Below are 72,089 nucleotides of genomic sequence, written 5' to 3' on the forward strand. Positions count from 1 at the left end.
TACCTCCTTTCTATAAATACAATAATGGATTTTACTCTTTACCATCGATTAACTAAATTAACTGGGATCCACACAGAGGTGACATGTCCTTTTCTGGATTGCACACCGTACACCTATGTTTTACTTTATCTAATAAAGTTAACATAACTTGTTTGAGGTTTCTTAGTTCCCATATTTCTTCCTTCTCATCCCTCTTTCCCTTGCACAGAGGGAAGAACCATTTGGAATTGTGAAGAGTGAGTTTTTAGTCATTTTCTGAAAAGCTTTGCCAATGGATCCTGATTTCCAAGTCCTGAGTAACTGGCCTGTAAAGCCTTGTTCTTTAATCTCTCCTCAGCTGACACAAATGACCATATATGTCTAAAAAAGGCTTTGGGAAATGAGTTCAGGTTATCAGTTAGTAATCCTTATTACCTGGTCACTGCACATAAGTTGTTTTTGTTTTTTTTCGTTTTGTTTTGTTTGAATAGTGTACAATTAGTACCAGAATTAGACTTCCAAGTATTTTTTTTTAATTCAAAGCTAGCAGGCTCTCTTATTTGAACCACAGATCAACTTCAGCCCCACTCTCTTTATCTTTTGGTAGTAAATAGGACAGAAGTGTCTCACAGGAAGCCAAGGGCACTACACAGTATCCTCAAATCTGAGGACTGTGGTTCACAGCCAGCCTGGGCAGGAAAGTCAATGAGCCTCCTATTCCCAACTAATCAGCAAAAAGAAGTGGAACTGTGGCTGAAGTGGTAGAGCAGCAACCTTGAACATAAAAAAAGCTAAGAAAAAGCTAAGAAAAAAAGTTTTAAAAAATGTAAGTGAAAAATAGATCTAGCACTAAGACAACCACAAAATAAATTTTTTTAAAAAGTGCAAGAGAGCAGAAAGAGTCTTAAAAATGATAAAAATTAACAAGAAACTGGTGGCTCACATTTGAAATTCTAGCTACTCAAAACACTGAAATCGAGCATTACTATTCCAAGGCAGCCAGGACAGGAAAGCCCATTTTGTGTGTGTGTGTGTGTGTGTGTGTGTGTGTGTGTGTGTGTGTGTGTGTGTGTAAAAAGCCCATTGTGTGTGTGTGTGTGTGTGTGTGTGTGTGTGTATGACTGTGTGTGTGTTCCTTTCTGGGATATGATCTACAAGTTTTTACTTGACCATTTCCAATGTTTTGGAGGTTAATTTGAGATAAGAGTCTCATGAACTTTCCTTGTCCCCTGACAATGAATCGCAATCAGTATAAGTCAGGACCTTGTGGGAGTGTCTATATTTACTTCCTACTAACCACCAAAACCAAAAAATGAACCAAATTGCAAATGTTACTAAAGTTTTAGAGCATTCTATCTTTCAGCAAGATTGGTGAGGCCCTAAAAACAAGACAGAGAACCAACAAATAAATAAATGTATGTGAAGAAGAAAAGAGCCAATTAGTTTTTTATAATATAGACTCATATCTTTAATCCAAGCTGAAATGTAAAGATCACAGTTCGAATCCAGCCTGGGCAGGAAAGTCCAACTAACTTCTTTTTGAGTGTTCTAGACATGGGCTTGAACTTGAGGGTTTTTACTCAAGTTTAAAAATACTACTTCCTGTATCATGTGCTTAATTGGAGATGAGACTGATGGACTTTCTAGCCCAGGCTGGCTTTAAACTGTAATCCTTAGATTTTAGGATACTGTGTAGTGCCTTGGTTCCCATGGGACTCTTATCTACTATTAACCACTAAAAGAAAAATAGAGGCGGAAGTTGAGCTGAGGCTCAAGTAGTAGAGCCTGCTAGCTTTGAAATGAAAAACAAAATACCCAAAACAAAACAAAACAACCCTCAGCGACAGTCACTAGGCCTTGAATTCAAGCCTCCCCCCCCCCCCCAAAAAAAGACCTCAAGAGTTGAGTTTTTGTTCCTGCTAGCTTTGAGCAAAAAACAAAAGGCCAAAAATCTCATGGACAGTGAAGTAGTGTGGCCTAAATGTAGAGCCTGCTAGTTTTGATCTAAAAAAAACAAGCCAGGTGCCTCTGGCTCATGCCTGTAATCCTTGCTACTCAGGAAGCTTAGATCTGAGAATCACATTTGGAAGCCAGCCTCGGCTAAAAAGTCCCCTGGTAACCAATATACAAGGACACGTGCACCTCCATGTTTATTGCAGCACTGTTCAAATAGCTAGGATATGGAAACAACCCAGATGCCTCACCACAGATGAATGGATCCAAAAATTGTGGTATCTATACACAATGGAATATTATGCAGCCATTAGAAGTGACAAAATAATGGCATTTGCAGGGAAATGGATGGAGCTAGAAGGAATCATGTTGAGCGAGGTAAGCCAAGAGCAAAGAGACAAACGGTACATGGTCTCCCTGATAAGTGGATGCTAAATCCAAAATGTTAGGTGATACGACAAAACTAACAGGACTTAAGAAACAAAGAACTCCCACTCATCTGGTTGAACCACTACTAAATATCCCCATGCTGCTGATCACATGTATGGTGTATAACATGTGAACACCGTTATATGTTATAGACTGTGATAGACAATTTGCTCCAGGAAAGTTAGAATGAACTTGTGACTTTAAATGAGCATCATTATTCCACAATACTGTGAAATTCCGGAAATTATGTAATCACTTAATCACAATCAAAAAAAAAAGAACCTCGGGGAAGGTAGGGAAGGAAGGGATGGTAGGGGGAAAACAATGGAGGGGGTAACATGTTCAAGAGGAAGTGTACTCATTACCTCACTCATGTAACTGTAACCCTCTGTATAGTATCTTTACAATAAAAAAAAGTCCCCTGGTGACTGTTTTTTCCAACTAAGTAGAAGTGGCACTGTGTCTGAAAATAGTAGTGTGCCTGTTGTGTCCCTGACGGACAGTTCCTAGGCATTGAGTTCAAGCCCCACAACTGACAATATCAATAAATTAATTAATTAAATACTGAGCATAAATGAGTAGGCCCTAATAATAAAGGACATGAACTTTGAAAAAGGGGGAAGGGACAATCAAATAAATGAAAAGGTAGAAAAGGAGCATATTAAGGTTTTCTAAATCAAAACTGTAATTCTACCTGCTCAGATTACTGAAAACTGAGGACTGTGGTTCAAAGCCAGCCCAGGCAGGAAAGTACAGGAGACATATTTTACTGTGTTCAGTATGGGGGCTTGAACTTGCTATGTTTTGCTCATGGCTACAGGTCTACTTCTTCCAACCTCTTGGTGTTTATTAGAGATAATTGTCTCATTGACTTTCTTGCACAAGACTGGCATTGAAACATGATTCTCAGATTTCAGTCCTTTCTGTAATGCTCTTGACTTTCTATTGATATTCTAATCTCTTATTAACCACAAAAAATGCAAAAGTTGAGCTATGGCTCAAGTAGTGAAACCAGCTACTATTAAGGTAAAAATAAATAAACCTCAAGGAAAGTCATCATGACTTAATTTCAAGACATAAGAACCACCACTCAATTAAAAAAAAATAGAACCTCAGTCACTGTGACCTGAGTTTAAGCCCTAGAAAAAAAGCTGCAAAAAAGAAAAACAGCCTGTAGTTTACCTGTGGTCAAAGTTGTAGGGCATGGTAGTTTCAAGGGAAACAAAAAAAACAGCATAATAGCTAGCGCCTAATAACAAATGCCAAAAAGAAAGAAAGAAATAATAAATAACTGAAAAGGTGAAAGAAGAGGTAATTAAAGATTTGTAAATGTTGACTCACACTTATAATTCTGAATCTAAGGAATCGGAAATCTGTAGATCATGGTTCAAAGCCATACTGGACAGGAAAGTCCATGAAACTTGCTTCAGTGTGTTCAGTCGAGGGACTTAAAATTGAAGTGTTTTGCTCAAGGCTACAGCTCTACTATCTTCCACCTATTAGGTTGACTGGAGATAAGAGTCTCATTGACTTTCCTGCCCAGGCTGACTTTGAACTCTGATCCTCAGATTTCAAGCCTCTCTGTACTGCCCTGGACTACCCATGGGATTCTTGCCTCATATTAATCACTTAAAAAAGGCAGAAGTTTAGCTGTGGCTCAAGTAGTAGAGCCATCTACCCTTCAGTTAACTAAGTAAATCAATAAAACCTCAGAAAGAGAGGAGAGGAATGAGAGTGAAAGACAGAATGTCTTATAATAAGCAAAAGGAAAGAAATGTATATATCACCTGGAAGAAATAATTGTATTGTCAAAGCTTATAGAATTGTATTGTCAAAGCTTATAGAATTCACAAACTTTATCGACCATAATAATGACAATTTGCATTGTGAAGGTTAAAATATGTTTGTGACTTCAACTAAATATCACTATTCCACAATATTCTGAAATAAGAGAAATTTAGGTAATCACCTAATCTCAATAATAGTAAAAATCTCAGAAAGAGTCACCAGGCCTTAATTTCAAGCTCCAGCCAAACACACACACACACACACACACACACACACACACACACACACACACACACACACACACACACACAGAGCAGGAGCCGAGTTCTCACACTCGGAGCAGAAGCCAAATGAAACAAAAAGTAGACTGTAGTAGACCTATGGCTTAAGTAATAAAGCAAGCTGCTTTTAAGAGAAAAGAAAAGAAAACCTGAGTATGAAGGCAAGGCCCTAAGCCCCTGACTCTTCCCAGAATGGAAATCAGTCATGGAATCCAACAGTTTGTGCTTGTTCTTGGGATCACAGCTGAACGTGCCCCTTCAGTTCTAGGCCCTCCTATCAAAAATAGAAGGTAGGCTTGTTCTTGGCTTCTGGCACAAGTACCTTGTGTAGAGGAAGCCCCTCCTCTTGCTTCCTGTATCCCAGGGTTCAGCCTCTCTTGTGAGTCAAGGTGGGAGGTGGATGGCAGTGTGACAAGAGGTTCCAAATAGAGTGGCAGCTGTGCTAATTGACTTGAGGCTGACAGCTGGATGCCAGGGCTAAGTGATAACAGGTAGCTGTCTCTGATTACCCAGCAGTAGGGAGACTGAGTTGGAGCACCTACTGGCTCTGCCTATCAAGTCCACCCCATCTCCTCTGCCCCTGTAACAACCAGAGGTTTAAATGGGGATCTGAGTTGGCTGTGTCAGATTCCTGCTCCCCAGCCCTACCTGTTTGCCTCTGTGTACACCATTGCTGAGGACATGCATCCAACTGCTCTGCAGCCTTACACCATGAGGGAGATCGTGTACATAGAGGCAAGCCACAGTGGCAACCAGATTGGCCCAAAGGGGAGCATGACACTGGCCTAGGATCCTAGTCTCAAATTTAGGGGGATGAGGAGGAAGAGGATAGGGTTGGAGGGTGCAGGTGGTACTGGTCATGTCTAGGCTGAGGTAGGTGGGGCTCCATAGTAGTCCCTAACCTCCTGGAAATCAAGTCCCCCAGATAGTTTCCCCAATTTCCCTAATTTGTGTGGCCCAGGTGGGTGTGGTTTTTTAAGCAAGGCTGGGGTGGTTTTAACTCTCTTGCATGTCTTAGTCTTACCTGAGACTCAAGTCATTGTACTTAGTTTCCTGGGAATAGACTAATGCATTTTTGGTCTGATTTGAATGAAAGGAGTGCAGTGTCTTTGAGCTGACAGATACAGAGGATTCCCTTTTTGTCGGCTGATGAGTATCAGATAATTGAGAACAGTTCGTCCACCTTAATGCAAATTTCTCTGAGTTTTCATGCCCTATCTCAGTTCCCTTAAGTTGGGTGTTTTCTAAATCAGTGGTTGTCGGTGTATGCTCTGAGGACCGTTGGGGTTCTGGAGAGCCTTCTAGCTAAGTCTTCAAGTTACTGTTTTGGCAACTTCATGTCCATATAAGGCCAGGTTCTCGTCATAGAATCCAAACAGAATATGGTATCCCATAAGATGGAATACTCATAGGAGAACACAGATGTCTTCTATTCAGCCAGATAGCAAAGAGATTAACAAAACTAAAATACCATCAATTTTTGTGCTTTTTTTAATTTAAAAAATCTAATTTTTTTACAAAAATATTTGTGTCAACAGGACTTGGGTTTCTTATAGTTATTTTAAAGTCCATTGTTTGGACAGTTAACATTCTAGGCCATAATACACTTCTATTTCCATCTCAGTTTTGGGAAATGCTAAGCGATGAGCACAACATTGACTGCACTGGCAACTACTATGTAGACAGCAGCTTACAGCTGCAGAGAATCGAGGTGTATTACAATGAGGCAGCTAGTGAGTATCTCCCATCTGGCTTCCAATACCGTGGCAGAATAGGTCCCCGAGGAATACTAATGACAAGGAAGGAGTTCCTGCCTTTCTTAGGGTGGTATTGTAGTTCGAATTTGGGGCCTCGATCTTGTAAGTCAAGTGCTGTATCCACCTGAGCCACTCCACCATATATTTTGAGTATACACTTGTGAATTTCCTCAGGAAAGCCTTTTACTGAATTCCCCCTACCTGTACTTGCTGAGTAGCCACACCTGGATTTTTTTTTTTTTTTGTCATGGGCCTTCTACTCTGGGCATAGGCATTGTCCTTCATCTCTTCAATCTTTCTTTTCCTTTTATTATCAGGGGATCCTTTTTTTAGAACTCTCTGGGCTTCTGGGATAAGTCCTTCTAGCTTAGTTTAATTCATTAATTCTGCTTGTTGTAACATATTTGGAAATTTTAAGTTTTTGTTTACTATGCATGAGCTGCAAAACCGCTTGTGAAGTTGTAGGAGTTTTTGGAGGCAGCGTCACATCAGATGATAGATTGATTGGGGCATCACCCACATTTAATCTTTGGTCCTAGTCTTTATTATTTAAAGAAGCCCTCTCTATTGGACTGGAAAGAAACAACATGCTCTGTTCACAGATTAATAGAAAAATAGCCAAAATGAGAATAAAAGCAATGAATGTACAGCCAAGAAGAATATAGTAAGAATAAAGTTAGAGGCTATAAAGGTGCAGCCAAGTGTATGGGAAGCCTTGAACCAACACCCCCGTCCTGCAGGCATGCTTCCTTAAAGCTCTTTGTCTAAGGGGATCTCATGCAGACTCCGCAGGAGGTGGCATGGCACCAACTATTTCAGGTAGTTTCTTGGAGATGAGAGTCTCCCATAATTTCCTGCCCCAGCTGGCTTCAATCTGCGATCCTAAGATCTCAGACTTTTGAGTAGCTAGAATTTCACCCTTCGGCAACCAGAGCCCAATTGCATTGCCCTCTTTAAAATACAGATTAAATTTCTAAAAAAAATTTTTTAATTGAAAATTTTAAAATTGTAAAGAGGGATGTTCAGTCACTAATATATATGTGAATAGTCCAAATCACAAAGCATAAATAAAGTGTCTCACCCTGAAATCTATAACACTTCTGGACTTCAGCATTTTGAATATGAATACTTAGCCAACAATAAATTCTTTTTAAGGTTTTTAAAGTAAAAAACATTGTTGTGATGTAGAAAAACCCAATAATAATGTGTAAACACTGCTTTTAAATGATTCATATTGTCTTTCCTAATACAAACAACCTTTCTGAAGTCTACAGAGTAGATTTTCAGTTTTTGTAACTGTCAATGTGAAATTCATTTAATTTTATATAAAGAGTTTCCATTCTACATTATTGTATACAAACAGAATCGTAGATAATTGGTTTTCCTCTGTAATAAACAAATGAAAAAGTGCAAACAAAAGGACAGAGCTATTTAATGTATTTGAGTTCTATGGATCTACATTTGGGGATGTCCCCACCTTGGTATTTTGTGTTAATATTGCTTAAGTAAGATATAAGACTTTAATCTTGTGGTTCCTTGGTTGAGAGTTGTTGTGTGGGATTGTGTTACTCCTATGAACAGTATTTTATGTTGTGTCTTTATTAGATTCTATATATCAGGCAGGATGGCCAGTTTTCTTCATGTGATTGTTTAGGAAGGGGTCAGTCTCAAACTCATGTTTATATCATTTTAACTAATATCCCTTTTGAAAAATCAGGTTAAATGGCAAATTGCAAGTAATTGCCCAAAGTTGCTCTGAGTATTTGAATACAGGGAAATGTGCTATTTGATAACAATTATTGAAACATTATAACACAAGAAATATGTATTTTATGTATTTTCCCTAGGAAAGCATTATACTTGAATTCCCCCTACATCTACTTGCTGAAGAGCCACACCTGGCTCTTTTGTTTTGTTTGTTTGTTTTTTTTGTCGGCAGTGGCGCTTAAACTCTGGGCCTATGCACTGTGCCCCAACTCTTCTGTTCAAGACAAGCAGCCCTACCACTTAAGCCACAGTGCCATTTCTGGTTTTCTATTAGTTTTTTGGAGATAAGAGTCTCACAGACTTTCCTGCCCAGGCTGGCTTTGAACAGTGATCCTCTGATCTCCAACTCCACAGTTGCTAAGATTATAGGCATGAGCCACTGGTGCTCTGCACCTAGCTACTTTTTTTTTTTTTTTTTTAATTTTATTTTATTGTAAAGCTACTATACAGAGGGTTACAGTTACATGAGTGAGGTAATGAGTACACTTCCTCTTGAACATTGTTACCCCCTCCATTGTTTTCCCCCTACCATCCCCTCCCTCCCTCCCTTCCCCAGGTTCTTTTTTTTTTGATTGTGATTAAATGATTACATAATTTCAAAGTCACAAGTTCATTCTAACTTCCCTGGAGCAAATTGTCTACCACAGTCTGTAATATATAACAGTGTTCACATGTTATATACCATGTTTGTGATCAGCAGCATGGGGATATTTAGTAGTGGTTCAACCAGATGAGAGGGAGTTCTTTGTTTCTTAAGTCCTGTTAGTTTTGTCGTATCACCTAACCTTTTGGATTTAGCATCCACTTATCAGGGAGACCATGTACCGTTTGTCTCTTCGTTCTTGGCTTACCTCGCTCAACATGATTCCTTCTAGCTCCATCCATTTCCCTGCAAATGCCATTATTTTGTCATTTCTGATGGCTGCATAATATTCCATTGTGTATAGATACCACAATTTTTGGATCCATTCATCTGTGGTGGGGCATCTAGGTTGTTTCCATATCCTAGCTATTGCGAACAGTGCTGCAATAAACATGGAGGTACACGTGTCCTTGTATATTGGTTCCTGTTGTTCAGGGTAGATGCCTAGAAGTGGTATGACTGGGTCGTAAGGGAGGTCAATCTTTAGCTTTCTAAGGACCCTCCAGACTGCTTTCCAAAGTGGTTGTATAAGTGTACATTCCCACCAGCAGTGTAATAGGGTTCCTCTTTCTCCACATCCCCTCCAGCATTTGTCGTTGGCTGATTTGTGGATGTGGGACATTCTGACTGGGGTAAGGTGGTATCTCAGGGTTGTCTTTATTTGCATTTCCTTCACCACCAGGGATGATGAACATTTCCTCATGTGTTTCTTTGCCATTTTTATTTCTTCATTTGAGAAGTCCCTCTTTAGTTCCCTTGCCCATTTAGTAATTGGTTTGTTAGGTTTGGGAGGGATTAGTTTCTTGAGTTCCCTGTATATACAGGATGTTAACCCCTTGTCTGATATATTGCTGGTAAATATTTTTTCCCAATTAGTTGGTTGTCTTTCTAGCTTAGTTGCGATAGATTTAGCTGTGCAGAAGCTTTTTATTTTAAGGTAGTCCCATTTGTCGAGTCTTTCTCCAATTTGTTGTGACCCTGGGACTCTGTTCAGGAAGTTCCTTCCTGTGCCTATTAGTTCAAGTGTCTCTCCTACTCTGTCCTGCAGTAGTTTCAGAGATTCAGGTTTAATGTTAAGGTCTTTAATCCATTTTGAGTTGATGTTGGTGCATGGTGATAGGCTGGGGTCCACTTTTAGTTTTCTGCATGTGGCTGCCCAGTTTTCCCAGCACCAGCGGTTGAAGAGGCTGTGTTTCTTCCATTGTATGTCTTTGGCTCCTTTGTCGAATATCAGCTGGCTGTAGGCCTGTGGATTTATATCTGGATCTTCTATTCTGTTCCATTGGTCTTCGGGTCTGTTTTTGTGCCAGTACCATGCTGTCTTTGTGATTATAGCTCTGTAGTAGAGTTTGAAGTTCGGCATGGATAGCCCTCCCATATTGTCTTTATCCCCTAGAATTGTTTTGGCTATTCTAGGTCTTTTGTTGTTCCATATAAATTTTTGGACTGTTTTCTGTATTTCAGTGATGTACGTCATTGGGATTTTAATAGGAATTGCATTGAATTTGTATATTAGTTTTGGAAGTATCACCATCTTTACTATATTAAGTCGGCCTATCCAGGAGCATGGGAGGTCTTTCCATTTCCTAGTGTCTTCTGCAATTTCTTTCTTTAACTTTTTATAGTTCTCATTAAATAGTTCTTTTACATCTTTGGTTAGGTTAGTTCCTAAATATTTTATTTTTTGGGAGGTTATTGTGAATGGGGTTGCTCCCTTTATTTCCCTCTCTTCCTTTACGTTATCAGTGTATAGGAAGGCAACTGATTTTTGTGGGTTTATTTTGTATCCTGCTATTTTGCCGAAGTGACTTATGATTTCTAAAAGTTTGGGGATGGAGTTTTTGGGATCGTGGAGGTATAGTATCATGTCATCTGCAAAAAGGGATAGTTTAACTTCTTCTTTCCCTATGCGGATCCCTTTAATGTCTTTTTCTTGCCTTATTGCCCTGGCTAAGGGTTCTAGGACTATGTTGAAGAGGAGTGGAGACAGTGGGCATCCTTGCCTTGTTCCTGTTTTTAGGAGGATTGGTTGTAGCTTTTCCCCATTAAGTATAATATTGGCTATTGGTCTGTCATAAATGGCTTTTATTGTTTTTAGAAATGTTCCTTCTATTCCTATTTTCTCCAGAGCTTTTAGCATGAATGAATGTTGAATTTTATCAAAGGCCTTTTCTGCATCTGTGGCGATAATCATGTGATTCTTGACCTTGGCTCTGTTGATATGCTGGATTACATTTATTGACTTACGTATGTTAAACCATCCCTGTGTCTCTGGGATGAAGCCTACCTGATCATTGTGTATTATTTTTTTTATGTGTTTCTGGATTCTGTTAGCTAGAATCTTGTTAAGGATCTTTGCATCTGTGTTCATCAAGGAAATTGGCCTGTAATTCTCCTTTTTGGTTGGGTCTTTGCCTGGTTTGGGGATGAGTGTGATATTGGCTTCGTAGAATGAGTTTGGGATAGCTCCCTCCTTCTCTGTTTCTCTGAAGAGCTTGAGGAGTATGGGTATTAGTTCTTCTTTAAAGGTCTTATAGAATTCTGCTGTGAATCCATCTGGTCCTGGGCTTTTTTTTGTTGGAAGACTTTTGATAGCTTCCTGTATCTCATTATAGGATATTGGCTTATTTAATTGGTTAACTTCTTCTTTGCTCAGTGTGGGTAACTTGTATTTCTCTAAAAATGCATCCATTTCCGCCAGATTTTCTTCCTTTAGAGAGTATAGCTTTTGAAAGTAGTCTGTTAGAATTGTTTGGATATCTTGGGTACGTGTTGTGATGTTTCCTGTGGCATCCCTAATCCTATTAATATGGGTTTCCTCTCTTCTTTTTTTAATTAATCTTGCCAACGGGCCATCAATTTTGTTTATTTTTTCAAAGAACCAGCTTTTTGTTTGGTTTATTTTGGTTATGGTTTTCTGATTTTCTAATTGGTTAATCTCTGCTCTTAATTTGGTTATCTGGCTTCGTCTAGTAGCTTTAGGTCCCATTTTTTCTTGTTTTTCTAGCTGTTTTAGTTGCAACATGAGATTATTTACTTGGTCTGTCTCCATTCTCTTGATGTGGGCACTGAGGGCAATAAATTTGCCCCTCAGGACTGCTTTTGCTGTGTCCCACAAGTTTCTTTGTGAGGTGTTTTCATTTTCATTGAGTTGTAGGAAATGCTTTATTTCTTCTCTGATCTCTTCTGTTACCCAGGCCTTGTTAAGGAGTGTGCTGTTCAATTTCCATGTATTAGAGAAATTTCTGCGGTATGCTTTGTTATTGAAAGCTAGCTTGATTCCACTGTGGTCAGATAGGATACAGGGGATTATGTCGATCCCTTTGTATTTGCTTAAGTTCCTTGCATGAACTATGATATGGTCTATTTTGGAGAAAGTTCCATGAGCTGCTGAGAAGAATGTGTACTGTGTTGTTTTAGGGTGAAATACTCGGTAGATGTCAGTTAATTCCGCTTGAAGTATGGCCTCACTTAATTCGGTAGCTTCTTTGCCAATCCTCTGGTTGGTAGACCTGTCCTTTGGTGAGAGTGGCGTGTTAAAGTCTCCTAGTATTATTGTATTGGGATCTATTTTATTCTGTAAGTTTGAGAGCATTTGTTTAACATATCTGGGTGCACCGATATTTGGGGCATATAAGTTGATGATGGTTATATCCTCCTCTTGGATTGTTCCTTTTATTAATATGTAGTGTCCGTCCTTGTCTTTCTGTACTGATTTTAATGAAAAGTTTATTTTGTCAGATATCAGGATAGCTACACCTGCTTTCTTATTGGGGGAATTTGATTGGTAGATCCTTTTCCACCCCTTCACTCTGAGTTTGTTTGTATGTTTGGCTGAGAGGTGGGTCTCCTGAAGGCAACAGATGGATGGGTCTTGTTTTCTGATCCAGTCTTCAGTTCGTTTTCTTTTAATTGGCGAATTCAGCCCATTTATATTAAGAGAAAGTATAGAGAGATGCATTGTTGTCCCTGCCATTCCGTTTTCCTAAGTTTTTCTTCTTTCCTTTCCTCCTGTGCTTGCTCAGTTAGACTTTGAGTAATGCCTGTTTGGGGCAGGTCCCAGTTCCTGGTTGCTTTCTTCAGGTTGTGTCCCCCCTCTTAGAATTCTTTGTAATGCCGGCTTAATGTTTATGTATTCATTTAGTTTTTCTTTGCTATTAAAAGTTTTCAGTTCTCCATCGAATGTGAATGCTAGCTTTGCCGGGTATATCAGTCTCGGTTGGCAGTTATTGGCTCTCAGGGCTCGTATGGTGCTTTCCCAGGCTTTTCTTGCATTCATTGTTTGTGTGGAGAGATCTGCAGTGATTCTAATTTTTTTCCCGTTGTAGTATAGCTCCTTCTTCATTTTTGCTGCATGCAGGATTGTTTCCTTATTATTCAGATCCATCATTTTTACTATTATGTGTCTAGAAGTGTTTCTCCTGGGATCTTGCTTGTTGGGTGTTCGATAAGCTTTTGTGATGTAGTTAAGATGGTCGTTTTTGAGGTGGGGAAAATTTTCATTGACTATCTTGTTAAATAGGTGTTGCATTCCCTTGCTCTGGAATTCCTCACCTTCGTCCACTCCGATTATGCGAAGGTTAAATTTTTTAGCATTATCTGCTTGCTCTTGAATTTCCCTTTGGTTTAATTTGAGTGATTTTTCCATATCTGTCACTTTTTGGTCCAGTTGGTGTATTCTGTCTTCTGTATCTGACACTCTACCTTCCATTTCATTCACTCTGTTGACCGTGGCTTCTATTGTGGTTTGCATGGTGGAAATGGATCCCTTTATGGATTCAATGTTGGTTCTCAGAGTACTGATCTCACCTCTCAATGAGGTGAGATCATTATGCATTACCTCTAATTTGGCGTTTATCTCACTTCTTACTGAGGTTTGTGCAGCTTCTATTTTTGCATCCAACTTTTGTTTGATATCCTGTATATCTTTTGATAGTTCATCCTTGTGCTCTTTCAATTTCTGATCCATTTCTCACTTTATTTCTTGAGTCATTGCCTCCAGCAACCCTTGGATGTAGCTTTTGTCTTCCATTCCTGCTTTGCTCCCACTGGGGCTCTCCCCTGCGTGGCTGCTGGCTTTTGAGGTGAGCTTGCTGTCCTGGGTAGTGGTAAACCTTGTGATTTTTCTCTGTGATTTTCGCATGGGGGTTCAGGAGACTGCTCTTCAATCTTGTTTTGGTGTGTCTGTCTTTGTTTGGTTGCTGATTCTGTATTGGTAGAGAGAGTCTGTGCCTGATCTGGATTTTGTTGGGAGCCTATTTCCAGCTGCTATTCTGACTTACTTAGGATTCTCAGCTCTCTGCTGTAGATTGCTGGCAATTCCTGCCTTTGGAAGGGTTGAGCAGCCTAGACTGCTTGTGTTTGCTCCTGCGGGTGCTCTTGGGAAGATCAGATGCTCTGGATGCACTCTCCCAAATACTGGAGTCTGCTATGGGCTCCTGATTTGTTTTTGTTTGTTTGTTTTGGGCTGGTTGTGGGCTTGAACTCTAGGTTTGGGTGCTGTCCCTCAGCTCTTCAGCTCAAGGCTGGCACCCTACCATTTGAGCCACAGCCCCACTTCTGACCCTTTTTGCTTTGTTCAGGCGCCGGTCCCCGGGCCTGGTTCCGGCCCCAGCCTGGAGCGCGCTCGTTAGGCCTGTGCTAATGTGTATACCACCTAGGTTACGCAGCCTGGAGGACACAGTTCAAATTTCTTCTACTGTTGGTAGTCTTGACCCAGGGGCACTGTTCCTGGCTTGGGCATTTAAGCTCCCTTCCAGGGGCACTCCTGCTCTGGCCTGGCCAGCAGAGTGTGCTTCACCGGCTGGTGGAGCTCTCGAACAGTTCCCAGTTTTAGTGGGTCCTGTGGTCCAGGTGTTGGGGTAGGGAGTCTAGGTCAGGGTCTGGGGATTCCCTCCAGCTCTGGTCTCCCTTGATGGATTCACTGTCCCCTGTGGGGTACTCACCCTGTAGGTCGTCAGTTGTTGTTGCAGTCCGAGTTCAGTTGGGGTGGTTGCGGGCTGGGTTGGGCGGCCCCCCGCCGGGTCGTTGCGATCGCGATTGGGCGGGTGGTCTGCGGACAGGTCCCTTTGTGGCGCTGCTGGTGCCGGGCGGCTTTGGCGGGATGGAGCCTCTCCGCTCCGGTGGAGAGTGAGGGGTGGGGGTGGGATCCTCCTGGAGACTCCCGGCTGGTAGGTTTCTCTGTTCCTGGCGATCCGCTGTTCTGCAATCCGGTACCTGGTGATCTGCAAGCAGCCCCCTGTGTCTCTGTGGCTCCGGCAGCCCCCGCCGGGCCGGCTGGCTGGCGGCTTGGCGCACTGCCGCGCGGCCAGTAAAGGTTGGGGGAGGGGTCTTCGCTCTTCTCTGTTCTGAATTTCTTCTTTTCCTCTCTTTCTTTTTTTGTTATTTTCCACCTCTGGTTTTTCTCTGAGTGTTCGTCTTTTTGTTGTTGTCGGTCTCTAGGGGAGATTAAAGGTTGGAACTCGAACTCTCTTTTTGGTTGGAGAGAGCTGTGGCGTTTCCCTACTGCCCCGTCGCCATCTTGTTCCGGAAGTCCCCTAGCTACTTTTAATTAGGGAAGGGAAGGGATAGGGAGAACAACAAAGGAGTGGGTAACAATGTTCGACAATAAATGTTCTCATTTCCTTACTCATGTAACTGTAACTCCTCTATACAGCACCTTTACAATAAAAATAAAATTAACAAAAAAGAGAAAGGTTCTTACTGATAGGCAATGATGACTCACACCAGTAATCCTAGCTACTCAGGAGGCTGAGAAATGAGAATCATGGTTCAAATCCAGCCTGGGCAGGGAAGTCCCTGAGACCCTTATCTACAATAAACAACTCAGAAAACTGAAAGTGAGACTGTGGCTCAAGTGATAGAGTGCTAGCCTTGAGCTGAAGAGCTGAGGGACAGCACCCAGGCCCAGAGTTCAAGCCCCACCATGAACAACAACAACAAAAAAATGTGTTGTCATCTTTCTTTTGCCCCATTAGACTCAAAGCCTGATGCTCATCTTTGCTCCTGAGTAGCTGAGATTTCAGCCACCATGCCCAAAGCAAAGGAATGAAATGCATGGAAATAGACAACTGCAAACGTCCTTAAAGTTGCTGAAGCCTCTTGCATGGTGATTCATTCTCAAGATATCTTTTCTGTTTCCATGTCTGAAATGCTGTAATTTCTGTAATGAATGCTGAGTGCCACTTAGAATCATAAGCTCTGCCCCTAAGCTCCTTGTCAAGTATAGGCCTAAGTCAAATCTTGTTCCCACAGGCAATAAATATGTTCCTCGGGCCATCATGTTGGACGTAGAGCCTGGCACCTTAGACTCAGTAGGATTGGAACCATAGAGTTTCAGACCAGACACTTCATATTTAGTATGTCAGCATGGTCCATGGAAGATGGCTAACAGGCACCCCTCCTTCCAAACATCCAGGCACTCCAGTTCCCAGTGCTGAGCTGAGCCTTTATCCATCTAGATATCATCCTCACCTAACCCACCTATTTCAGTCCACGGGAGTCATGACCCTGGCCACTCAATCAGCACAGATAAGTGCCAGTCTGCAAACAGCCTCTGAAGGGAATGAACAGCGAGCAGGGAATGCCTCCAACAAGGTTTCAGCACTGCTGGCCATTTCAAATACCTGGCAATAACAGGGAACCACTTCAGGACACCAGAAATCAAAGCACAGCTATGTATGAGCAAGGTGCAGACAAATGCTTGCAGCTTAGCCTCCCTCTGACCATTCTGTTCTCCTGTTCCTCCTGTGAAAGTAAGTACTTTTCCAGTATTGAGGCAGGCTCTGTTCATTTTTTTTTTGGTCGGTTGTGGGGCTTGAACTCTGGGCCTGAGCACTGTACCTCAGCTCTTCAGCTCAAGGCAAGCACTCTACCGCTTGAACCACAGCATCCCTTCTGGCTTTTTCTGTTTATGTGGTGTTGAGGAATCGATCCCAGGGCCTTGTGCATGTGAGGCAAGCACTCTACCACTGAGAGCCCTTCCCATCCCCAGGCTCTGTTCATTTTTAGAAGTACATGGTTTGGGTTAAAATGTATCTTCCTCCACATTGTCTTTACTTTCTTTAGAACCTGGGTGATTTGTAGGGTCCCAGATACATTGAAAACATTTCCTGGGGGCTAGGAAGGTGGCTCAGCAGTACAGTGCTTGCCTTGCATGCATGAGGCCCTGAGTTTGATTCCTCAGCACCATATAAGCAGGAAAAAAAGCCAGAAGTGGTGCTGTGGCTTAAGTGGTAGAGCACTAGCCTTGAGCTGAAGAGCTGAGGGACAGTGCCCAGGCCCAGAGTTCAGGCCCACGACTGGACAACAAAAAAGAAAACATTTCCTTTATTTCACCGAAGTGTATCTAAACTAATAGCCAAAGTTGCTCAGAGGAGCCTATAGTCTTCACAATGCATATAGCACAGTCATTATTCCTGGAGTATGTGTCTCATCATGTCTTTGTGTCTGATAGGCCAGAACAGGGCAGGCAATAACTGGGCCAAGGGCCACTACACAGAGGGAGCCGAGCTGGTGGAGTCAGTGCTGGAAGTGGTGAGCAGAAAGGTGTGGCTGTCTCCAGGGTTTCTAGCTGGCCTACTTCCTGGGAGGTGGCACCAGGTCAGGCATGGGCACCCTGATTCTCAACAAGATCCCGAGAGGAGTTCCCAGACAGCATCATGAACACCTTCAGTGTCATGCCCTTGCCCAAGATGTTGGACACTGGCACCTTAGACTCAGTGAGATCAGAACCATTTGGCCAGAGTTTCAGACCAGACAACTTCATATTTGATATGTCATCATAGTCCATGGGAGATGGCTAACAGGCACCCCTCCTCCCTAACATCCAGACACTCTAGTTCCCAGTGCTGGGCTGAGCCTTTATCCACCTAACCCTATCATCCTCACCTAACCCTACAACACCATCTTGTCTGTCCACCAGTTGGTGGAAAATGCAGATGAAACATTCTGCATTGACAACGAGGCCCTGTATGACATCTGCTTTTGCACCCTGAAGCTGCCCATGCCCACCTATGGAGACCTGAACCACCTGGTGTTGGCTACCATGAGCAAGGTCACCACCTGCCTGTGCTTCCCTGCCCAGCTGAATACAGACCTGCGCAAGCTGGCCGTGAACACGGTGTCCTTCCCCTGCCTGCACTTCTTCATGCCTGGCCTTGCATCCCTGACTAGCCATGTCAGCCAGCAGTACAATGCTCTTCCAGTGCCCAAGCTCACCCAGCAGATGTGTGACACCAAGAACACGATGGTCACCTGTGATCTCCGCCATGGCTGCTACCTGATAGCGGCTGCCATCTTCCGAGGCCGCATGTCCATGAAGGAGGTGGATGAGCAGATGCTCAACTTGCAGAACAAGAACAGCAGCTACTTTGCAGAATGGATCCCCAACAACGTGAAGACACTTGTGTGTGACATCCCCCCACATGGCCTCACGATGTTGGCCTCAGTCATTGGCAACAACACAGCCATCCAGGAACCCTTCAAGCACACCTCAGAGCAGTTCAGTGCCATGTTGCAGCACAAGACATTCTTGCACTGGTATACAGGCGAGGGCATCGATGAGACGGAGTTCACTGAGGCTGAGAGCAACATCAACGACCCAGTGTCCAAATACCAGCAATGCAAAGATGCCACTGCTGATGAACAGGGGGAATTTGAAGAAGTCTTGTGGAAGAAGAGGTTTAAGACTTCCCATTGCTAGCAGTGCTACAGGAATGCCAGAGCCTGCCTACTGCTTCTCAAATAAATGGTGCTTTCCTGAGCTACTTTGTCTGCAGTGGGACCTTGCTATGTATCATCATGCTCAGCCTTCTCTGTCAGGAACTCACTGATGGTGAATGTAAAAATGCAAATTTCTTTTGAATATGATTGTTTTAAAACCCTATTTGTATAAATAAAGAAGTATACATTTTATACCCTGAGCCCTTATTCTTCTTTAGAATCCTTTTTATTCTTTCAGTGTATTTGAAATATAAATTTGGCCAGAAGGATTTAATCTTAGCAATATAGGACTGGTGCTCAAGAGGAGTATTAAATTCATGGTTTTTCTGCTATTTTGAAGTGGAGGATGACAAGTGCCAATGTTGTTGTTTTGGCCCCTGGCCCAGTTTTATAGTTTTCAATCTCTCAAAAACATGCAAGTAGCAAAAAAGCAGTCTGAAGAGAAAGAAAACTAGATCCAGATGCTACTTCTCCTTCAGACAACCACAGGTTCTTGTCTCATGTCCCATCAGAGGGATTTCAGTCACATTCCCCAGAAACAGTATCAGGAACACTGATCCCTGTGTTTAGAGTTCAATTGGCAATGAAGCAGCGCTCACAGGATGAGTGCAAGTTCCTGGTTGCCAGGGTAGTTTCTCAAGGTATCTGGCAGCTTTAAGTACAGAAGTGACTCTAGCTGTTTGAGGGAGTGAGAGGCTGAGAAGCTGACCAGTCCCATAGTGTATCAAGAACTGCTTGACACAGTACTTCCAAGTCAAGGAGAGGAGGGGAGACATCGCCTGTCTCAATGACCCATTCTCATGTTCATTTTTCCAGCAGTCAAAGCTGTCTGAGGCCCACAAGGTGTTGTAAGGATATAAGGGATGGATGGATCTAGCCTGTTGGGTATGTTTACTTTACATGAGTGAAACAGAAATCTCAATTGCTTAGAACCTACAATGGCCAGGAAGAGGGTGAACACTTCTGTTTTCACTGGAGGCCAAATCAGTCACTGGTTCTTTTTGCCAGAATCTTTCACTCTTCTTTCAGTGAGGCTCCAGGCAGGTTGTCTGTGCCAAGCATTCCTCCATGGCCACCAATAACCTGTAAGAGTACCTTTTTCTTCAGAAACAGGGCTATGGGAATACTGCAACTTATAGAAAGCTCTAAGGAAAAGGTACTTCTGGGTGAGGTGCAAGTCCCTTGTTGCTAGTAAAGTTGGGAGATGGTAAGTTCCATAAGTTTTCCTCTACGAGGCCTGAGGTTGGGGTAGGGTGGGGAGACCAGCCAAGCTGGTCTCACTCATTAGAAAGTAAACTGTCCCAGCGAGTGATCTGTGACTAGAAGCAGGTTGTTTTGTGTCCTTGCCCCAGGAGTGCAAATAGCTTCCATTGTGGGAGTCCTAGGGAGTAAGTGTTGACACCCCTGGGTCTCTAGTCCTAGAACTGACCAGGTTGGATGACCCCAAATCTTCTAAGGTCGCTGGGTCAGAACTGAAGGCAGGCCTGGCCAAGGCACTCTCATTCCTCAGTGGGTTAAGGATTGAGGCCAAGCTGTGATGGAGGCACCACCCATCCTATCTACCAGTGTTTGACTAAGAACGTTTTTGTTTTCTCTTAAGTACCCATTTATGAGTCTTTTCATGAGTCTTTTCTGGTGGCTTTGGCTTATTTCTTTACACTTTTGAAGACGTAGTTCGTGGTTCATAATTAATGACTCATGCCTCACTCCTTAGAAAACTCCTGTTGATAATTTTACCAGTAGACCACCATGTATTTCTCAGGCATGACTTTTGTTTTCTCCTAGCCAGAGCTCTGCATTCATTGCCACACAAGCTAATGTGGAGGTGATTCCTATAGATAGGTGATGTTTTGTCCAATTGCTAAGTGCAGCATCTCCCTTATTCTCATGTACCTTAGTAATTGTATCAAATACTTAATAGAGTTCTTGACAAGTATGATAAACAAAGTTCAGAGGTGAAGATGCAGCTCAGTGGTAAAGTACATCCCTGGCAAACACATGACTCTCAGTTCAGTCCCCAGCACCAAAAGGAGGAAAGGCAACAAATGTTAGGCTCAGGAGAGGATACATTACGACTCATAGAAAAGCAGCACCCAGATTGGCAATGAGGAGTTGTGAAATGAGGGAACATTGGTAGAACATTTGTAGGGGGAAAGAAGAGAGCCCCTTGATGTGTGTACCCTTTTAGAAAGCAGAGGTAGAAACAGGGAATGAACCTCTGGTAGTCAGCCTAGGCCATGGAAGGAAGAAGCCATGACATGTATGTTACTCTAATGGGACCAAAGTGTAAGTGGCAACACCATACCAGGCCATGGCCCGACAAGAACAGACATTCTTGCATTGGAGAGATGTCTTTTGACCACTTTGGCCATGTTAATGATATTTCCTTATGCTGTTTCCTTTTTCCTTCCAACTTGTCATACCTATAGCAGATCCTGTCCAGGAGACCCATTCTCTCTAATCTTATTCTCTAAAAGTCTCCCAGTTTATAGCTGCACATATCCTAGACGAAAAAAGTAGGGGGTAGATACTCTGTCAGACATAGATTGAAACTGAAAGGTATCTTTAAAGTAGACTTTGACAAGGTTCTGGTATTGACAGTCTTGTGTTGATATGTGCTGTGATTGCAACCAGCTTCTGGTCTAATTCTGAAATGACAATGGGAGAGAAATGGTGATAGGACATCATGGACCACTATGGTTTCAAACCCTTCGCAGGTACATCTCCATTCATGGATGTGCTATCAGCCAACATACAGATGTCTGTTAAAGGGGTGATAGCCGGGAAAAGGACATTTATTGGCCACAGATGAGACCAGCCTTTGGACAAGTGGTTGCCTTTCAGTGTGAGGCAAAGAGTGCCTACCTATACAGAGATATTTTTCAGGAAGCAAGATGATTCACTCACATCTTCTTATCCACAAAATAATCTGAGAATAACTCTGGAATCCCAGAGGTGAGAGTCATGTGCTTTGCATTTCTACACGACTGCTTTGCTTCATGGCTCTTTATGCTCTTCTGAAACCTCCTTCTGAGCTGGCCCACAGTGTGCCCAGGAGGCAGGAATCAAAGGGAACTTGGAAGCTTGGCTGCTAATCACTCTGGCCACACTGACTTGGGGCTGTAGGCATGTGCTGGGCATCTGCTCCATTCTAATGGTATGGGCTCCAGTGGGAGCTTTGGTTCTTACCAGGAGAAGGTAACAGTGCCTCTGTTTTTGAGCCATCTCCCAGGTCAAGATGTCTTTATCTGCAGAGGCTTGAGCTTTGCCATATCTCTCATCATGACAGGTTTTTTTCTTCCTTCCTTCCTTCCTTCCTTCCTTTCTTCCTTCCTTCCTTCCTTCCTTCCTTCCTTCCTTCCTTCCTTCCTTCCTTCCTTCCTTCCTTCCTTCCTTCCTTTCTTCCTTCCTTCCTTCCTTCCTTTCTTCCTTCCTTCCTTTCTTTCTTTCTTTCTTTCTTTCTTTCTTTCTTTCTTTCTTTCTTTCTTTCTTTCTTTCTTTCTTTCTTCCTTCTTTCTTTTTCTTTATTTTGTTGGTCATGGGACTTGAACTCTAGGCCTAGGGGCTGTCTCTCTGTTCTTCAGCTCAAGTCTAGCTCTCTATCACTTGAGCCATAGTGCCACTTCCAGTTTTCTGGTGGTTTCTTGGAGATAAGTGTCTCAAGGCCTTTCCTGCCCAAGCTGGTTTTTTACTGGCATACTCAGATCTCTGCCTCCTGAGTAGCTAGGTTTACAGTCAAGGGCCACTGGTGCCCAGTTTGACAGGTTAATTATTTGCTAAACATAACAATGGCCGCATTCTATCCTGGAAGAAGTTTCCCTATCATCCTATACAACACTGATGGTCTTAGTGTTGTGGCAGAGCACACAGCAAGGGGGCTTTCTATGCATGCATATTGACTAATACCTGAAAAGGCAGCTTGCAAAGGCCAAGGAGATTGTTGTTGAAGAGATTGTTGTTCAAAAGCCCCTAGTGCTAGGAAGGCTCTGGAAATGCATACATCTCAACTTGCACTGGGCATTTCCAAATTTTAAGTTCTAGTGTTGTTTCTTTTCCTTTGTACACAGCTTGAGTAGGTTGTTCCAGACAAGGAAAGCTACCTACAGAAGGTCTGTGTGCTAGCTACACTCATACAGAACAAGCAGTTCAGGGCTTGATTTTTCGTACATTTTTAGACTGCAATCTGTTTACTGGTGAGGTTTTTAATGTTTCCAAGATCATTTTAAATGATTTTGTGCCCTCTCACCATATCACTTAGGTTTCTATCCTAAGCTAAATCAGCAACAACAATAACAAAAACAACAGACTAGAGTCACTTGTAAAGTAGTTAAAAGTGCCACCTGCTGTTCAAACTGCAGAAATACCCATTTCTTGTAACCTTCAGAGAAACAAAGGCTTTCTTTTTATTATTATGATTATTATTGTGAAAATACCGTACAGAGGGGTCTTTAAAATGCTTATAGTAGTCTGTACCCAAAGTGGTCCTTATCATTGGAATTTATGGTGACTTCCCAGTGATAAAAGAAGTCCTGAGTGCCCTGAAAACAGCCACTGCCAATGACAGCAGGTCTATCTCAGTGCACCGGGCAGCATCTTCTATTGTGGCCTGGACTTAACTTACTTCATAGACCATCTCACAGATGATAGAAAGAGAAAAGGCACCAAGATGGCAGATGCAATCAGGTTTGCAGAGCCAATGTGTTTGCATCAGGGTTGGGGTTAGTTTTAAGTCAGTTGACTCAATTAACTCATCTGCTCTTTCTATGAGTCTGACATTAATGACTGCTTATCAGAGGCCAACAACTGAAACCCAGCAAGTGCTCAGCATGTTGGCTAAGAGTGCTGTATAGATAATGTACAGCTGCATGGTACTTGTGCTGTACACTTCTCCTATGCTTCCCCAAATTCTAAATATTTCTAGTAGAGAGGAAAAAAGCTGAATCAGCTAATGAACACATCTTACATCTGTTGGGTTGTTTTAATAGTACTATTGTTTGATTGGACTCAAAGCCTCATACATGCTAGGCATGCATTCTACCACACATCCTGCCCCCTTCTTGCTTTAAGTATTTTAAGTAATTTTTGGGCTTTGCTCTTCCCTCACATACACCTCCCACAGAGCTGGGATTTCAGGAATGAACCACCTAGCCAGAAGAAATTGTTGAGATAAGGTCTGCTTGCTAACACTTTGCCTAGACTAGCCTTGGATCTCAGTCCCCTCCCATCTCTGTTATTCCCCAGAATAACATACCTATGGTTTGAAATATTATAATCCCATTATTATTCTGAGTTCTCAGATGTGGTGCTAGAAGGCATTGCCTTCTTACTTGACTTGAAATTTTAAACCTTCATCAGGGGACTAATTCTGCTCTAGACTATCAGAACCTCATATCAATGTGTAGACACTGCTCATTGTTAAATCATAGTTCAGGATATGTTGCATGTCTTTAAGCCTCACTTTTTACACACACACACACACACACACACACACACACACACACACATGCACACACATATACACAAACACACACACATACCGTTGTTTTCAGTGGTGACTTTGTACATCTTCTGTGAGACCACCTGAGTCCTCTCTTATGCATCTTAGAGCTTTTGTTACCAATCTTGCTGCTTTCCAGTCTTCTCCCTCCTCAGGTGTCCAGTCTCTGCCCTTGACAGTGGCTGAGGCTTGTAGTACTGGGATTAGAGAAAGAGAAAAGATAGATACAGATATTTAAGTAGAAACCTCATCTCTTGCACTTTTAGGTGAATTTAGATGCTTGTTTTCATCAGATCCTCACTCCTATTACTTCTCCCAGCCTCCCAATGCCATGTCCTTCTCCTAGATCCCACAGAAGGCTCAGCTGATATTATAGGAAACCGAAACATTGTGCTTCTGTGAAACCTGCATTGCTGCTGCTTTGAGTAAATGTATTTTTATCAGCGATAATTTTTCTTAATGGAATATGGGAGAAACAGAAAAAACTACTTATTTAAAGCAGTTTCACTTAACCTTTCTCTTACTCAGTTTATTTAAATTAACTTCATATGCCTATGAGGGACATTACACAAAACAATCTTTCTATGTATATATTTTTTGCTTGTTTCTGTGGTATCATGACTCAAATTCCTTAAACTTTTTGAGGCAAAGATCTTCATTGTGGCAAATATTCAGAATGGAAGGAAAGAGAAGTGAGAATGGAGATCAATTAACATCTTACATCATCCACTGTCCAGGGCTGCTATTTCCACTATTGGAATTGATGATACCCAGTTTGCAGATTCATTGTCATGAAATGGCCCTTACATCATTGATAAAACTGAGTATCTTGGGTTCCCTTTATAGCATTGGACTGTTGATGCCTGCACACTATGTGTCTGAAGGACCCAAGAGCAAGCTTATCTCCACAGAAGTGAGGTCTCCTCTCATGATAGAGTGAGATAATGTGAGGACTTTCCAAAGGAAGAGGCTATTACTCAGCACTCCCATATTACAGGATTTGGAGAGAGAACAAAACAAACCCGTAAACTGGCCCTAGAACTTGACCTCTTCCCACTCATTCCTTTCTTCTTCAGATAATAAAGCTGAGTAAGCTGAGGAAGGAAGCACACCACCTCCTAATTCAAATTTTGTTGCCTGGTTTCCCCAGACAATTCCTACACCTTCCATGAGGGTTTGACCTAACATCTGATCTTGTCAAGTGTCTTCTCAGAAGGAATTCTATTGAATAATAATGTCTTCAAAAACTAACTTTGTGGAAAATCTTTACTTCCCTTCCATATCTAAGACAGCCTTTAACTCAGTACACAGATGATCCAGTGGGAACAAATACAAATTGAGTATGCTGCATTGTACACCTCTTAATGTTTATGGGCTTTAATTTTAAGTTTTAAAAGATACCTATAAAAACCAGGAGCCTGCTGGTTCATGCCTGTAATCCTAGCTAATCAGGGGGCTGAAATCTGAGGATTGCAATTTGAAGCCAGCTGAGACAAGAAAGCCCATGAGACTCTTATCTCCAATAAACTACTAAGAGAAAGCTGGAAGTGGTGTTGGGATTTAGTGGGTAGAACACTAGCCTTGAGCACAAAGAGGCTCAGAGACAGTGCACAGGCCCTATGTTCAAGCCCCATGGCTAGCAAACAAAACAGCATTTATACTTAACAAAACTGTACACATTTCCTCTTTAGGTCCATCATGATCTCCTACCACTAGCCACACTGCCACTGGATTTTTGTAGTTCATGATCGTACAGCTTTGTGGACTGGGGAGGTCTCTCCTGACAGGTCATTTCTACAAAGATTTGGTGTGTGGCTGTGTTTTAACAAACTGAGTTTCTGTTCAACTCATGTTTACAAATGAGTTTACACATCATCATAGCACCCTTCCTCTGAGCAGGGCTGCTGTTGAATTTAGCATGGACCTCTGAAATAGAGACATAATTTCATTTGACATTATTATCATTCCAGGCAAAAATTGAAATTCCAGTTATAAAACAATGTATCAATCCTATTGAAATCCTGGTATTGATTTTCCTCAAAGACTTTGAAACCAGAATTTTTTTTAATCTTGAAAATGCACTACAGAGGGGTTACAATTACACAAGCAAGGTAATGAGTACATTTCCTTTTTGGGGGGAGGGAGTCTGGTCGTGGGCCTGAACTCTGGGCCTGGTCCCTGTCCCGCAGCTCTTCACCTCAAGGCTAGCGCTCAACCACTTGAGCCATAGCACCACTTCCAGCTTTTTATTTCTGCTTCTGTGGTGCTGAGGAATCAAACCCAGGGCCTCATGCATGCAAGGCAAGCACTGTACCACTGAGCCACCTTCCCAGCCCACATGAGTACATTTCTTATCAAGCATTGCAGCCCACATGAGTACATTTCTTATCAAGCATTGTTCCCTCCTCCTTTGTTTCCCCTTACCTTACCTTCCCCATCTCCCTCCCCATACCACACCAATGTTGTAAAGTTTGTTTTTCGACATAATGTCTTGTACATCTCATTGTTGCAATGGGTCCACCTGTATCCCTGTTTAAACAATTTGTTTTTCCCTTCCCCTCCACAAATTATAGCAACATCAAATACAGTGAAAACAGGGGTTATACCGAGGAGGAGGGACATAAAAAAACACAAAGAAATCATCTTATAAATATGTTTAAAACAATAGAAAGAAAGAAAAAAATGTGAGTCCTTATCTTGGGGTTCATTTCACCTAACATCAACTCCTCTGAACATTTCTGCTTGTCTCAGACATATACTAGTCATTGCAAATAAGGGAAACCATGGGACCTGTGTTTCTTTGGGCTTGAGACGAGAATGTTTTATATATGTACAAATATATCATGGGAGAAGCATGGAATCGTGGACAGTTTTTGATTCTTATGTGTTCATGTACCACAGCTTTATCGTTAAACTCCATTGTGAGCTTTCGAACAATGCCTTGGGCCATCTCATTTAGAAACTTTAGATATTAGTGCAGCTTGTTCTTTTAAAGGATCAATTCTTGCATAATGCAAAACATTACTTACCTTGGGGGCAATTGGCAAGGCTGAGATGAAGTCGGCCTCACCTAACGGACTACACCTCACACCAATTGCTGGAATCTGCATCTGCAAGCCCTGTTCTCCTGTGTTCCTTACAAACTTCCCAACCTCCCTCCTTACAATATAATCTAGCTGGAAGCAGTGACTCACATCTGTAATTCTAGCTACTCAAAATCTGAGATACATCCAGAGGATTTGTGTTAAGACCAGATCAATTAGAAAAGTCTGTTAAAATTGAGCCTCTAATGATTAGTACAAACAGGACTGAAAGTGTGATTCAAGTAGTCAAGTGCCAGCCAACTAAGCAGAAGACCCTGAGTTCAACTGCAGGACTTGCAAAGGGGTGGGGGGGAAGGGGGGAGGGGAGATGCAGCACTATATTCCATCTTGATAGTATTCAGAGGATGAGGAACTAGTAGGAAGTGCTTCAATAGCTGTTGTGAGTCAAGTCCTGGCTTAGAACTCTGTATATGAAAAGTTGTAGTTATTCTTCAATGGTCAAGCTCAAACTACCTATAAAGAATCACTTTATATGTATGTGGGTATAAGTTTATGCTTTGATCTACTGTGTGAAATCAGAACAAGAAACTACCTCTGAAAACAGAATCAGCTGTATGGTGGGGAGGAAGAAGCAGATTCCCTATATAGTATAGCATCAACCTCCCTGGAACTACAAAGCCTATAAAACAAACTCCAGCACAGCATTGGCTGTGTTTTATGATAAGTTCTTGTCCCCTGCAAAGGCCACCCTCTCCCATGTCTGCTTTGCTCTCCAATTTCCTGTGGCAGTAGCATCCACCAACACATAATGGGATACAGGCATTGAGATGCTTGCTGATCTTTCTTTCCAACCTTATGTCTTAAATTAGCTTATCTCCATGTCCATAAGTTAATTTAGTCCAGTTTATAAGACCTTAGAAAATACGTGTTTCCAGGGGGAGGGAGGAGGCTGGGAAGGGATGTGAAGGGTAAACAAAAGAGGAGGCTGCAATGCTTGGTAAGAAATGTACGCATTATCCTGCCCATGTAACTGTAACTCCTCTGTACAGTATGTTCACAAATAAAATTAAATTAAATTAAAAAAAAAGTAAAAAAAAAAAAAAAAAGAAAATACATGTTTCCAATTCAATGTGTAAAGTCTCCTTGCAGGGGCAGGTTATATTCCTTAGTCAATAACCCTTCAGTCAGTACCAGACAATCTTAGTGCCAAGTTCACTCTGAATTTTCCCTTTTCTTGGATACAAGAACTCCCTAAAGTCAGTATGATCCTTGGGTCTTCAAAGAGAGAAAATTGGAAATGCTATATGCAATAGTCAGAGTGGCCAAGAGCCACTGTAAATACGAAAGCCGTTCTGGCTATGTCACCTACAACCGGTGGCAGCAGCCACACCTGTGTAATATACAGGCTGTAGGTAAGCCTTTACAACCTGCCGCAGGTAGATCCACAGTCTATCTTTTCTGGGAGGAGGCTTTTTAAGAAATATTAGTTTTTATGATTTGCACAGTTTCTGCTTGGCAACTTCCAATCTAGAATAGATTTTTGTCATCTGCTCACATATGCAATGTTTTTACTTGTTCCCTGTGTATTTTTTTAACTTTAGAAACTTAGTGAATACTTTCATCCAGTTTAAGAAGCCGAATTTTGTAGCAGTAAAGGGCCCAGCCATTGGACTAGGAGCATCCATATTGCCTCTTTGTAATGTGGTTTGGAGCAAGGAAAAGACTTGGTTCCAAACACCCTGTACCCCCGTAGGACAGGATCCAGATGGCTGCTCTACTGGTATCTTTCCCAAGGATATGGGAGGCACATCTGTGAGTACCTTGGTTAAAAACTTATTTTAGACAATGTCCTAAGAACCTGTGCTTTGGGTGTTGTTCCACTCAAGGTATCTTGTGTGTTCTCTGGGGACATTTCATCAAACCTACTTGGTTCATGCAGTGCTGTAATACTTCCCAGGAGGCCTTTCCTCCCATGAGGAGCCTCCAGATTTACCGAAATCACACTGATACCCAGTTTTCAATCAAGAATTTTCTTTTGCTTCACTTTAAAAGCTGCCCTTTTAAAGTAGCAGTGGGAGGCTATGCACTAGATGCTTACACACACCTGTAATACTAGCCTTTTGGGAGGCTGATACCAGATTTGCAGTTTGAATTTAGTGTAGGCAGAGAAACCCAAGAGATTCTTATTGCAATTAGCCTGGAAAAAGCCACTAGAGATCAGTGGCTGGAATGGTAGAGTGCCAGCTTTGAACAAAAAGAGCCAGGTTAAGAGCTAAAGGCCCTGAGTTCAAGTCCTATTATACACAATGTCCCCACACACCTTCCCCAACAAACACACAAAAACAATTAGGGAGCAAACTTGACCAAATAAAAGAAGTGGGGAGAGGGGTTCAGTATAATTTTGTGGTTCATTTTTTTCACTATTTAAATTGGTCCATTCATGATGAGAGATTGTGTTTGTGTTTTCTCAATTACATATACCTTGTTCCTTAGTTCTGGAGACAGACTGAGAGTGTTGGCAGAGAGGAGAATGCACAGAGATTGAATTCTGTTGAAGGGAGGGACTGGATGTCAGATTGGATAGGGGACAAGTGCAACTCCTCCAGCTCCACCACTGAGTGTCCCATAGTTTGACCTGGCCAATTGGCATGATGCTGTCTTTGTACCCATCAGTGTGGGGAGTGCAGGAAGACCATTGTGTCATGGAAAATGACTGTAGCTGAGGGAGTTGCGGAAGGAACTGACAACCCACAGTTGAAATAACAGGATCTCCCTTTGGGGTTCACAGCTAAGTTTACCTCCTCATGTAGAAATATCCAGTATCCAAGGGTATCACTTCCTTGGGGAGCCTACAATGAGGGGAGATAGTACAATTTCAGGCAATCTTGGGAGCAATTAGAGTACAATGAAGAAGAAAATGTGTGTCTCCTCTCTGAAATTCCAGAGGGTAAGAGTAACTGAGGAGAGGAAGCTGTCAGTCACTGCTGAGTTGGTAGGGTTGAGAAGGAAGGCACATTGGAGCTGGGAGTCATATGTGTAATCCTAACTATTTAAGATGCTGAGATTTGGATGATCATTTTTCAGGGCCAGCCCAGGCCAAAAACTGGGTGACATCTGCTCTTAAGCTAGCAATGAATATCAACTTCACTACAACAGGAAGCTTAAAATAGGTGAGTCCAGGCCCAGGCATGTACCTGGATAGGAAGCAAGACCATAACTAAAAAATGACCAGCACAAAATAGGCATATAGCTCACCTACCTAGCAAGTACAGTACTCTGAGTTCTAACATGAGTACCATGAACAAGGGTAAGCATGGTGACCTCGGTGCCCCAGTGTGATTCACTGAGATGGCTGCAGCATTTGTTGCTCTGTAGGCTCCTGCCAAAGAGGAACAGTCCGTCGACATCCTCAATCTATGCCTACCAAGACAGCAAATGCTGAGCAGAACCCCTCACAATTGCCAAGGATGGAGGTTTGGTTGGAACTTTGGCCCCTCAAAGGGGAGGAGAGCAATGATCTGCAGGACCAGTTGGACTCCTGAGTGAGAGAAGGGCAGAAGGAGGCAATGTTGAGGTTGGTACGGGGTTTGTGTTTAATGACTAATATGGCTTCAGTGGAAATGTTCTGACTTTGATTAATATATTTTATGATATGTGAATCAAGGGAGAGCTAGGGCAGTGAGGGAAACACACTTGTTTAAATTTTCCATAGGTTGAAACTTACTCTAAAGTCTAAGTTGTTTTTGAAAACTGAAATGTGGAGAAGTTGATAAAAGAGCACAGCTCCCCAGTACTGGCACTGTTCTCTGTAGATTTACCTGCCCTATCCATCCCTCTACTGGTGGGTACTTGTCCCCAGGGTGCCTCATACCCCATCCCAGTGTGCTGCTCAATCCAGAACAGCTGCTGTTGGGCAGGGAGGATCAGGAAGCCCTGATGCACTCATGTGCCAACAGTGCCTCCTTCCCTTGGAGGCACAACACAATCCAGAGCTCTGCAGCACCCTATCATTGCTATGAATTGGAGCCTCCAAAATTTGGGCTTTGCCTGCATTATTCCCCCACACCTCCAGACCAGCCTTTTGGGGACTTCTGAGACCTGGAGAATACGAAAGGGAGGCCTGGAGGCAGCATCTGTTCCCATTGGAGCACTGAGTTTGCCACAAGGACCTAACAGGCTGAGAATCTTGGGAATGAACAGTGCAGGGTGGCTAAACCTTGATACTCTCTGCTAACATGTCAGGCATTTACTGACATTTATATTCTAGCCCTCTGTGTCCACCAAACCATGGCCATTTGTGGTGTGTGTGTATGTCTGATAAGTCAGAAAGTGATTGGCTAGCAAACAAGAATGACCAGTGCTAATGGGTTCACATGGTTGACTGTATTGGCCCTTTATGAGAGATCTCTGGTAGATCTGAATGTGATGTTGCAGTTGACAATTCTTTCCATCAACTCATCCCTCTATTTATCATTCAATTCACATCCTACTCCCTACTTTTCCAGCTCTCTGACCAGCAGTCCAGGTTAACACTCAGTACTGTTCAGCCCCAATACTTTGACATCAAGTAGATGACCAGTGCAGTCCCATTTGGGGTTATTTTCCTCTTCTTGTCACTATAGGATGATACTGTAAGGAAGTGGCCAGTCCCCTCCTTGGCTTGCATACCCACACTGTCTGACCACAACCAATCCATTTCTATAAGCTCATAAGTTCTTAGTAAGTATGAAGGTGTCTTCTCAGAAATTGCATGCCACGTTTTAGGCTCCTGTCTTTCTTCACCTGTAGCCTAGCATACCTTCCTTGGGCAGATTACTGAGTTTTTCTGAAACTTCGCCAGCAATTTGAGAAGAGTAAGGGTTGGACTCAGGTCTCAGCCTCCTACTTTCCTGATATCCAGGAGTCCCATAAGTACAAGAGAGTATTCTGCCCTCACCTGGGAGGTCCATGTTTAGCACATGATGATATCGGGTCAGGTCCCATAGTGCTCCACCTGGCATTGAAATGCTGTTTTGTACATTTTACTATCCTGTGTCCACCTATCCCTACCTGATTAAGATCTTTAAGCTCATTGTGAGTTATTACTGAAGAAGGTGACTTGCTAACAATTAAATGCTAATTCTACCACTAAAGAATCCTTATTTCCAGGAAAATGTTAAGATCATTGTAAACAATAATCTGGGGGAATGTGTGGAGGTGCAATGGTATGGGAGGATGAGGGTCAACTAGAGGAAAGACTAAGTAAATATGAATAGGTAAACACCATCTAACCAAATGGCATTTTGGAAGTGGAATCTTTGTACTGAATGTTTCAGTGGTAGAATTCTTGATGGTTCATTGTGTTTGGAAAGATTCAAATTGGTTTGAAGTCTCTGCAACATAAGCACGTGCAACTTAATATTATCAGTGTACACAACAAGTGCATGAGTATGTGAAGTTGTACACATACACACACATACACAAAGTTGGAATTGAAGAGATGTTATTAGTACAGACCTGGGACTAAAGGGCCTGTGCTACCAGCAGCACAAGGTGACCTACACTATGATAGCTCTTGCTCAGATTGTATGCTCACCATAAGCCATACTTCCAGCCCCTCTTTTGCGATTATTTTGAAGGTGGGATCTCAAGACTTTTCTGCTTAGGTTGGTCTCAGAGCCACCATCCTCCAGATTTAAGCCTACTGATTAGCTAAGATCACAGGTGTGAGCCACCAATCCTGGCCCACTGCTTGTGTGTTTAAGTGGAAAATGGTTAACAGCCTTGAATCAGCCATGTCATTCACACTCTTGGCAAAATTCAGGAACTCCTTTTGTTGTCTTGCACATCCAGTCATTTGGAAAAGTGAAAAGCACAAGTCAGGAAAGACTCCCTAGTAACAAAGAGATGTGTATGGAGCTAGCTGGGAAGAAGGAAGATGGACCACCATGACAGTGTGCTGGCTAGAGACAGATGGCTCCAGTTAGACCAGATGGAGAGAACCAGATAAGGGCATGAATAGAATGTAAATGGAAGAGAGCGATTTTAGAGCTATTGGCTGACTTTCAAAGGGAAGAAAACAAAAAGAAGTAATGAAGCTAGGCATGGTGGTACATGCCTATGTTCTGCATACAAAGGTAGCTTAGCCCAAAGTCCTACTTAGATTAAACCCTATCTCAAAAAAAAGAAGAGAAGTTACTGAGAGAACAGAGTGGAACCACTATCACTGAGTTCTCTGGACCTGAACATGTTGGCATATACTATTGAGAATATACTTCTATTGGCTAGCAGGACTAGGCTGTGGCTTCCCTACTGTATGTTGAGAAAGAAAATGATGCTCTAAGATGGGAAAATTCAGTGGTCCTAGGGCCCTTCTCCTTTATCCATTCTCACTTGTCTGCCTTGAAGAACTGACTTAATATAAAGAACAAGGTTTAGTGAGATTTCTGATAAGTGTTTATTTATAGTAGATCCTTTTCCCCCAAGGAGAGGCTGCTTAGTCAACCTGTGGATTAGCAGAACATTCCACACTCTTCAGATGCTCATGACCTGTCCAAGACTGTGCTCAAATGCCAGCCTCACTTAGGGTGATGTTCAGAACCTTGCAAGGCTTTCTGCTGAGGAACAGGTCCCCTGCCACTGTGTTCATCTTTTTTGACTCTCTTGAAGGGTGGTGAGTCAGCCATACCTGTGCCCTCCAGCATTTGCTCGTGTGCTCTGTGCACTGCGTGGAAGTAAAAAAGCAGTGGAAACTGTAGTGTCCTCTGAGAAATTTTCATGAAGATTTCATCTCTTGAGAAGGGAGACTCTATCCACTGCTTGTTTACCTGAAGCCCAGGAGCTCTGGGTCTGGTTTTCAGCACTGCCAGGGAAACACAGAAGGAAGTCATCATTTCAACCCATTCTCCCCTCCTCACCCTGCATGAGCATCTGGGAGCCTGTTGCTGGAATGGTAAATCCAGACACTTTCCTCTGAAACCAAAATGAAAACCTGGGACAAAATTAAAGTCAGCGTAAAGTGAATAAGCATGTATCGATGTATACACTACTACATATTGTAAAAACAAAAGAATGTCCACTTCCTTCATGCAGTCATTCGAAGTCATGTGTCAGACTCACTCAGCATGGCAATAATTTTGGGAACATGAAAGTCCTGGCTGCTTTGCCTCTTATAGTTATATCCACATGGTGAAATGTGATATCCAGCAGTAATAGCTCAGCCATTAGAACATGGGCTCTGTGTCTCAGGAACAAGTCACTTTTTGTAACTCAGAGAGGAAAAGAAACCCCAGACAGCCACTCTAGGCCTGGCTGACTTCCATAAGATTAACAATTACTTGGCCTTATTTATGGCTCATTTTCTTGCATATGAAGAGTTCACACATGGGAGCTGGCTTTAGAGGACAGAGTGCAGATAAAGGAAGTTAAAACAATAACCTCAAACACAAAGTAGACCTTTTCTAGTTCACATTTTTGGAGTCCATATGATTCTGAAGGAGGTTATGTCTTTCTCATAATAGCCCAGCCCATCTGCCCATTGGATCATGACTCCCCACAATTCATAATTAGCGTCTACTAGCACGTGTGCCACAGGATCTGGGGTTTGTGAGCACCCATCCTCATTGTTGACATTGGGGGATGAGGCTCCCTCTGTCTGCTTGCATCATGTTTCACATCTCAACACTCTGCTTCCTTTCAGGCCAATGAAATGATGCTCAGTGGTTGGAAGCTGACCTCACAGGAGACTTGTGGCAAAGGCCTGGTATCCCAGGTTTCTGGTCAGGGAAGTCATGGTTCTAGTCATGGAGCTCACCTCCTGTAATACAGTTGTTCATGTAGTTGGTTCTTTTACATGTTAGTTTTTAAAAAATAAAATCTTGGGCTGTGAAGGTGGCCTGGTGGTAGAGTGCTTGCCTAGCATGCATAAAGCCCTGAGTTTGATTCTTCAGTAACCACATATCCAGAAAAAGCTGGAAGTGTTGCTGTGGCTCAAGTGTTAGTATGCTAGCTTTAAGCAAAAAATGCTTAGGGACAGTGCACAGGCACTGAGTTCAGGCCCCAGGAATTACAAAAATGAACAAATTGTTGATCAGCTTTTACCACTTCAGGTCATAAAAAAGGGTAACAAGGCTCAGGACTGTTGCTACAAGAGCTCATGTCTTCCCACAAACAGAGGGATAAGGATCCTGTCTCTCACTTTCCAGTACCCAGAAAACCCTCAAATGGTGAATGGATCAATAAAATGTGGTATACATGTATGAGGTTACATATATATATATATGTATATATATATATGTGTGTGTGTGTGTGTGTGTATGTATGTATGTATGTATGAGGTTACATACATGTATACCACATTTTATATACATATATGTATATATAGATATAAATATATGTGTGTGTATGTACATATATACATATATATAAATGTATGTATAAACTCACACACACACACACACACACACACACACACACACACACACACGCACACAAACAAAGAAATCCCACTCATCCATCAGAGAGCATGATAGACTATCATTTGTAATAATGTGGGAAGACTGGGAAAGCATTATATTATGGGAAGTAATCCAGACCCAGAGAACACAAGCTGCATGGTTTCCCTTATTTGTGGCTGCTAGAATGTTCCAATAAACCCAAATGCAAATACACTCAGTTGTATGCTAATAGTTACAGATGAATTAACTGAAGTAATAGTAGACTCTATGAAGAGCAGAAATAGTGTGGTATTTTTTCCTCTAAAGAAATGTTTAATGGTCTGCCAAGAAAACAAAAACTCTCAAAGTTTGTCTGACAATCCATTCACTTGTTAATAACTTATTAATTAAGGATGCTCTCACCAGAGTGGGCAAGAGTAAACATAGTAGTCAAACACATTTTAGTGACTAAAATTCCAAAGCCTACTGACATCACAAATAAATGTATCATGTTTAAAATTTTAATCTATTTGTATTTCCTGACTTGCCACACCAAGAATTATTGTCTTACAAGGGAATATGAAAATAAAAACATCCATTTGTGGAAATGAGCATGAGATTAGTTGTTCTTTCTCAGAAGTTTGTCTCAATGAAAACAAAGAATTAAACTTAAATGCTGAGGAAAATAAATGTTATTACCTCATTATACCATAAAAGAATGTAAACTGTGAGCAAGGTAAATATGGCAGGCAAAAATAAGGCAAATAACAGAGTTTCAGTGAAGTCAATTTCTTTTTTCTCATTGCTATCTAAAACCCTCCATCTCTGTGTTCTTCTGGTACACAGCTGAGAATCTGGCAGACCTCTTAAGGACCAGAGCAGAATAGACAATCTCCACACAGGCCAGATGAACACAGTGAGTTGACAAGTACCCAAGGAGTGGGTGTTTCAATATGGGAAACTGTTGGAATAATTATTGTTTCCTCATAATCCAGACAAATGTTCGAACCAAGGTCCAAAAATGTCGAAGTCAGGCTGATAAAGGCCACAGGTGAAAAAGAAATAATGTACATGAAAGTTAAATGTTTCAAACAGGAATGTGGTAATGCATGACTGTAATCCTAGAACTCTGGAATGTGGGACAGGAGGATCTTCACTTTTAGTCCAGCTAGGCAATAAAGTCAGGTCCTGCCTTAGGAAGCTCAGGTTTCCTACTATCACTTGCCAAAGAATAACTACTTGCACTAGAAGCACCATCTGAGATTTCCATGGCACCCTCTCCATCTTCACATTCATTGCCTTTACTGGTTTCTTCTCTGTCACTGTCCATTTTCTAGTCAATCAACTGCAGTTCATCTCCCTTGGCCCTATCTTCTGCACACAAATTGTTCCTGCCAATAGTGCCAATCCCATTGTTTCTCTGTATTTTAAACAGTGTCCTATCTTCATCTGACTGATCATTTTCACTGGATCTCTATGGTATACTTGTGAGCTCAATTACTAGATGTGGTTGTTTCTTTGGTCTTGGAGATAATTCAATATTTCAATAATTCAATATTTTAGATGTTCTGAAATCCCTCTCCAAACTTGAGCCATGCTTCAGAGAGGGAAGCAGCAGCTGTGCCCACTCTCCTAAGACTTGTTCTTCTGACCTGTGGTGGACTCTTGTGAAAAGGATGGGTACTCTATGTCCCACTTCCTTTTCCACTTGGATCTGCTGGTGCCATCACCAGAGACATGGTATCAGCCCATGGTAATAGACTTACTTTGAGAGAATAAGACAAAAACCAATAAAGGAAGCACAAGGAAAGTATATGGTGTTGAGTATGAAAATAGAAAATTTATAGTGAAGCAAAACTTATGCAGGTCAAACCTCCATTTTCAGAGGCCATGAAGGTCAAGTCATCATACTAGTTCTTCATGTCTGTTTGTAACATATATCCTCATGCTCTTCTGTGGTCATGTAGATCATACTGACTACCAGGAGTCACTGGAAGTACAGGACACATTGGTTGCAGGGGTGGAGGGGTTCTCCTGGAGGCCTTTTTTGGGACTGACAGGCCAGCGATGAGGGCAAGAAGGAGGCAGCAGTAGTTGCAGGGATTACTGCCAATTATTAGATATTAAATTATGTCTCCATTTAATGATGTGTCCCAGTTGAACAATTAATAAAGCATTAATTAATAATTACTCAATATCCCGTTATTGTTTATCATATATGTATATATACACATATATATTTACATATTTTATAGAATGAGACAGATGTCTATGTATAATTAAATTATGCATCATGTGTCATTACCTATTATTAGGTATTTAATTATGTCTCCATGTAATTTTTATTCTGGTAATGCTTAATAAAATATTAATAAAATTTAATACACTTCCTATAATGGTTGCATCTAATTTAATCTAGAATGATTCACTAATTCAACCCTTTATCATTTATTGTAGTGACAATTATTCCACCTATGACATTTATTACATTTATGACATCCTATTACATAGCATATAGATTTGCATCCAAATTATACATCCTACCTGACACTGAGCACTTTCAAAGCAGAAGAAAACATGTCATGCTCAGCTTCTCACTCCAAGATTATACTTTTGGCAGTGCTGGGATCTAAATTCAGGGCCTAGAAGTTCATGATTGGATGATTGTAAGCACAGCAGCCAATTCAGCTCCTAGGCAGTTACCAGGCCCTGAAATCGAGCCCCATATATTGACTCCATATTGTAGTTAGTGTAGCTATTCATTAAATTTTTTGTTTTATTCATCTATTTGCCATTTATTTTATTGATTGTTATTACACATGGAATATTTATTACATTTATTACAGAGGATATAGATTTGCCTATGTATGAAACTTCACACCTGACATCCAGGACTTTCACAGAAAAGGAAAACATGTATCACCATGGGCTTCTTACTCCACGATTCAATTTTTGTGAGTGCTGGCATCTGAACTCACAGTCTACAAGGCCCAATGCATGAATGGGTGAATGTCAGCATGCCAGCCTGGTGCATATTGAGCCCACAAGTAGTTCCCAGCACCTGAGATCGAGCCCCAGGGTTTGAAAAATAAGAACACATTGACATGCAGATGGTAGTACACAAATAAATATAGATCTTTATAGAGTGCCAGAGATGTCTATATAATATTCAGTTATATATGCTACATTCCTACCAATTCTTGGGTCCTTATTATGCCTCCATGTAATTAATATTGTTTTCATCCTTAATGAATTATTAATTAAATCAACCACTGTCCCAAAATAATTGCATCCATGTATTTGATAGTATTCTTTTAGTGTGCCAAAAATATTCATTAAACTCCATCGGCCTCCTAAAGTCACTCTAACCTTGACATTCATAACCTTCCATCAGTATTCCTATGAATAGGAACGAGACTTTTAGGACCTCCTGCCATTGGTAAGGGTCAGGACCAGGCTTCCCACCCAGGGCCTATGTTGCCGTGTTGGCCTATGGCTTCTCTGATAGCCCGCCAGCCTTCAGCAATGCTAGGTTACCAACACTTTTCAACTGTGTCATTCAGACCCAGGAAGGTCACCTTGCAAAGAAAACAAATGTAAAACTTGCAGCCATATGCAAGTTCCCGAGTTTATTTTTTTTTTTAGTGTTATTTTTTTTCCTGTCAGCCTTTGGGGCCCAGGAACCCTGGTTTGGCTGTGGGTCCAGTGGCTGCACCCTAGCCTAGAGTGATTGAAGCTGAGGCAGAGTTGCTGCGACCTGAGTTCAAGCCCTGTGCTTGACAAAATAAAAATGCATACATACATACATACATATATACATACATACATATATACATACATATATGCATACATACATACATTAAAAATATCTAAAATATTTTTTGAGGCTCCTTGGCTTGGAATTCATGCCATTTTTTTTCTGCCAGGCCTGGGATTTGAACTCAGGGTCTGGGTAAATCTGAAGCATTGTGGGGGAAGGAGAAGCTCATCATGCTGGAAGACAAGAAAGTCAGGCCTGTCTCCAGGGCCTGAATTCAAGGCCTAGCACTCATATACATTTTAAATACATGATTTATATTTACATACACATGTTTACTGCATATTGCAGTTAGTGTAGTTATTCATTTTATTTTGTTTTATTTATTTATTATATATTTTAGTGAGTATGATTACACATATAACATTTTTTACATCCTAATACATAGAACATAGATTTGCCTGTGTATTAGACATCATTCCTGAGACCCCAGATTTTCACCAATTAGGAAAACAAGTGGGACAATTGGCTTCTTCCATCAGGATTAAGTTTTTGGCAGTTCTGTGATTTGAACTCCGGGCCTAGAAGGCCCACTTCATGAATGGGTCAATGTTAGCACACCAGTCTGATGCAAGTGAAGTTGTCGGGCAACTTTGAGAACCTGAGATCAAGCCCTAGGAGTGGCCACTATATAAACACATAGATGTGTAGACTTCAGTGTGTGTGTGTATTTACATATGTATATGCATCCATAAATGTATACAGAGACAGATAAACATTTATATAGATTCTGTGTATAACTCTATATAAAGTGATGTCTATATCTTACTTTTATATATTCTAATACTACCAATTATTTGGTCTAAAATTATACCTCCATTAATTAATCACAGTACAAGACTTAATAAATATTAAATTAATCAATGACCTGTATTTATTGCATACAAACTTATAGAATGACTAGCTAATCAGTAATACAATTAGTACATTTCAAACGTCCTATTAGTGTTCCTATACATAGGAACAAGTTTCCTAGGATCTTCAGCAGTGTGTAGGTGCCAGTCCCAGAATCCAACTCAGGGCCTAGGTGTGTGAGTTGAGCTTCACTAACAGCCCACCAGCCTTCAGCCATGCAAGGTCACGTTCAATTTTCAAGCCGAGTCATTGAGACCCAGGATGGTCAGAGTGCAAAGGAAACAAAAGTAAAACAGTTATGTAAAACTTCCTGGTTTTTTCCTCCTCCATTTGTGTTGGTTTGATTTTTCTTTTTTTTTTTTTTTTGCCAGTGCTGGGAGTTGTACTCGGGTCCTAGGATCCCTGGATCATATGTGGGGGTAAAAGCTGCACCCCAGCCTAGAGTAATCATGGTTTAAGGCACAATAAAATGCTTCCTTGAGCAAAAAGAGCTCAGGGAAAATGTCTAGGTTCACAGTTCAAGCCTCAGGACCTGCCACACAAAAAAAGAGCCAGTAACTCCATGTGTCTGTGTATGAATGCATGTATTTCTATTGGTGAACATCCAGATTCTCTATGAAGAAAAGCACCCAGCTAGGAAATTTGCTTTGAATAGAATGATTTCATAGCACAGAGAGTGCTTTCAAAACAATGCATGTGCCGGGGCTGCCCTCACTGTTCAAAGTGTAGCCTGAGTGTTTCTGTGCACCCCAGGCTGCTGGAGGAAGTCTGCCTCATTGCTGGAACAGACAGACAAAAAGCCTCACTCCTGTACAGCTTTGTAACAATTCATCTGGGGGCAATTGGTGAGGATGAATGTGGGTGGGCTCTGAAGTCCAGGAGAAAAAGGTCTCTTTGTACCCCAAGGTCTTTCTCTCCCCAGTGCTGTGTTTTGACAGGAAGCCTTCATTTGTGCCACCTCCCATGGCAGGCCTGTGTGATGTCTCTGAGCTCTTCAGCTCAAGCTCTACCACTTGAGCTACAGCACTCTTTCAGCCTTTCTGATGGTTCACTGGAGATAACCATCTCAAGGAAATTTCCTGCCCAGGCTGGTTTGGAATGTGATCCTCAGCTCTCTGCCTCCTGAGTAGCTAGGATGACAGGCACAAGTCAGCAGCACTGGCTTCCACTTCAAGTTGCTAAGTGGTGAGTAGGAGATAATAGTCTCATGGGACCCTTTGTGTCCGGGATAGTTTTGAACCCAGATCCTCAGATCTCAGCTTCCTGAGCAGGCAGGATGACAGACTTCAGCTACAGATACCTAGGGTCCTTGACTCTACGTGATCGGGCACTAGCCATGAGCCCAACAGGGAAGGGTCAGTGCCTAGGCCCTGAGTTCAACATTCACAACTGAGAAAAGTAATCCAGGAGACAGCTCATTAGAGTTCAATACATACATAATTTTGGCCCTGACATGGAGACATATTTGAGCCTCAATTTTCTCATGTGCACAATCATCTTACTTGTGGAGGTCTTATAAGGACCAGATGAAAGAATGTACCCCGTGAAGGACTCAGCACAAAACACCTCATAAAGGTCTCATCACATAGCTGTATCCCCCAAGCTGTCTAGAATCAGGGTGTTTTCATCAGTATCACCATTCTTTCAGAAACATGTCACAAACTGCACAAAGTTCACATCTAATGGTTTAAAGGGGTGGGAGTTTTTGTGGGGGGGGGAGTTAGCCATGGGGATTGCACTCAAAGTTGGGGCTACTGTCCTAAGACCTTTAGCTCAAGGCTAGAGCTCTAACACTTTGAGCCACAGCTCAGAGTTTCTCAGACTTCCTGCCAGGGCTGGGTTTTAAACCCACCAGTGTCAGATCTCAGCCCCCGGGTATCTTAGATGACAGGGGTGAATGAGCCAGCAGCATCTGGTCCCATGGAGCTGGGTTGCAGTGGTTTACCTCTGACTAAGTCAGGTTAGATGGCAGCTGTCAGCACCAGACTCCCAGCTTGCTCTGTGATGAGGTATTTGCAGTCCTATCCTTATATCATTGTGCTCAGAACATTCTTTTTTTGGGTGCCAGTCTTGGGTCTTGAGTAAGTGTCTAGACACAGTCCCTAAGCTTTTATGCTCAAAGCTAGTGCTCGACTGCTTGAGTGACAGCACGACTTCCGAATTTTTCTGTGCATGTGGTAGTGAGGAATAGAAACCAGGGCTTTGTATGTACTAGGGGAGCACTCTACCACTGAGCCCCAGGAGTGACAAGTGTATAAACAAATAAATGTGTAGATTGGTAGATAGATAGATAGATAGATAGATAGATGTATATGAATAAAACAAGAGAGATGTCTGGATATTATGAAATTGCATATACGATATTAATTCTATTGGCAACTAAATTATTCCTTCCTTTTTTAAGTGTCATGAATGAATACATAATAAAGTAGTAATTGAAAATTAGTTAATGTAGTATAATTGTGTATAATCTTATAATATGAAAATCATACACTAACTTCTAATTTAATTGTTACTTTTATAACATTCCATTTGTACGGATGTATCATCGGAATGTATTTCTTTCATTAGTGGCAGTCCTGGGATTTGACCTCCAGGCCTAGGTTGCCAGTTTTAGCTATGGCTTCCCTAATAGCCTGCCAAACATCAGCAATGCAAGGTCATGTGCACTTTCTGGTCCTTGTCATTTAGACCCAGGATGGTCACAACACAAAGGAAAAAAATTAGTAAAACTACTTCCTTGAACTTCTCAGTTTTATCCTTCTCCTTATTTTTTTTTTGCCAGCCCCAAGATTTGAACTCGAGTCCTAGGATCCCAGGGTCAGCTGTGGCAGAGGTGCCAAGACCTAAGTGCTTGGCCAAAATAAAATAAAATAAAATAAAATAAATAATAAGGCTCTGGCTTGGAATTTGCACCATTTTTCTGGCAGGCCTGGGATTTGAACTCAGGGTCTGGGTAACTCTGTGACATTGTCCTTGAAGATAAGAAATTCAGATCAGGTCCCAGGGCTTGAATTCAAGCCTCAGCACTGGAAAAAATAATATTCATATATGAGATCTATTTACATACATGGGTTTACTGCATATGGCGTTTACTACCCTTATTTATTTAGTATTGTTACACATATAACACTTCATTTATTACATCATATCACCTAGATTATATTTGCATATGGATTATACATTATACTGAGACCCAGGACTTTCACACAGAAGGAAAAAAAAATGTGTCAAAGTTGGCTTCTTACTCCACGAATAAATTTTTGGCCTTGCTGGGATTTCAACTCATGGCCTACAATGCCCAATCCATAAATAGGGTCACAGTCTTAGCACACCAGCCTCCAGAAAGCAGAGCTGCCAGGAAGTTCTGAAGACCTTTGATCAAGCCACAGTAGTGCCCAATATATACACTAATAGATATGTATATGTATATATGTGTGTGTATATGTATATATATATATATATATATGTATATATAGAGATATATACTGAGAGAGGGAATGTGATGATATTAAATTATATATATATATAATTAGCAATTATTAGTTATTACATTATGCCACCATTTAATTAAGTATCATGGTTGAATACTTATACAAGCATTAATTAAAAATTAGTCAAAATCAGATGGCGGAGGAGAAGCTGGAATCTGAACAAGCTCTTGCATAGAAAACAGTTTCAGAGTTCCAGTGAACAGTCCCAAGCCAGAGAATCACACCAAGTGTGCCATCACAGGACAGAGAGTTAGTCAAGAGAGGGGAAGCCAAGCAGACACATCTGAGCAGCTGCCGCTGCGGCGGCAGGGTCGCAGCGGCGACCACCGCCGCGGAGGCATACCTGAGACGCAGTCCGGGACGAAGGAGCCAGACGCAGCGGACGAGCGGATTCTACTCAACACCAGCAAGAACCGACAAGGAGCGGACAACTTCATCCTGCACTTTGCAGACCAGAGACGACCCGAGATCCAAGACTCCGCGTGAGTAGAAGCCCCACTTCCTCACTCCTCTGGGAGCAGAGGTGGGAAGGCCACCCCTCCCCCCCCAGCACCGGTGATCTCCATCTTGGATACCGACAAAGCTCGGAGGAGCGGCTAGCTCCAGCTCAGGCCTTGGAATAGAGCTAGTCATTTGACAGGTCACAGGAACTTGGCGGCGAGGTGACCTCACAGACTCAGTTCCATCCAGGGAGGGGTCGCCCAGCTCAGGCACCAGCCACTGGAGTGGCTCTCCTCGCTGGGTGGCCAGAGCCAGAGGCTGCCCCTCCCTCTAGCAGCCACCACAATCAATTGAAAAACAGAAACCCTGAGAATGGCTCCAGGCTGGGTGCTGTGAGTTTTTTTTCACAAAATAGCCCCAGGGAAAAGCTACTGTTCGTTGAAAGGCCTCAACTCTACCCAGAACCTAGCCTCATCACTGCATCCCCCTCTTTTGTGATTCTCAAAGCAGATCACCCTCCCAGTAAACTAACCTGGGAGGGGGATCTCAAAATCTTGGGTAAAGCAGAGCATTTTCCTGCCTGTTCCAACAAACTGACTTAAGAAACCAATCAAGCCACAGGACCTCAAGCTGACCAGAGACTGCAACCAGACTCTGGTTACAGACAAAAGGGAGATACAGGACTCTTCCCACCCCTCCCAAAAAAAAAAAAAAAAAATCAAAGAACTTTTTTTTTTCTTCTTCTTCTTTTCTTTTTTTCTTTTTCTTGTTTTGTTTTTTTTCGTTTTTTGTTACCTTATATATATATAAAAAATTTTTTTGCTTTTCTAAAACTTTTATTAATCTTTAATTTTTGCCTCTTCTGAAAAAATAATTGTTTTCCATTAACTTTTTTTTTTTTCTCCTCTTATAATTTTTATTTTAGGAATACGTGAATGTGTGTTTTCTTTTCTTTTCTTGTCTTCTTTCTCTTTTGCTTTCATTCTTAATTATCTTTTTGTTTTTTTTTTCTAGCTCTACTGAACTTCTGATCTTTTCTTCTCACTTTCCTATCCTTTCCATCTTTTCCTCTTTGTTCATCTTTATGTGACTTAACTCTTGTCCCGCACATCCTCAGATAAACCCGTAGTTAACCAGTAGACCCTATCCCCCATTGTGTACACACTTAATCCACAAACTTATTACTCAATTCAAAACCTCTGAGACTTAAATTCACTAATAGCAGTACTTTATACCTATACAATATTTTAAGCATTTTTTTAAAGTTTTTCTCATCTCCTCTATGTCCCTCCCTTTCTCTCAACATATTCATATTCCTCTATAAATAGATAGTCTTTTAATCTCTAAAATAACATTAATTTGTACGTTTCTATTTTTTTTTCTGGTCTCTTTTCATTCCCCTTCCCCTTTCTTCTTTTTCTCTCTCTCTCTACTTACATCCTACCCAACCTATTTCCTGCATTGTGATTAGGACATAGTTAACTCTCCCTGTGCCTCCCCACACCAATCTATTCCTATTTTTGACCCACATCTCTTCCTAACCCTAATAATTTCTGGCTTTCCAAATTCTTCTCTGCGGTTCGAAGTTCTTTAACATATAGTTGTTTGATGTCGAATAGATGTATCTGTTGAACTAGATTGTATCTGTAGACTATTGACTGTACAAATGCAAACTTTGGTTGATGCTTGCCTTAAGATAGTGTTCTAGCACAAAACTGGTGCTATCTTCATCTCAAATGGGCAGAGTAAGCCGGAAAAACACAAGAAAAATGGCAAATTCGGGTATCTCAATTCCCAATCCTGATAATCAGGGGTTAGAACAGATAATGAATAATCCAGAGGAGAGTTCCCAAACAGCTCTACAAACACTGGTGGCAAACATGATAAATGAAAAGTTTGACAACGTACAAAGGACTCTGTATGAGCGTGATAGGGAGAGAGAGGAGGCATCCCAGAAGTTTATACAGGAATATCATAAGCGTGAGGAAGCTACTCAAAAACTGATACAGGATTTGCGTGAACAACTTGAGAATACTCAAAGAGAAAGGGAGGAATGGCGTGAGCAGGCTGAGAACACTCAAAGAGATCTGCAGGAATCCCACGAACGGGAGGAAGCTAATCAAAGAGTAATACAGGAATTGAGAGACCAGGTAGAGAACACACAAAGATCACTAAAGGCATTCATGGAATCCATTAACAAAGAGCTGAAGGAAGTCAGGGAGACCACAAAGGGAATGCTGAATGGAACCCAACAGAAGGAATGGGAGCCCAAAGAAACCATAACCAATCAACTAAGTGATTTGAGGACAAACACTGAACACCAAATTAAGGAAGTAAAGAAATTCATACAAGACCTAAAACAGAGCTTCAACAAAGAACTTGAAGCCATCAAAGCTGACCAACTAGAAGGAAAAGAGATAAAAAACAAAGTAGAGAGTCTTGACAGCAGGTTAGACCATGCAGAAGATCGAATCTCAGGGATTGAAGACAGCCTAGATATTATAGAGAAAGAACATACAACCATCCAAGACAAGTCCAAGAAATATGATAGATCTATCCAACACCTGGAAGACACCATCAGAAGGCCTAATCTAAGGATAATGGGTGTAGAGGAACACCTAGAAACAGAAGTTAATGGTCTAGGAAATCTGTTTAACAGGATCCTAGCAGAGAACTTCCCAAACATGCAAAAAGATAGGCCTGTCCAGATACAAGAAGCCTTTAGAACCCCAAATAGACCAGACCAGAATAGGACATCCCACCGCCACATTATAATCCACACAGGATCAACTCAGAACAAGGAAAAGATCCTTAAAGCTGTCAGGGAGAAAAGGGTAATCACTTATAAAGGGAAACCAATTAGAATCACCTCAGATTTCTCAGCAGAGACAATCAAAGCAAGAAGAGCCTGGAATGATGTATGCCATGCCCTAAAAACAAACAACTATCAACCAAGAATACTGTACCCAGCTAAACTCTCCTTCATAACTGAAGGCCAAATAAAAACCTTCCATAGCAAAGAAAAATTGAAACAATACATCTCCACCAAACCAGCCCTACAAAAGATTCTTAAAGATGTCCTACACATAGAAAACCAACAAGACCGCAATAAAGGCCAAGAAACTGCACCCAAACTGAGAATCCAAGAACCATAGGAAGAACCCAGTTTTCGCAGCCCCCAAGAAGGTAGATAACATGGCAGGAACTCCCAAATACCTCTCAGTCCTATCTCTTAATGTTAACGGACTGAACTCTCCAATTAAGCGACATAGACTGTCTAGTTGGATTAAAAAACAAGACCCTTCTATCTGCTGCCTGCAGGAGTCACATCTTGCCCATAAAAACAAACACATTTTCAATGTTAAAGGCTGGAACAAAATCTACCAAGCAAACGGACCGCATAAACAGGCGGGAGTTGCAATCCTAATATCAGATAAAATAGACTTCAAATTAAAATTCATGAAAAGAGATAAAGAAGGTCGCTACATACTAATTAAAGGATCTCTCCTTCAGGAGGATATTACAATTCTAAATATCTATTCGCCAAACAATGGAGCACCCAAATTTATCAAAGAAACACTACTTTCCCTCAAATCCCATATAGATCCAAAGACATTAATCGTTGGGGATTTTAACACACCACTCTCCCCACTAGATAGATCAACTCGGCAAAAACTCAACAGAGAAACCGCAGATCTAAACAGCTGCATAGATCAGCTAGACTTAACAGACATCTACCGAACATTTCACCCAGCAGCATCGGAATACACGTTTTTCTCAGCAGCACATGGAACGTTTTCTAAAATAGACCACATTTTAGGCCACAAAGCAAACTTGTCTAAATTCAGAAACATTGAAGTTATACCTTGCATTCTCTCTGACCACAAGGGAATAAAGTTAGAACTCAACACCAAAAGCCACCAAAGAAAGTCCGGTATCACATGGAGGCTGAACAACACACTGCTGAATCATGAGTGGGTCATGGAAGAGATTAGAAAGGAAATTCAAATGTTCATGCTATTCAACAAAAATGAACACACAAAATACCAGCTCCTCTGGGACACAGCAAAGGCAGTACTCAGAGGCAAGTTTATAGCTCTGAGCTCCTACATCAACAAATTGGAGAGATCTGAAACTAACAATTTAATGACACATCTAAACCTCCTTGAAAAAGAGCAGCAAGATAAACCCCAATCCAGTAGACGGAAAGAAATAATCAAAATTAAATCAGAATTAAATGAATTAGAATCCAAAAAAACTATAGAAAGAATCAACAAAACAAAGAGTTGGTTCTTCGAAAAACTTAACAAAATTGACAGACCCTTAGCAAATCTTATCAGAAAAAGAAGAGAACACACCCAAATTAATAAACTCAGAGATGAGAATGGAAACATCACCACGGAAACAAGCAAGATTCAGAACATTATAAGGGAATACTTCTCAAAACTTTATGCTAATAAGTTTGAGAACTTGACAGAAATGGACCTCTTCCTAGCAAATATTGACATGCCAAAACTAAACCAAGATGAGGTAAACTATCTTAACAGGCCCATATCAAGCATTGAAATAGAAACAGCAATAAGAGACCTCCCAGCTAAGAAAAGTCCAGGACCAGATGGTTTTACAGCGGAATTTTACAAGGCCTTCAAAGCAGAGCTCACACCAATTCTCCTCCAACTCTTCAATGAAATTGAAAGAGAAAGCTCACTACCGAACACATTCTATGAAGCCATCATAACCCTCATCCCAAAACCAGGTAGGGACTCATCAAAGAAAGAGAACTATAGACCCATTTCTTTGATGAACATTGATGCGAAACTTCTCAACAAAATTTTGGCCAATCGACTTCAACAATTCATCCAAAAAATCATACACCACGATCAAACAGGATTCATTTCAGGGATGCAAAGCTGGTTCAATATACGCAAATCAATTAATATTATTCATCACATCAACAGGAGCAAGAATAAGAACCACATGGTTATCTCAATAGACGCAGAAAAAGCATTTGACAAGATCCAACACCCCTTTATGATGAAGGTTTTGGAAAAGTTAGGAATCCATGGAACATTCCTCAATACAATAAAGGCTGTATATGACAAACCTACAGCCAGCATTATACTCAATGGTGAAAAACTAAAGCCATTTCCTCTTAGCTCAGGAACAAGACAAGGATGCCCACTCTCTCCACTTCTCTTCAATCTAGTATTAGAATGCCTAGCTACAGCAATAAGACAAGATGCAGACATAAAGGGGATCCAAATAGGGAAAGAAGAAATAAAACTCTCCCTCTTTGCAGATGACATGATCTTGTATTTAAAGAATCCCATAGACTCCACTCCCAAATTACTCAAGCTGATTCAAAACTTTGGCAAAGTAGCAGGTTATAAAATTAACCCCCAAAAATCAATGGCTTTTCTGTATGCCAACAATGAGAAAAGTGTGGCTGAAATTAGGAAAGCAACTCCATTTGTAATAGCCTCACAAAAAATAAAATACCTAGGAATTAACTTAACTAAAGAAGTGAAGGACCTCTATGATGAAAACTTTAAAATCTTGAAAAAGGAAATCAACACAGAACTTAAAAAATGGCAAAACCTCCCATGCTCCTGGATTGGAAAGATTAACATCGTGAAAATGGCAATACTGCCCAAGGCTATCTACAAATTCAACGCAATACCTATCAAAATTCCACCCTCATTCTTCAAGGAAATAGAAGAGGCAATCCAAAAATTCATATGGAACAATAAAAGACCCCGAATAGCAAAAACGCTCCTCAACGGAAAGAATACTGCTGGAGGAATATCAATACCAAATTTCAAACTCTACTATAAAGCCATAGTAATCAAAACAGCTTGGTATTGGCATAAGAACAGACCTCAGGACCAATGGAATAGAATTGAAAACCCAGAAATGAACCTACAGACCTATAGCCATCTAATCTTCGATAAGGGAGCTAAAACAATAGAATGGAAGACAGACAGCCTCTTCAGTAAATGGTGCTGGCAAAACTGGTTAACTACATGTAGAAAACTAAAGCTAGATCCTTATATATCACCCTGCACCAGAATCAACTCCAAATGGATCAAAGACCTTGAACTCAAAGCAGACACTCTGAAAACATTACAGGATGGAATAGGAGAAACCCTGGGTCTCCTTGGCTCAGGCCGAAATTTTCTGAATAGAGACCCGGAAACAACAAATCAAAGAAAGGCTGGACAAATGGGATTGTATAAGGTTGCAGAGCTTCTGCAGGGCAAATGACATAGCTAGCAAGATCAATAGAAAGCCCACGGACTGGGAGAAGATCTTTACTAGCCATACAACGGACAAGGGTCTCATATCTAAAATATACTTGGAACTCAAAAAATTAAACCACCCAACAACAAATCCTCAAAGAAACAACTGCCCAATAAGTAAGTGGGCGAAAGACTTAAAGAGAAGCTTCTCTGAAGAAGAAAGAAGGATGGCCAATAGACACATGAAGAAATGTTCAACATCCCTAGCCATAAAAGAAATGCAAATCAAAACAACATTGAGATATCACCTCACTCCAGTTAGAACAGCAAAAATCAAGAACTCTAACAACAACAGATGCTGGAGGGGATGTGGACAGAAAGGAACCTTACTTCATTGTTGGTGGGAATGTAAACTTGTTCAACCACTTTGGAAAGCAGTATGGAGGTTCCTCAAAAGACTCCACATAGAGCTCCCCAACGACCCAGCAATCCCACTTTTGGGCATTTACCCAAATGATCACAAACAAGGCCACACTAAAGCTACCAGCACAACTATGTTTATTGCAGCATTATTTACCATAGCTAAGACATGGAACCAACCCAGATGCCCCTCAGTAGATGAATGGATCAAGAAGATGTGGTATATATACACAATGGAATTCTATGCCTCCATCAGAAAGAATGACATTGCCCCATTTGTTAGGAAATGGAAAGGCTTGGAAAAAATTATATTAAGTGAAGTAAGCCAGGCCCAAAGAAACATAGGTCCCATGGTTTCCCTTATTTGCAATATCTAGTATAGGTATGAGTCAAGCGGAAAAAGTCAGATAATGTGATGTTAGGAAAACAAAACCTCAAATATGTATTTTAATGTTTTTGTTTCTTTCATGCATGTGTTTCTAATGCATTTATAAGATTATTTCTTTGTTGCTTTGTGTGTCCCTCCCCCACAGTGTAACCCCTGTTTTCACTATATTTGATGTCAGTATAACATGTGGAGGAGACGGGGACAAACAAGTCGTTTAAGGATTCAGGTGGACCTGTTGCAACAATGAAAAGTACAAAATGTCATGTCAAAACCAGCTTTACAATGTCGGTGGGGGGGGGGGGGAGGGGGGGTATGATTGGGTGGGAGGGAGGGGGGAGGCTGGGAAGGGAGGTGAAGGGTAAACAAAGGAGGAGGATGCAATGCTTGGTAAGAAATGTATGCATTATCCTGCCCATGTAATTGTAACCCCTCTGTACTGTATGTTCTCAAATAAAATAAAATAAAATTTAAAAAAAAAAAAAAAATTAGTCAAAATCCTTCAGTTAGGGGAATCATACTAAGGTGCTAGAATGGAAGATATAAATCCAATAATATTTGTGTGGCATTCTAAAATAGAATCATGAATTAACTGCAAATTTAATTATTACTTTTATAATATTTCATTAGCATTCACATGAATAGGAATGAGTTTGTCAGGATCTCCTTCCATTTCTGGGTGGCAATCCTAGCAATTGAACTCCAGGATAGTTTACTTTGAATGCAAACCATTGGAATGACACGGTGAAGATTTCAAATTGTCATGGTTTAAAAAAGAACAAGAAAGGTAGGTGTCACCAGCTCCTGACTGTAATCCTAGCTCCTCAGGAGGCTGAGATGTAGAGAATGCCAACTTGAATTCAGCCAGGGCAGGAAAGTAGGCAACACTTATTTCTAAGAGATCACAGGAAAACAAACAAACAAAAAAAAAACACCATGAGTGGGATCGTGACTCAAGTTGCAGAGTACTGCCCTTGAGCAAATGGAACTCAGGGACAGGGCCTAGGTTCATAGTTCAACCCCAGACCTGCCCCCCCCCCCTCAAAAAAAAGGCAGCAGTAACTCCATGTCTCTGTGTATGGATGGATGATATATGAATGATGGGCATTCAGCAGGTTGTCCATACTCAGCCCACCCAACTTGGGCAAGCTGGGACAAGTCCTCAGAGTTCCTAGGCTGTAGGAGTGGTCGAAGGTTCTGGATCCATATTCTCTATCCCTCTGTAGTATGTGAGCCTAGACCTCTGGAGCCTGGTGGCTCTCATTCATTCATCATTCCTCATTGCCGAGTCACAGACTGGTCCCAAATCTCGGCAAAGATATGAAATAGTCAGCGATTTCTATGCCAAATGGGGTAAGCCAATAAATCCCACCCTCATAACTCCTGTTACAATTCAGCCTTGGGCTGCGAATGTGGCTTAGCGGTAGAGTGCTTACCTAGCACGCACAAAGCTCTGGGTTCGATTTCTCAGTACCACAGAAACAGAGAAAGCCAAAAGTGGCACTGTGGCTAGACTTGAGCAAAAGAAGCTCAGGAGCATGCCCAGACCCTGAGTTCAAGCCTGATGACCTTCAAAAAAAAAAAAAAAAAGTGAGCCTGGTGAGCCTGGTGAGACATAGTCTTCTGGGACTCAAGTGGTAGAGTGCTAGCCTTGAATGAAAAAAACTGAGGGACAGAGCCCAGGACCTGAGTTCAAGCCCTAGTACCAAGATGCACCCCCACACACAGGAAGGTGGTAATGATGAGCTGAGCCAGAACTCTCAAGCCAGATCATGTGGTTTCTCCCTAAGTCCTTCTTGGGCTGAAGGGTCTGGGCCAAGGCAGTAAGTTGCAGAGAACCCGCCCCTCCATCCATGCATGGGGCCACAGGACCAAGGGAAAGAACACTACAGATGCTCCTTTGTAGTTGGCCCATGATTGCAGACCATTTGCCCCCAAGCACTGGTGAGGAAAGAAGGGCTCTGAGCCCTGGGACTCCAGGCTGCTGCTAGAAGTAGCAGCCAGCTGGCTGTGGATTTATGAGCACACAAGTCTTTCATGAGCCCAACTCAACACCCCCTCCCCCAAGGTGTGCCTGACAGATTTGCACTCTTGTGATCCCTGCATGAGCGAGAATTACCTGCAGTGCCATCTTGCAGCTTCTGCCCCTCCTGGCCCAGATCTCAGCCTCCTGAGTAGCTAGGAAAATGAGAGCTTGAGCTATCACTATCCTTCTTGGCTAAAGACAGAGTACCTCTCTACCAGCCTAGCACCCATCTACAGTTACCCTTCGTACTCCACCCCTACTCCTCCAGACTGCAGAGGAATCATACCCTTCCCTGAGGTCAAAGAAATATGATCAGGTTTGAGCTTTATGTTCTCCACATAGTCAGGGGCTTCTGGGAGCTGAAATGTACTGTAGTTCAAGTGTAGAGCACCAATCTTATGTAAAAAAGCTAAAGGATACCACCTAGGCTCTGAGTTCAAGCCCTGGTAAATTCACAAACACACACACACACACACATACACACACACACACACACACACACACACACACACACACACAAAGCACACACAAAAACATCCTTAGTAGGTCCCAATGTCTTATACCAGCAATCCTAGCTAAGTAAGAAGCTGAACTCTTAGGATGGCAGCTTGAAGCCAGCCCAGGCGGGAAAGTCCATGAGACTCTTCCCTCCATTAAACTACTAAAAAAGATAAAAGGTGAGCTGTGGTTCAAGTAGTACAGTGTTAGCTTTGAGCAATGGAAGCTCAGGGACAGTGCCTAGGCCCTGAGTTCCAGCTCTAAGACTTTTTTAAGACAACCTTTGCCCCCACCTCACCCCCAATCAGGCCATAAATCCAGATTTTGGTCACTCTGGATCTCATTTCCACTCCTGCCACTTTCACAGCACTGCCACAAATGGCCAGTGTGGGGCCAGCACTGGATTAAGAAGTGAACATACAACAAGGGGGACATAGCCAGGTCAAGGCTAATGCCCCAGAACATTGAGGTATTGGCCATACTAGTCTCTCATGCCCCAGTTCCCTGGACCTAGAATCTAAAGTGTGTGCATCTGTATTCTGGGCATCCAGAATTGTCTAGAAGGACCTGAGCAGCCAAGCTGGGCGGGGGGGGGGGGGGGGGGGGAGAGGGGGAAATAGACTTTCCTGTGACAAGGTATGTTGACATTTCCTAGACACTGACGGATACTTCCAAGCCACCTTGGCCTCACCTCACATGTAGCCCCAGATCCTCCTTGCTTGTGTGGCCTTCAGTCAGCTATCAAGCTCGAGTTGGCCAGAGCCACCGGAAAACTTCCATTCCCCACTCCACTGCCAGCGTGCAGGGAGGGACGTGCAGCCAGAGACCCAGCTGAGGAAAAGGCAGGACATTGCATGACTGAGGCCTCCCAGAGGCAGGGGAGACCTTATGCTAGCTGGCCATGCTGACCCAGAATCCAGAATCCCCTGGAGGTGCCCAAAGATTTGGACAGGCCAGAATTAGGCCCCAAAGAAAAACTGGAATGCAGGCCTCTGGCAATTTAGGACTCATTGTAGACCCTGATAGGGGGCTAAAGAGCAAGGTCAGTGTGGAGGAGGGGCACCATCCAAGGTCAGAAAGAGGCAGACAGGCACCCAGGAAGGAGACAGAGAGAGACAAAGGAAAAATACACACACACACACACACACACACACACACACACACACACACACACACACAGAGAGAGAGAGAGTTAGCCCAAGGCCTCAGCAGTCCCTGAGCACCCTGAACATCCCACACCCAAGAAGATGGCACTACCATCCTCAGACCAAGTGTAGACAAAACTCAGGACATCTCACACATCTGGAATGGCTCATAACACATCTTGGCATTTCCTAAATGTACATACCACTATGCAGGAAACTCAGCTACTTTATTTTTGGTTGTCAGTCATGGGGTTTGAACTCTGGGCCTGCACACAATCCCTTAGCTCTTGAGCTGAAGGTGGGCGCTCTACCACTGAAGCCACAGTACCAATTCTGGCTTTCTAGTGGTTCACTGGAGATAAAGTCTCACACATTTTCCTGCCCAAGCTGGCTTTGAACCACAATCCTCAGATCTCAGCCTCCTGAGTAGCTAGGATGACAGTTGTGAGCCACCGGCAACGACCAGCTTCAGCCACCTTCTAATACCAAGGGAAAACCCAGCTCATCAAGACACAAACCACATGTAACCCTACACTTTAGACTTTGTCACCAGCATCCAAAACCATTCTTCCATGAATGGAGAGCATATAATTGACACTGCCATCCCACCCCTGCTCCCATTCACCCACTCCCTGCCTACCACAGGCCAGAACCTCTGGAGTTCTTGGCACCACCCACCCTGTTACGGCTTCATACTGGGGCAAACCCAGGGAGGCCAGCATCTGGTCTCCCAACCATAGCAACCCCACTGCTTCAACATCTCTTGCAAGCAAGGAAGGGATGCCTTTCTTTTTTTCCTGTTTATTTTTTCCTTTTTTCTTTTATTTTTCTTCTTCTTTGGTTGAGGAGCTTGAACTCAGCGCTTGGGTACTGTCCCTGATGTCGATTTTTCTTCAAGGTCAGTGCTCTACCACTTGAGCCACAATGCCACTTCCAGTTGGATTGGAGATGAGCCTCTCATGACACTTTCCTGCCTGGGCTGGGAAATGAGATGCTCTGGATCTCAGCCTCCCGAGTGGCCAGGATGACAGGTGTGGGATGAGAGGGGTAAGTGACTGGCTTAAGGTGTCTAGTCCTTCAGAATTTCCACCTACTCCTCCTCTATAAGCTACCACCTAGACACCCCTCAGGGACAGCAAAGGGAGGCTCAGAATTTGGGTGGGGCCATGAGGATTAAAGGGCCCGCTCCACATCACTAGCCCTCTCTAAGCTCCCATCTGCCTCCTCCTGATTGCCTGGTCTTCCAGGGCAGATCAGACCCAGAAGGAATTCTGGGACCTGCCCTATATCCTCCTGCCCACCCAACTGGTACCTGAGGATTTCTGGGGCCAGCTGCTCCATGTCCTGGTGGAAGACGTTGGGAGGGTTGCTGATAACTGAATCCAGGGGTGCCCAGGGCAAAAGGAGTATCCAGCTTCCCTCTGTCAAAGGAGACACAAAGCACGGGTGGATCTACTGAGAGCTTCAGGGCATAGCCATCAACCTGTCACAAAGGTCCCTGGGAGAACTGTTTTATGGTGACAGCCCTGGGGCCTGACATCGGGACCCTGGTGCTGTCCTGACTTTATTTGTCTCCAGAAGAGGGCTCTTTCACCTGAGCCACAGTGCCATTTTCAGCTTTTTCTGTGTATGCAGGACCTAGGAATCCAACCTGTGCTTTCCTGCGAGCTTGATGAGCCCTTTACCTCTGAGACACAATTCCAGCCCTGGATAGCTGTTCTTCTATGATCCCTCAGACCTGTATAGGGACAGTCTCGCACATCTATACCAAGTCGCACATCTATACCGAGTCTCTCACCAGCAGCCCTGCCTGGAAATGAACATGCTCTGCTGTGTTGTCCATCATATTCAGCACCTTTGCTCTCTGGGCTTCCTGTCAGATCCTCCTACTTAAGCAAGACCCCCTTTTCGAGTGCTGCCTCCAAGAAGATCATTCCAATCACCTTGGCAGAGCTGGAGCCTCTCCACTCTGCAGGCTGCCAGCCTTGTAAGGTTCTGCCTTCCAGCCAATGTGGGTTGACAGTGCACAAAGGGAAAGGCCTGGATTCCACCACTGGAATCCTGATACACTACCCAGGGAAAGATTTTGTATCACACTCCATGAGAGGGGACTCGAGGCCCAGGCACCAAGGACAGGTTTTGTATCACACTCCATGAGAGGGGACTCGAGGCCCAGGCAATCTGTGGGCAACAAGATGGGGCCATTTCTTTGTGTGGGTTTGAACTGAGGATCTGGGAGCTGTCTCTCTGAGTTTTATTGTTCAAGGCTGGTGCTCTACCACTTGAGCCACAGCTCCACTTCTAGTTTTTTGGTGGTTCCATGGAGAGTAGAGTCTCAGGGGCTTTCCAGCTTATGGCTGGCTTCAAGCTGTGATTCTCAGATCTCAACCTCCAGAGTAGCCAGGATAACAGGCATGATCCTCAGCCTCAGGTGATGGGCACCAATGGCTTTTTTTTTTTTTGGCTCCTGTTTATCTCCTGTCAACTAGCAAGTCCAATTTAAAATAATCAGTTATAAGGGATCAAAATTCTCTCCTAGGTCAGTTAATCCAAGGAGACAAAGTGTCTTTGGAAAAGGCTAATCTGAGTTGGCTTAGGGGTGTTTGTGTGTTCATATGTGTGTGTATGTGTGTGTGTGTGTGTGTGTGTGTGTGTGTGTGTGTGTGTGTGTGTGTGTGTGTGTAAAAGTGTCTGGGATACCTACCCTCATCTCTGCGGTGCCTCATCCTCCCAGCAGGGAGTGCATCCAGGATCCTGACCCCAAGGAAGGTGGGGGGGAGTAATTAAGGTCACATCCAGGGGGATGATCTGAATTCTGTCCTGCAGCCTAAGTCTGGACAGATAAAGGAGAGAAGGAGGGGTTTAGGGGAACATCAAGGGGAGCCCCTTACCTTTGGCTACAAGTACCAGCAGAAGACTGTATCCATCTTTCTTGGTAGTCAGATAAAAGGTGCACACTGTTCATTTATTTTATGATTGTGTTAGTCCTAGGACTTGGATTCAAGGTCTGGGTGTTATCCCTGAGCTTCTTTTGTTCAAGGCTGAGGCTCTACCACTTGAGCCACAGCACATCTGGCTTATGTGTGGGTTTGGAGAGGGAGATGGTTTATGGGAGATAAGAATCTCACGGACTTTCCTGCCCAGGCTGCTCTGAGTTACAACCATCAGACCTCAGCCTCCCAAAGAGCCAGGATGATAGGTGGGAGCCATGAGCTCCTGACTGCCACCATCCATTTATAATCCCTTAGGCCCAGGGCCGGGTCACCCACACTACACTTCCTTATTGGGAGTAGGAAGCAGACATGAATGGGTTTGATACTTCAACAGCCTACCTATCTTTGAGCATTGTTCTGGGTCAGTCTGATGAAGGCTTCTTCCTTATCCACAGCAATGACTTGGCTCTGTCACAAGAACAATTGTCCCCTGGAAGGTGTCAGCTCTGGGGTCTTTCCTCTGAACCCCGCCCCCCTAACCAAAATGACACTCTCCAGCAAAGGGTAGTACACAGAGTGTTTTTATAGTCTTATAGCCAGGGTCTTGTCAGATAGGTGGGGGTATAGGTCAGAGGCACGAGATTGTGCTGGGCAAGGGGAAAAGGCGACACCTTCTCTTGCACTTTCCTTCAACGGTGAAGCAGAGGTATGTGGGGAAGGACTCATGGGTTGGACAATGAATAACCATCATGGTCTAGCCGGGGCATGGAGGGGATTACCTCATGAAGCTGGTTCAACAGGCTGAGCAAAACAGCTCCTGAATCACAGCCCACCTCCAGAATGAGAGGGTCCCTGTGGGTTCCAGCCACATGAGGATGCTGGGCTACCTCCTCCAGCACCCATTCAACCAGTTCCTGAGAGAGAGAAAGAGAGAGGGAGAGAGAGAGAGAGAGAGAAGGAGAGGGAGAGAGAGGGGGGAGGGGAAGAGAGATGGAGAGAGAGAGAGGACCAGAATTACACTTAAGCCAGGTGCCAGTGGCTCAGGCCTATAATCCTACCTACACAGGAGGCTGAGATGTGAAGATCATGGCTCATAGCTGGCCCTGGCAGGAAGATCTGTGAGACTCTCATCCTCAAAGAACCAACAGAAAACCGGAAGTGATGCCGTGGCTCATGTGGTAAAGCGCTAGCCTTGATCTGAGGAGCTCAGGGACAGCATCCAGATCCAGAATTCAATCCCCACAAATGACAAGAAGTGGACTGAATAACACCCACTGTCCTAGGAAGCATGGCAGAGAAATCAGGCCTAGCTTCCTGTCAGCTGGGGGTCATGAGTAGTTCACCTGGCTTCACCATGACTCTTTTTCCCCAGCTGCAAGACTGAATACAGTGAAGGATCCCCTTCCTCATGGGAATAGGGTAATGATGAAAGACAGACAGGTTTTGTTTCATATTCCCACACCTGTTGCACTATTAAAAACAGACCCCATCTGAGCCCTTTCTGGTAACTTCCTGTCATATAATCACAGAATTGTTGAGAACCATATCTGACACCTGCTCCCTCTGTGCCTGGCACTGCTCCGGAGATCCCTCTGTATTAGTCCCTTATTTCTTCACAACTGTCCCATGAGGAGACTGAAGTCCGATGGTCAACATCCAACCCAGAGCTTCACCTGTGGTCAAGAATCAGCTGCCGTGAACTAAGAGTTTGGGACAATCCATCTAAAACGATGACTGAGTGGGGCGCTAAAAGTCTACCACCACCACCACCACCCCCCACACACACATACACACAAACACACCTTCACCGTCCTTTGCAGGCAAAGATGTTTTACTTTCTTTCTTTTTGTTGGTTGTGGGGCTTGAATTCTGGGCCTGGGTTCTATCCCTGAGCTCTTCAGCTCAAGTTCAGCACTCTACTACTTGAGCCACAGCACCACTTCCGGTTTTCTGGTGCTTTATTGGAGAGAAGAGTCTGAGGGTCTTTCCTGCCCAAGCTGGCTTTGAACCGTGATCCTAAGATTCAGCTCCGGAGTACTTAGGATGACAGCCATGAGCCACTGGCACCCGGCCAAAGATGCTTTTCCATGCCTGTCATCCTATCCCCTCAGGAGACTGAGATCTGACGACTGCAATTGAATGTCACTCTTGGCAGCAAAGTCATTGAGAACTCTTATCTCCAATTAAACACCCAAAAACATTGCAAGTGGAGCTATGGTTCAAATGGTAGAGTGCTAGCTTTGAGTATGAAAAAGAGATGGAACCCAGACCTTATTTTTAAGCTTTTTCTAGCATAGACCCGCCCAAAAAAGGGAAGCAGGTGAGCACAGGGGAGCTCAAAGCTCACACATAATACTCAAGACTCACAGAATAGACCCCATCCTGCTCTGAGTCTCTAGATTCTATGTCCTAGATCATGGCAGTCTTAGATGGGACTGACCATGCACCAAGTCAGGACATTCAAGTACAATCTCATACTGAGGATCCCATGACCTCATCAAGGACTCAAGATCTCTCACTGTCCTGCCTTGACACTGGGCAGTCAGGTGAGATCTAGTTATCCAACCAAAGGATATGGGAATGAATGAATTTCTCAGCCAAGGGATGCAGACTGGAGGGATCTAGGTCCCTCTCTCTTGGGAAGGAGAAAAGGGCTGATCCATCTCAGTAATATTCCTAGGTTTGAGTATCCTCAAAGAAACAACACTGCTCTGAGCCCAGTGCCTCTGGTTTTCTCACCAGCCTCGACCTTCAGTCCGCCCTCTCTAAAGTCCACATCTGCCATCTAGACTAAAGGCTGAGCCAGCAAGGAGACCCACCTCTACCTCTGAGAAAGGCAGTCACGGGGCCCAAAGTCCCCTAGAGGAAGTCTCAGAGCAACACTGGTCTGACTCCTGCCCTCATTCCCTGGCTGTCCTGTGCCGGTGGCCTGGTTACCTCTGTCTCTGGTCCAGGAATGAACACTGGGGGTGTCATCTTTAGATTGAGCCAGCAAAAGTTCCAGTGCCCAAGGATGTACTGCACAGGCATCCTGCAGTGGACGACAGCAAGGTCGTCAACGGTGAACCCAGAGTGCCAGGACTTTTAATAGCCATGTGGCTGGGTCCAAGGCTCTATCACTGATGGTCTAGGTTGTCAGGTGAGGTCATGGCTTCAATGGCCTGACACACCTGATCTGGGATCATCCTCCCTCTTCATCTTCCTGCTTATCCCTTGCCACCCCTCTCTGGACACTCCCTCACCCTATCCTCCCTAGCCTTTGGACTCTTTCTTCTTATCTGACCAGAAAATAAACTCGGTGAGCCAGCGGAGATTGAAACTCGGTGACACACCCGGAGCCCTAGAGTCTACCCCAGGCTGTTTCCCTCTGCAGTAAGCAAACCACGCAGATCCTGGATGTCATGAAGTTGCTGAGGGGACAGTTGCTTGGTCCTACATACTGGCTTTAGGCTCTGAAACTATCCCCACAGAGATTGTGAATGGTTGGCTCCCTTGATCCAGGAACTCCAAACCAAGGCCTGCATGATCCCTTCTTCCTTACTTTCCTCCTGTTCTCCCTCCATCCTTTCCTCCTCTCTTTCTCTGTCCTCTCTTTGTGTCACTACTGGGCCTTAAAATCAGAGCCTGGGTGGTGTCTCTGAGCCTTTTTACTCAAGGCCAACAGTCTATGGCTTGAGCCACTCATCCACTTCTGGCATTTTCTTTTTGGTAGTTTGCTGGAGATAAGAGTCTTATAGGCTTTCCTGCATGGGCCTTAAGCCTCAATCCTCCCATCTCAGCCTCTTAAGTATCTAGGATGACAGGAATGAGGCAATGGTATCCAGCTCAAACCAAGATTTCTTCATGTGCTGTGGAACCAGTACTGGAACCTTTCATCGTGTATAACCCGCCCCACTCCCCCCCCCACCCCCCCGGGCTTGGCACACACTGTAACGGTTTGTTGGATAAATAAATGAGCATCTGTCTATGACAATACTACAGAAAAGTCCCATCTAATTCAGGTAAACATCCTGGGTGGGGGCAAAGCCTGATGTAGCTCTCCCACAGTTCTCCCTCCTCCTTCTTCCCACCCTCCTGGTGCCACCGCACTTAACTGTTTTGGTTCCAAGGATGTGAGCCATGATGTCCTCACTGGATTCCAGGTCCTCTGGGATGCCTATCTTCTCAAAGATCTCTGTACAGCCACTGACCAGCTCTGTGGCACTCCATTCCCCACTCAAGTGTGAACAAGGTTGCTGTGAGGTGAACGCCAGGCTCAAGGGACCTCCACTCCCTGGGACAGACAGGATGGTCCACTATATCCAGCCCCCAAGTTTCATGTTGCAGAGAAGGGATCCTTCAGACATCCCAGGTCTCTGAATCTCCCAGATTCCAGTGCAGGTGCTGGGAATTGTCTCTGCTTACAGCTGGCAGGATGCGGATGGCGGGGTCACAATCTGTGCTCCCCAAGACATCCTCAACTGTGGTGGTCACCCTAGAGAGAGCCGGAGGAGAATCAGCAGCTGCCAGAGAAAGGCAGTCAAGGCACGACATTCGTAGCAGGAAACCATCTGGCTTGGGAACTCTACCTGTGCTGCTTTGAACTTCATTGTTTGGTAGCTGAAATGGTCCATCTAATTTGACACAGAATCCCAGATGTTACTGGAAATTTTGAGCTTGAAGAAAGAACCCTGGAAAAGCTGGCATTTCACTTGTCCCAATCATACTTAATGGTTTCCAAAATCAGTAGTCCCCTTTTCCTTCCAGACAGCCTACAACAGGTTACAGAAAATGGCATTCAGAGAGCCTTAGCTAACTGCCATGTCCTGATCTCAAGCAGGCTCCAGCAGGGGGAACACACTTGCCTACCATTGCCCAGCTCAGGAGGGACACAGATTGGAGTCTGCAAGACTCCAGGGAGGACTGCCCACCAGTGCACTGCCCTGGGAGAAAATCCATGCCACCATTGGCGTCCCGGAGCCCCCTGCTCAGACGCCCATGGACACCCTGTATGCCCTGGGTAAGATTCCCCTCTCATGGTGAACCATCTGCCATGTCACACCGTTCATCAATTCCCAGACTCTCCTAGCTTCACAGCCCCTGACCTACACCTCCTATGTCGTTCCCTAATTATGTTTGGCAGACACATTCCCAACTTTGAATTAGCTCCAACTATACACATGAGAGCAGACTGTCTGGCTGGAAGAGTGCGGCTGTGGTCACAGTAGCCTCATGAGCCTTCTGGCTAAAAACAGAAGGGCAGATATCCACTCTGGGCGGCGGTTCACACAGGCCTCCTAGGGGAGACCCACACAGACCCAGCAGTTACTGTGGGCTGCAGGAAAGGGGAAGAAAGTGGTGGGAAGGAACATCTAATGAAATCTTCTCTAAAGGAGCCATGACACTGTGAAAGAGAAAACAAAAATTGTGGCTGGGCTCATACGGGGCATTAATGAAAAAAGAACAAAAAATACACACATGTACACAAATAAAATGCTTTTGCTCGGGCTAGGAAGGTGGCTCAGTGGTAGAGTGCTTTACTTGCATGCACAAGGCCCTGGGTTCCATTCCTCAGCACTATGTAAGAAAAAAGAAAAAAGTCAGAAGTGGCGCTGTGGCTCAAGTGGTAGAGTGCTAGCTTGAGCTCAAGAGCTGAGGGAAAGTGCACAGGCCCAGAGTTCAGACCTCACAACCGGACCACCCCCCCCAAAAAAAATGCTTTTGCTCTTTTTAGATATGCTGACTGTACAATGAGAAAGATGATCTCTCTCTCTCTCTCTCTCTCTCTCCCTCTCTCTTTCTCTCTCTCTCATACACACCTAAACACACAGACTCAGAGCAGTGCCTCTCCTGAATTTGTTGGTTTCTCATCTAGGCAATGTACCAGCTCAAGCACTGGAGTTCCCTTGTCAGAACCAGGGGCAACCACCCAAGGGGTACAATGCTCTAATAATGCAGAACCACCCTGACTCCCCCTTTCTCCAGGGCCAGACCCTTCCCCTTGAGAACAACCAGCCTTGACTCCCCATTCACCAAAACCCTAGGCCAGGACGCTGGGTGAAGGAGTCCAGAGACACGTGGCTCCTCAGAGCCTGGACAGAAAACAAAGCAGGGGGTCATGGTGCCTCCAGCGAGGTGTCTGACCTGGGGTGGGGGCGTTGTTGGGGACTTTGATGAGGTCCTAAAGGCTCTATACATGGATGAACTCCCTACTTCCAGCCCACATACTTCTGGGCGACTTGGCAGATTCTTGGGGAGGACAAGAAGACCAGATGGACTGGGAGCACTAGCAGAAGTTGACAGAACTGGGAAATGTGATCACCCAGTCAGAACTGTTGAATGCTGGGGTTGGGGGTATAGGCCGGTTGGTTGTATGTGTGTCAGAAGGGGTGTGTTTTTCTCCCAAATACCCACCTTCTATCTGACCCCAGTACCCTCACCTCTCTAGTGGGCTCTTCTGGGAATGTCCTCAGGTGAAAGGGTGACTGAGCACAGAAGACAAGGGCTCACACAGCAAGGGGGGCCTATCTTCTGTATCCTACACCTCCTTCCCCAGCAAAAAGAAAAGACCTAAGAAGGCAGGTGTGGGGTGCTGCTCCCCACCTCTGACTAAAGGCAACAGGTTACCACCAGCGAGAGAAAGGATGCAGATACAAGGATGTGTGGCTCCCACTGCTCCAGGCCAGGGGCTCTGTGGTGCCCCCTTCTTCCCATCCCTGCAGCTCCCCTTTTCCTGGGACACTGGCCACTAGGGATGAGGGTGGGATCCCCGGGTGGACACCCACCTCCAAACCCCAAACCTGGGGTGCATTTGTGGCAGAGCCAGGACAGACTGTGGGGCCTGGGGGAGGCGGAGGCAGGACTGGACTGGGAGGGGAGAGGCAAGGGTCTGGTCCGCGAGGGTGGCGAGGAAGAGTAGAGTGGAGGACTGGGTTTAAGGGAGGAGGGGTCGTGGAGTGCTGGAGGGCAGGTCGGCCACTCACATGAGCTGCTGGGAAAAGCTGTAGGCTGGGTGTGGGCCAGGAGTCTGAGGACAGAGGGCCGGAACCAAATCAGGGCCACAAGCAGGCCAGGGGTGCACCAGCTCTTCCAGGTGACTGCTAGAGGCTCCGAGGGTCCGACCCAGCAGCCTCATGTTTGAAATGCAGCTCAGGCTCATGATGGGGCTGTGTGCAGCCTCTGCTCCTCCTCAGCCAGCACCGCAGCCTCAGCAGCCTCCTAACCTGTGGCCGCCACTGCCTCAGCAGCCACTGCCCCTGCCGTGCTCCCCGGACCGGGACCTCAGACTCAGGGCCACCATGGCTGGGCACCTCCAAGGGGCTGCATGTGGCAATGTGCCTGCCGTGCAGGCTCCACATGCTCTGCCCTCCCGGCCAGGACCCATGCTATGATCGGAGCAGCCTCCAGCCACTGAAGCCATTTCCACTGGTACTTGTGCTCATGCTTGCTCTTCTCCCAGCTCTCTCTGGGCCCCACACTCCTCTCCTGGGCCACCCCGCCCCTGCTGCCCACACACCCCTGCCCCATTGGGCTCCTGGCCATTGCTGCCACCAAAGTGCACTCCTGGGCCCTGCCCCCTCCTCCCTGGGCCCCGCCCCGCACCCCTGGCCACAATTGCAGCACTGACTGGGCCCTGAGGCTTCTAGACCTTGGCAATTGCAGCCTTACCTCAGCTCCGTACTACCCACCACCCCCAGTACCAGCCTAGGGGATCGAATCTACCCTCAGCCCCACCCCTGGAGGAGACTCTCCTCCATCCTCCTCCAATCCACACACCAAACAGGTGCATGGTGACACTTGTGTGTGTGTGTGTGTGTTTGTGTGTGTGTGTGTGTGTGTTGGGGATAACTACCTCTCAAGGACTCAGAACATAGCACCCTTTGGGATGACAGCACACAGCACTCTTCCAAAATCAGCACAAAGCACCTTGTGTAAATGATTCAGCACACAGCTCCCTTTGAAGGATGCAGAATGTAGTATGCTGGGTAGAGTACTCAGCACACAACACCCTTTGAAGGAAGGAGTCCATAGTCCCCAGTTTAAAGGACTCAGTGCATGGCATGTTTTGAAAAACTCAGCACATAGCACTCTTTCCCAGGGACTCATCACACCCTGTGTTGAAGCAGGCTGTGTAAAACACCAAGTACACAGCATCCTTCAAAAAACTCAGCACACAGAACAATTTTGAAGGACTCAGCACATACCACACTGTGGAAGCACTCAGTACACAGCACCATTTGAAGGACAGTACAGAGTACCCTGTGTAAAGGACTCGGCACACAGCACTCAAAAAACACCTCATCCCTCTCTTCTCAAGGGCTCAGCACATAGCAGGATCCTTTGGGATGCATTAGCACACCACACCTTTTGAAGGACTCAGCATACAGTACGTTGTGTAATGGACTCAGCATACAGCACCCTTTGAAAAACCCAGGACAGCCCACTCTTCTCAGGGACTCAGCACATAGCACCCTTTGGGATGACTCAGCAAACAGCACCGTTTTGAGGACTCAGCACAAAACCCCCATGTGGGAAGGACCCAGCAAATAGTGCCCTGTGAAGGACTCAGTACATAGCTGTATGTCACAAGTTCAGCTGTCATTAGAATTAGGTTGCTTTCTTCAGCATCACCATTCCTCAGAAACACTGCATAAATCCTACTAGTTCACAGTTAGACAACCTGTGTTTTATGGGGGAAGGTAAGCTGTGGGTCTTGAACTCAAAGCTTGGGGGCCCTGTCTCTGAGCTCTTTGGTTCAATGCTAGAGGTCTACCATGTGGAGGCACAGATCCAATTTTGTTTTTTTGGGTTGTTCTTTCACAGGTCTTATGGTGATAAGTAAGGACAAGTTGGGGTATTTGTGGGCAAAGGATCTTAGCTCAACCTGGAGCTGACCTCTCCCTTCCTTGTGTACCTGGAAAGCCGGGCTTCCTGGAGCTCTCTTGGCCTAGGGTGGAACAGACCTGCTCTGGCATCAACAATCAGGGTGAGCAAAAGTCAACTTGGCCCTGGTCACTTCCCCAAATTGAACTCTAGAGGATAATGGCAGGGGCCGCATGTTCCGCGTGTGGCCACCAGGGAGCAGGAGTAACCCACCATAGGGATAGTACTTGCGAGTGGTGTTTACTCTTGCTTCCCTGGGGCCCCATTATGATTCACAGCCACCCTGGACTGGAAAGTCCTTGAGACTCTTACCTACAATTAATCATCCAAAAGCAAGTGGGGCTGTGGCTCAAGTGGCACAGCACTAGCCTTCAGCAAGAAAACTTTGGGATAGAGCCTAGGCCCTGAGTTCACACACACACGCAAACACACACACACACACACACACACACACACACACACACACACACACACACACACACCACATGCATGCAAAATCAGAGATTTCTACACTGCAGTCTTTGGGTATTCTCTACTTTTTCCCCAATAAGCCTGGTGACTGCTGGCCTAGGTGTTTGGTGCACACAACATCACCTGGCATCTTCAATGTTGGGGGAACAGAATAGCTAGAAGGTCAACCTTCCCCCATCCTAGCTCCTTGATTGGGTCATGGTCTATTCAGGCCCTTTGGGGATCCTTTACAAACTCGCCAAGATTCCTTCAAAAGACATCACATACTGGGCACTGGTGGCTCATGCCTGTCTTCCTAGCTACTCAGGAATTTGAGATCTGGCGGATCACGGTACCAAGCCAGTCTGGGCAGGACAGTGTATGAGACCCTTATCAATGAACCATCAGAAAACAAAAGTGGCATTGTGGCTCAAGTGGTAGAGTGCCAGCCTTGAGTAAAATTGCTCAGGGACAGCACTCACAGCCAACAACAACAAGGAGAGGCATTGCATATTGTCTTTGGGATTGGCATGGGCCAAATATAATTGGAATTAATTATAATTGGAATTAATCAAGTCCTCCAAGATAAAGCAGTACCTCCTTTAGTCCTGTGCTACTCCATCTCGTCTCACCCCCTGGCCTTGTCCGTGCTTTGGGTCAGCATGGGTCTGGCTGGACGGGAGGGCTCCAAGGAAGATCCTAGAGCAATCTCCCCACCTCCTTCTTCCCTGCTCACCCTGCTGCTTATGCTCTTTGCCATAGACCTTTATCCTGGAATCCATCCATGAGGTCATCACCACCAACATAGTGGTGAGTGGTGGGTCTGGCCTAACTAGGGGCAGTCAGAGGTGGAAGTAGGTCTGGGACTAGAAGCTTCCACCTTGGGTGTGGGCTGAGGCCATGGTTGACCTTTATTTCATCATGAGCCTTGCAGTGGTGGGGAGACAGTGTAGACTTCACATTGAGTCAGGTAAGATCGGAATCTGGAGGACCACTAGTGTGGGGGAGGATGTGGGACTCAGGGGGCCAGTTGTTGATACTCTCTTGGGACTCCCCTCTCCCTCTCTCATCCCTCAATGGTGGAAGAGAAACTTCAACTAAGGGTGTGGGAAGAGGGGTCAGGGGAATATTTTGGTGTGAACCAGACTTGTGGTTCATATTCATCCTAGCCCTTACTTCCTATTTATCTGAGGAATGGCCATATGGGTTTGGGAGGGGGGAGAATCATCCTAACTGAGAATGTGGCTTAGTGGTAGAGTGTTCACCTAGCATGCCTGAAGCCTTGGGTTCTATTCCACACAGAAAAAGTGGAAGGGGAGGTGGGACCAGCCCTGATCAAAAAGAGCTCAGGGACAGTGGCCAGGCCCTGAGTTCAAGCCCCAAGGCTGGAAGAACAAATCTTTGTTTTTAGGCCTATTTTGGCTTTGAAAACAATTTATTCTTTGTGATAAGCATAACATGGGCCTCTTACCGGGCAACCAATGGGCCATTACATGTCCCTTGAGTTTGGGTGAACTCCCTGCAGCCTCTGCCCTACCCTACCCCCAGTTTATCCTTCCTGTTGCCCGGCAGAGGGAGGCCTGAAAGAAAGCCACTTGGCCACTTACTTCTGGTAGCTGCCAAAGCTTTTGAGAGTCAGTATGTCACATAGAGAGTCATCATCCGCATCAGTCTACAGGAGAAAGTGAGGGAGCACTCCTCCCCTGAGCCTGGGAGCTGTGGGCTGATCTAGATGTGGGGCATCTGGGGCAGGACATGCTCCTTGGGGGAGTCCACTATGGGGTCCGGAACCCTTACCTCTCCTCCGGCAGTTTCCATGCTGTCTTCAAGTTGCAATTCTTCAAAAGCTTTCTGCTCCTCCCTCATTTCCCCCACCACAGGCCCTGAGGCATCTGAAGCAGTGTTGTGGGGGGGGGGGGGGGCGCTCAGCCTGTGCTGGCATCTGGAGACTGCTGCCTTCCCTTGCGAGGAGGGACAGCAGCTCCCGCAGCACTCTCCTCTTCTCCAGCATCTCCTAGAACAGCAAGTGCATGCACTGGGCTTTCTCCCAACACAGCTCATTCAGGACCAACATCTGCTCTTTACACACCATGAGGGACTCCTCGATTGTTCAGATGTGTGCTGACAGCTGGCTGCATCAATGGGGGAGCTCACCTGCTGGACTCTGGAAGTCCACCTCATCAGGCAGGTCATGGACGAAGCATATTTTCTTTTCAGATGCCCATGTGTCCCGCTTCCCATCCCCATGCATGCTGTGGTGGCAGTTCATGGGGCTGAGGCCCTGTGGCTCCAGCTCAGTCTGGCACTGAGCTGCTGGGTTGGCCAGGGGGCGCTGCAGCTGGCCCACCATTCTTGTGTCAGGAGTTTCCCCCTCTGGATCTCATCCTCCAAGAGCACTCTCAGAGCCATGTCACTCTTGGTCTGGGGAACATCTCCATCCTCTGTGATGGTCACATCGCGATGGGGGCGGGGAGCAGAGAATCGCGTCCTTATCTTTTGTTTCTCCAGGGCTCATGCCTTCCCTTTGCACAGGGAAAGCCAGGAAGCTCAGCTGGGCCTGCAGGCACTCCTCCTGTGATCTGGTGGCTTCCAGGCACTTGAGAGTGTCCTGCCACTTCGGGGACACCACCTGGTCCCTCCAGTTTGTTGCGCCCTTCACTTGCTTCAGCTGCTCCAGCAGCTGGGTCTGCCTCTCTAAGTGCTGCTGCAAGGCCTCCTTCTCAGAGCACAGCCGCTCAATGGAGGCGATGTGCCATTCACAGGAGGCTCTGAACTCCCGCACTGTCCTAGGGACTGCTCCTGCTGCTCCTGAGCCGCTTGGCTCTCTCTCTCAGCCACCACCACCCATTTGTCTATCTTCTCCTCTGAGCACTCCAACTGTTCCCACAGATGTTTGTTCATCTGCTGCTCTGAGTCCAGGATGCTGGCGAGCTCCTCCTTCTCACTGCTCAAGAAAGTAAGGCCTGGTCCCTAGGCCTGAATTCAAGTATCCACCCAGGAAACATTCTATTTATATACATTGTAAAGGTAGGATATGTACTTACGTATAGATGGTCAGTCCATATCCTGTTTGTTGTGGTTATTTATTGTATTTTTGTTTTATTCATTTATTTTCCATTTTTTTATTTTGAAAATACTGTACAGAGGGGTTACAATTACATGGGCAAGATAATGAGTACATTTCTTACCAAGCATTGTAGCCTCCTCCTTTTTTTCCCCTTCCCACCCCTTCTCATCCTCCTCCTAGCCCCCCCCACAATCCTCCCCACCCCACCCCCCTCCCGCTCCCTCTGCACCAAAGTTATGAAGTTCATTTTCAACATAAGGAATTGTACATCTCATTGTTGCAATGGTTCCACCTCTATCCCTATTTAAACGATTTGTTTTTCCCCTTCCCCTCCACAAATTATACCTACATCAAATATGTGAAAGCAGGGGTTATACTGTGGGGGAGGAACATACAAAGCAACAAAGAAATAATCTTATAAATGTGTTAGAAACAATCTCAAGAAAGAAAAAAAAACATTTGAGTACATATCTTAGGGTTCATTTGCCCTAACATCACCTTATCTGAACTTTTCTGCTTGACTCAGACATATACTAGATATTGCAAATAAGGGAAACCATGGGACCTATGTTTCTTTGGACCTGGCTTACTTCACTTAATATAATTTTTTCCAAGCCTTTCCATTTCCTAATAAATGGGGCAATGTCATTCTTTCTGATGGAGGCATAGAATTCTATTGTGTATATATACCACATTTTCTTGATCCGTTCATCTACTGAGGGGCATCTGGGTTGTTTCCATATCTTAGTTATAGTAAATAGTGCTGCAATAAACAGTCATGCTGGTAGCTTTAGTGTGGTCTTGTTTGTAAACATTTGGGTAAATGCCCAAAAGTGGGATTGGTGGGTCATAAGGGAGATCTATGTGGACTCTTTTGAGGACCCTCCATACTACTATCCAAAGTGGCTGAACAAGTTTACACTCCCACCAACAATGCAGTAAGGTTCCCTTCTGTCCACATCCCGTCCAGCATCTGTTGTTACTAGAGTTCTTGATTATAGCCATTCCAATTGGGGTGAAGTGGTATCTCAATGTTGTTTTGATTTGCATTTCTTTTATGGCTAGGGAGGTTGAGCATTTCTTCATGTGTCTATTGGCCATGCTTCTTTCCTCTTCAGAGAAGTTTCTCTTTAAGTCTTTAGCCCACTTATTTATTGGGCAGTTGTTTCTTTGAGGATTTGTTGTTGGGGATTTAATTTTTTGAGTTCCAAGTATATTTTACATGTGAGATTTTTTTTGGGGGGAGGGGGTCCGGTCGTGGGGCCTGAACTCTGGGTCTAGGCACTGTCCCTCAGCTCTTCAGCTCAAGCTAGCGCTCTACCACTTGAGCCACAGCGCCACTTCTGACTTTTTTCTTTTTGCTTATGTGGTGCTGAGGAATCGAACCCAGGGCCTCATGCATGCAAGGCAAGCACTCTACCACTGAGCCATATTCCCAGCCCCAGATATGAGATTTTTTATTGACTGATGACACACATTCCATTTATGATATTGATGACAACACATCACATAGTATCTAGATTTGTAGATGGGTTCTCTATCATGTCTGACACCCAGGACTCTCAGAAAAAAGGAAAACAGGTATCACACTCAGCTTCTTACTCCATGATCCATTTGTTGGCAGTGCTGGGATCTGAACACATGGCCTGGCAGACCCAATTCAGACCCTGAATGGGGCTGTCAACATGGCAACCTCTAGCCAATGAAGCTGCCAGGGCATTTCCAGACCCTGAGATTGAGCTGCAGGGGTGGACAAAATAGCCATACATGGATAGACAGGTGGTAGAACACCAATAAATATATATTTGTACAGAGTGCCAGAGACATCTACCTAGGATTCAATGACATCAATTACATTCCTACTACCTCTTAGGTATTTATTATGCCACTATTGAAGGAATAGTATTCTTTTCATGCTTAATAAACCATTCTTTAAGATGAATCATCGTCCTAGGATCATTGCATCTAATTTTGGACTAGACCAATACATGCAGAAACTTCTCATTCAATCATGAGTTTGCTAACATTTCATTGTTATTCCCATGCATAGGAACAAGCATCTTGGGATCTCCCCCTACTGGTAGGTGTCGGGATCAGGATTCAAGCTCAGGGCCTATATTGCCACATAGGCCTATTTCTTCCCTGATAGCCCATTAACCTTCACCAATGCAATGTGAAGTAC

General features: G+C 43.9%; 2 pseudogenes; both read left to right on the top strand.

Annotated features, from left to right (window-relative positions):
• Nucleotides 1–5,141: 5,141 nt before the first annotated feature.
• Nucleotides 5,142–18,300, top strand: LOC122095328 (annotated as a pseudogene).
• A 2,706-nt stretch (nucleotides 18,301–21,006) lies between these two features.
• Nucleotides 21,007–34,662, top strand: LOC122095332 (annotated as a pseudogene).
• The last annotated feature ends 37,427 nt before the right edge of the window (nucleotides 34,663–72,089 follow it).

The sequence above is a fragment of the Dipodomys spectabilis genome, unplaced genomic scaffold, assembly GCF_019054845.1.
Source record: "Dipodomys spectabilis isolate Male_0828 unplaced genomic scaffold, ASM1905484v1 ptg000344l, whole genome shotgun sequence".
Taxonomy (NCBI): Eukaryota; Metazoa; Chordata; class Mammalia; order Rodentia; family Heteromyidae; genus Dipodomys; species Dipodomys spectabilis.